The sequence below is a fragment of the Coturnix japonica genome, chromosome 3 (genome assembly GCF_001577835.2).
Source record: "Coturnix japonica isolate 7356 chromosome 3, Coturnix japonica 2.1, whole genome shotgun sequence".
NCBI classification, from domain to species: domain Eukaryota; kingdom Metazoa; phylum Chordata; class Aves; order Galliformes; family Phasianidae; genus Coturnix; species Coturnix japonica.
Window position 1 is genome coordinate 7,744,740 of NC_029518.1, and position 72,089 is coordinate 7,816,828.

Here is a 72,089-nt window from a genome sequence, read left to right on the forward strand (position 1 = left end):
ACACTAGCAGTCGGCTTCTGAAGTCTTTGGCGAAATCCTATTAAAGTGGGTAAAGCCTCTACTGAGAGTACAGGAGTTACTGTAAATTACACATGCTGTTTTGCTGAGATAAACCAAGAACTTCTGAGCATGAAAACGTTGCTGTTTTGTGGGTACATGTGAGGAAAATGTTGACTGGTTTTGTGGATTACTGCTTTCCTATGAAGGAGGGGTAAGTTTCTTAAAACTGTTCAGTTTGGGGAGAAAGACTTTGTCTGCTTTGTTGCCACCTTCCTTTCCACCAGAATCCTGCAATGTTGCTGCATGCCTTTTAGTATGATATTTATACCATCCCCGGAGGCCTTGTTCATCATTATCTTAACCCCCCCCTCACATAAAATGTCAGGACCTGTGCTTTATTTTGCATCCTTGCTTTAATTTTGATTGAATGGAGGTGAAAACTGCTGATATCTGTAGAAAATCTTCTATGAGAAGCCAAGTAACTTCTTGGCTGTGGTTTGTGACATACGGGGAGATTATCTTACTCAGTTCTCATAATCTGGGCAAAAGCACATAGGATGGGATGCAAACTGTCTTGGATTATCAGTGTTGAGAAGCACCAAACAAAAGCATATTTTGTGAAGTCACTTCTGAATATTTGATATCCATGCAAACCCTCTCTCAGAGGTAACTACAGGTATTAGAGAAAAATTTCCCTTATGTCTCGTTTGTTATCATAGAATCATAGGATCACCAAGGTTGGAAGAGACCTTAAAAGATCATCCAGCCCAACCTTTATATTGTTGGTACTGTTATATTGGTATATATATTGGTATTACAGTATATTAGTACCATTATATTGTTGTTACTGTAAAGTCTCCAGGGAGTTCTGGATCATCGTGCACTGCATTGTATGGAAGTGGGTTTATAATCTGAAGAAAAGAAAATCAAGACAGTGTCCTGTAAGTTGAAACACCCACATGTACTGTAGCAACATTTCCAAGTATGAAAATACTTTGGTTTAAACTATTTCATTCTGAATAAAAATAACAGTAACAGTAAGAAAAGAGTAATGCTGAGCAGGAACAGCGTGGGGGGTGGGAAGACCTGGAAATCGGACCAAAAATAACTTATTGGGATGTAACTTTGATTAAACATTTTCAACCACCTTGAGGTTATTTATATGATGAGTTTATATTTACAGTTCAAAAAAAACTCATGCTCTAATACTGTCATATATAATCAGGTTATACATAAGAATATGAGGGTTGTTCATACTTTGGCATGCTGCCCATAAGATTTCTCTCATGAATATGAGATTGAATTACTCAGTCATATCCCTGACTCTTATCCAAGTGTTTTGATAACTTTGACCATATTCATGGTCATGCTTGCCAAAAGGTGAAGACTGAGTCGGAACCTGATTCCAGATCACTCACATTTTTCCCTGAGACTCCAGTAAAACACAGTATACATCTATAACAGCCGTGCATGATCTGTTGCATATTTAAAGGGAAAAGTATTCAGGACCGGATGCTTGCAGTAACCCTCAGTGAGGATGTCCACAAAGAACAAAGAAAGTGGAGTTTGCTCCTGAGTGACTAAGAGCTCCTGTGTTTATATTTTGTAAACGATTTCCTGATTTCCCACTGCATTTAACTGCCCAGTCACCAGACTGTTCTTTCTCTGTGTGAAAGACAGCCATTGCACATAGTTATTCATGTGAGGACAGTTTTATGCAGTATCTGACTGTGCGCTAGAACACCAGCTGTTGTTCTCTTTTGAGGTGTGCAGCACTCATCTGTTCTTAGTTTGATTACTTTTGTTGCACTTCAGATTTGTTGGCTCTTCAGAAGCCCTGCAATTAATTGACAGTCAAGTCACGTCGTTCCTTTTCTACTTCTTTTCACTCTGCTATACGCTCTCAGGCAAACGATCTTGTCTTGCTCAGCCTGTCAGAAGGTTTGGCTGCTATCTTCAAGAACACTGTAAAATTAATGCATCGAGACTGATTTATGTTAAGAAAATGCCTTGTAATTTCTATGGCTGTTACTTAAGGAAGATAGAAAGACTTTAGAAGGTAGAGATGACAGTATCCAGTGTATTTAGGCTTCTGTGGTACTTATGCAAAGAAATACTGTGATGCTTACAAACAGGGCTTTGAACGGATCAGCTGATGAACTGCTGTGATTGTGGGATGTATAATATACAAAGAGTGTGATATATAATGTATGCATGCAGGTGTATATCACAACTGCTGCCTAGACCCCTGTAACTCAGGGAGCGGAGGCACTTTCTTTGCAGTGTTTGAATTAAAGATGATTGAACTCCTACTGTAGACAGCTATTCTCGCTGCTGGGCTATTTCTTGCAAAAACTTAAGGTCTGAAATGACTTAATCACCATCCTGTTCTCTCTCAAAGTATTTGTCTCCTGTTTTTCCTGGTCCTGAGCATAGAGCTATCAATGTACTTCAGTAGATACAAGCCTTTGTTTCATAATGGTGAGAGATTTGCTGCAAAGGAATCAATATTTATAAGCCGTAGTATATTCTAGCTCCTTGCAGCATGCTTTCTGTTGAGTCACATTTGTATTACCATTTTGACAAAGAAAGTAAACTTGTGGCACTCTAATGCATGGATCTTCCTACATTTCCTCATCATGCTGCTGAATCTCAGTACTTTGGTTTTATCAACTCTTAATTATGTTGCAAATTCAAGGACTGCATTTTCTCATCTGTGAATTTTCTTTATTTCAGTAGTATTTTGCAGTATCTAACAAATCCATTCCTTGCAGGATGTTTGCTTATTAAATGTATTGGAAAAAAGAAGAAAAAAAGACTATCTGTAGGGCACAGAAGCATCGTGTTGATGCTGGAGAGTATTTTGACTTTCCTCTTAATGAAGGGAAATTGGAAGAAGTGCAAGAGTACCTGCAGGCACCTGCATGGAGTAAAGCTGCAGGTAACAGAAATAGGCCTTTGTTCCCAACACTTCTGAAACATATGATAGCCATTGGGAAAGAAGGAAGGCTGTCTGGAATAAGGGATTCTCCCTTTAATAGGCTTAGGTAAATGAAACAAAGTTTAGGAGCATAGAAAAGCTCCTGGGAGCTTATTTGATTTGATTGCTAAACCTTCTGAAGTGTGCTTATTGCTATAAGGAAGGAAATCTGGAAAAGGTCAAGTATGAATTAGGTGAGAAATACAAAAAGGAATTGCTTGAGATGGTCATTAAATAAGACAAAAACGAGGTTCAGGAATAAATGGAACAGTATCACAGTAAAGGTGAAACATCACAGCATAAATCAGTAAAGACTGAAAATGGAGCAAGTCTATCTATGGTGCATTGATTCAGTGGAGATCCAATTCCAATCTGGTGGAATTGATATTTTGCTAGAGCCCTGTATCCCAGCAGACGTGTGCTTGTGAAGACCTTGTGAAGACTAAAGGTCAGCGTATCTGTCTCAGTCTACTGTACTTTTGTATTTCGAACACAACCATTACCATCATGTCTAGGTAGCAGGAAAAATGATCAATATTATTGTCTCTGGTGTTGGGGAGTATCCAAAGCCCTGCTACATTAGGCTCTGAGTGACTGAAGCAAAGACAGCCCCTGCTCCTGGAAACTCACAACCTGGTGCTCCAAACAATAAGGCAGGAATAAGTGACTCATCAGATGAGAAGGAAACAAAGGCATGGTAAGGGCACCACCCTGCAGGTGGAAGAGGTGTTCAGTGCAGCAGAGGTAGGTGGAGCCTAAGTCTCCAGAGTATCAAGATGTTCTGATCAAGTCTGAGTCAGGTCCAGCCCCTCCTTTTATGTAGTGGTACTACAGAGTGTCAGAGAAATGCTCTGGGGCATTTCTGATGCTCTGCTGCTTTGCTGCCTACTCTAAATGAGGGAAGACTTGAAGTCCTGCGGGTCTGAATCCATCCAAACACAAAACCCAGGTGTATTTCTTGGGCTTTCATGGTTTTTTTTTTTGGTCTCAATTTTCATTGTAAGGTAAAATGGCCATTGAAGTGAAGTAGACAAAGATTGCTCAGAAAGGGGTTTTGGGGTTGGGAGAATGATCACAGAGCGTTAAATCAAAGAACAACTGCTGAGTGCATTACTTAGGTCTTTGTAATATTTACCTTCCAAAATATAGTTTTGTGTGAGTGATGTTAGTACCAATGTTAATATCTGTTGAGCTGTAGTAGGAAAAATAACTGTTAGCCTGCACAGTGAAGTTTTCTGTAGGGAGTATCAGAAAGCCTGTGAAGATCTGCAAGTACTGATTTAAATCTCCGAATTTCAGGCTGATGCCACTGTTCTGCTCTGTCTGACATTGCTACTTGTTTTTCTTTTTTTGGTTATCTGTTTCTACACAGTTACAGCTAAATGTCCTGCAAAGAACATCTTTACTTTGTGTCTGTCTGAATGTGCATAGCTGGTTTCAACAAGTAATTGTCTGATATCTTTAACAGAAAATGCAGCAACTGTATTTTTAAGTGCCTTTGTTTCTAATTGTAAATAAAATGTTGGCTATATTACTGTAGACCTTCTTGAATACTGCATACAAGAAATTGAAAGCAGCCTACTAAGTTACGTACAACAGATGACAGATTGTCCTTATCTTTGCTTTTCCCCCCACTTTCTTCCTTTTCCTTTTTCTGCCTTTCCTGATTTATCTGTAAACACAGAGCAGTCTGGAGATGGAAAAAAAATGCAATATAATGCTACAGACAGAGCCAAATTCAATGCTCTGTGCTGTATCTCAGAGCAGATCTTCAGTGAAAAGCCAGAGTTAAGCTACATGGACTGTGTGAACATCGGCAAGTTTTAGCTGAAGCATCCTCTTGTGGTCTTGAGCTCTGGGTGATTGCTCAATGTCTAATGCTCCAGGACCCCATGAGGTACAGCGTGACTGACCTCAAACAGGCATTGCTTGTAGCCATGCTGACCCCTGACCAGCCTCAGGACAAAGTTTCACAGTTGTTTTCCCAATTGCTGTGACAGGTGAATCCTGTCCTGCAGGAAGTGTTGTGTGGTCACTGATGCCATTCTGGGGAACTTTAATCTGGGGTCTGACTATCCCTACCTGTAAATACAGAGTAGAACTGAGTAAGAAATATCTAAGAGGACATTGCATCTGGTTACTAAAACTTGAAGGCAATAGGAGCATTTTATTGTGTGAAACACAGGGACAGGAGCAACAGCTGGTGTAAATCAGTGCAGCTCCTTTGTAGAGATGGAGGGGGTGATGTTTGAGATCTGCAGCTGCATCATGTCCTGCCTTTTGGAATTGAGGTATTATGCAGAAACACAATGAGTCGTTCTCAGTGGTGTGGGAAGTACAAATGTTGACCCTCTTGACCTGCAATCTGTTTTCAGTTTTCAGCAATTACACATTTCATATAAACGATAAATTAATAATATCACAGTGTGCATTAGCGTTATACTCTTTCACCCCTCAGTAGTTATTTTCTTGCAGTAAAATGATACTCTGATATTTATGAAGCAAAGCTTTAAAGAAAAATGGAGATCGTGAAAGTGGCCTAGTAAAATTGTTAGCCTCTGTTTGTTGCACTCATGTCCAGTAACAGCCTAATAAACACAAAGCATTGACTTCCTCCTCCATTAGTTATCTCTGAATGAATGGAGAGGAAACCTTACCTTGTATAGGTATCTCCTGAGGTTAATTATTTTTCCTTATTCCCCTGGCCAACACTGGAGGATACAGAAAGAAATTCTCCTATATTTTCCATTCTTTATCATGTTTTCCATGTAGGTGGCTCTTCTTTTATCTGGCCTTAGATGTTGGCCCCAGTTGCCTTCCCCACATGACTGTTAGTGTAGGCCTCCCTCTTTGCTTTCCGTGGCCTCACGATGAAATGAGACAATAGCTCCAGGATGCTTCAACATGCTGTTTTACGCAGTGTTGTTTGCAGTATTGTAGTTTGCTTCTTTCCTGCCAGTTTTGTTTCCTTCTCCAATGCTTAATTTAGTTGTTCTTAACATTGGTCTTTTTATTAATGTATACATCTTAGATGGAAACTGTTAGCAGTGTAAATAAGGTTATGGATATTCCAAAATATTGTTTCCCTGTTTTTGCATTTCTGTCTTGACTTGCAATGGAGCAAACCTTTGCTGCTGTTGTGAAGATATTCAGGAATGAGAGCAAGATGTTTCTTGCTCATCAAACTTGTTTCTTTTTAAACTCCATTCTCTATGAGAAAGATGATGGAGAGAATTTACTCCAAGTTCTCCAGCCTCTTTCAACCAGAACATATTACTTCAATACTCTGTCAGATCAGATGAAGAGAAGAAACCTCTGTTCAGTTTATTTTTTGTTTGGAAGGATCTCTTTAAATAAACCATGTTTCCAACTTTGAGAGCAAACCAAAGCAGATTTTCTTTTTCTCAACATTTTTAAGCTAAGATGTGCCTTACAAGTAGTTCTGTTGACCTCAGCCTCTTCACCCAAATTCCCAGCTCCCGAGATTTATGGAGATGATGGTTTGCTTTCGTAGCATGCAAGTTGCTCTTCTCACCTCCTGCACAACATCTGAGTGTGAGAAGCTCTCACATTCATTTCACATGTTCAGCATGGATCTTTTATGTCTTACTATATGTCTATTTAAATATTTTTCCTTTTAAAGATGGTGCATTTCTATTATTCAAATATTTTTCTAGCTAAAGGAAAGTGAATGCTATATATAGAATTCAACACAGAGGAATTAAACACAGAGGGATATTGATTATAAGTAAATTGAGCTGGCATCAGCAAATGCTGTGTAGATTGTTGTTTGCAAGCAGGTTATTCTTTTCTCTGTGTTATTCTTTAATGTGGTTTTGCCTTATTTTTTGTTTTTTCCCCTCCTTTGCATTCTGGTCCTATCTGTACTTTGTATTTCCCCTTACCCAGTTTCTGCTCCATTTTCCCTCTGTGACCTGTAGAAAGAATAGGAAGCCATGAATGTTAACCTGTTGTCTGCAGCTTTAAAAGCTATTATGCCTGCAGTAAGTCAGAAACGAGAAATGACAGTTTCCTGCCTGTTATTGAACCTGCATTTACAAAAACAAAACACAACAAATATACTCGGAGTTTTCATGAGATTTAACTCTAAATTATTTGTGTTGAACTGGTGTAAATTTGTTGGAAAACTGCAAAATCTTGTATGGAGATGAAGAAATATCTCCTCCATCTTCTGAGACAGAAGACTCAACAAACTTCTACAAGTTGGAGTGGGATAAGACTATTTTTCTACCTTCTGCCTTATGGCCTCAAGTTGCGCCAAGGTAAGTTTAGGTTGGATATCAGGAAACACTTCTTTACAGAAAGAGTAGTAAAGCACTGGAATAGGCTCCCCAGGGAGGTGGTTGAGTCATGTGAATGTGTTTAAGAGCCATTTGGATGTGATGCTCAGAGATATGATTTAGCAGAGGGCTGTTAGAGTTAGGGTACTATGGTTAGGCTGTGGTTGGACTTGATGATCTTTGAGGTCTTTTCCATCCTGGATAATTCTGTGATTCTGTGGTTCTTTTTCTGCATAGCAGTCTTGCCTGGTTGGTAACCATGGCAAGAGCAAGCTCTCTTCTGGTGCCGCTGTTTCTGGCTGCGCAGTTGGGCACTTACTTTTGCTGAGGGTCCTGTCTGTAAGAACTCTTGTGAGAGTTACTAAGATTTTAGTAACAAAGCACATATTGAAGTAATACACGAGGATTGAAATGTAAACTAAAATATCCTCCTTGAAGGATTTTTGAGGTATGATTTATACTTGTAATTTGACATGTGTTTGACATGTATCCCTCATCAGCTGATGAGAGCAAGCAATCCATTTTGTTTCCGTTTTCAGTCAGTTTGTGAGCAAGTTTCATTGCCAGTTTTATACATACGATCGAGTTGCAGCAGCATGAGATGAGGGAACCCTTGTCAGTTGTTGTTACAAGTTTACTTCCCTTTGGAAGAAAAAGCGGTCAACACAATGGTAACTATTTTCTGTTGACTCTGACATTATTTTTACTTTGTCAACAAAGTTTTAATTGAGTCCAAGTTTTCCTTGGTGGCATCCCTTTGCTATGCCTCCAGAAGACATAGGAAGACAGATGTTGAACTAACCTCCACTGATTGCTTTCTGATTGCCAGTTCAGTTTCCTCATCCATTTAACATGGCCGTATGGGAAATCAATAGTGATGATCTTTATTAAGTGCCAGAAGTGAAGGCCTTCACCTGTACATGTTTTGTGTGTTGTGAGGTGGGGGGTGGTGGGGGGGAGAGGGATCTGAAACCAATTAGAAAAGTTATGAAAATGGCAGATCACATTCTTCCATTAGAATTGCTGAAGGCTGCAAAATGAACAGAAATCTTGACAGTTTATTCACACAGTCACACACACTCTATGTAAATTAATCTCAGAAACGGAGAGGTCCACAAACTGACTGTGTTTTGTTTCCTCTTTCATGTAAAAATCTTGGCTGTTGTTTGTTTTTCCATGTGAAATGACAGAGAGATTAGTGAGAAAGGCCCTAGAAAGTTCAGCAATTTCAGTTCAAAGGATGTTACTGGAATTGGTTCTCATTGAGTAAGAAAGTAATTCTGACTCTGATTTGATATCTGTTGATACTTTTTTATGTTAAGAATGACTGATTAAATATATATAAATATACACATATATGTACATATATATATACACACACACATATATACATATATATATAGATGCACTGAAGAAGACCTGAAGAGAGTAGACACACATATATATATACACACACACATACATATATACATATATACACACACATACACACATATATATACATATACATATATATATATATGTCTGCTCTCTTCAGGTCTTCTTCACTGCATCTCTACCATCCTGCTGCAGCTGCAGATTTATTTGCAACATTTATTTTAGCATTCCTTACTTTGGTCCCCCCAAAATATAATATATATATATAAAATATATATATATTTTCACTAGTCCCTATTGCATGATATGGGAAAAGATGCCATTTCTTTCTTGCCCTAATAATATTTTATGATTTGTCAAATATTTGGTGCAGTTCTAGATTTGCTTGTACCTCATTCCTTGATTAAAGACAAGTCTTCCACATCACCAATTCCATTTCTGATCATAACATTTAGATAGGGTGGAAATTAACCTCTGTGTCCAATTGTTAAATCCAGCAACCGCTTCATATTCTTCTGAATGTTTTAATTTGATTCTTTTTCTTTAACAATGCCTGTGCTGTAGACAGCTATAGGGATCTTTCTGCATGAGTGTATTTATCATCTCAGAGGGGTAAAAAGTCATCTAGTTCATATTAACTGAACTGCTCTGTGCAGTTCCCTGTGGTCAACAGCTGGATGATAAGACACCGAGAGTACATGAGGCAGCTATCTAATTAAGTAGTTTCATTGCATCTAAAACAGATAGTAGCTCTTTGTTGCTAATAAAGTACGCTGCAGTCAGTTCGTTGCAGATGCATTACCACTCTTATGCCAAGCCTTGTATGGACTAAATAGGATGCAAACATAATGTGTTGTAAAAAGTAACACTTAGCTGTGATTTTGCAAAGTATTATCCTATTTATTTTAAGTGTCATATAATTATCAATTCATTTACTACCTATTGTAATGCCATGAATCATAATGAATATATTTGCATAATAGGTAGTATCACATGAGCTCAATTATAATTCTGTATTAGCTAAATGTACCATGAAAACAAAATGTTTCCCATAAAGGTAGGCTGAGGTTGATATATAACCTGTCTCATACATGGTGTCTCACAAACTCTGTCAAGAGAAATTGTTCCATTTGTGGTTGTTCTCGCAGTGGGGAACATTTGGCAACTCTGAACTTCATTCATTTCTTCTCCCACTTCCAAACCACAAATTTTAAATGATCCTCAGCTGTCAGTCAAGCAGGTGAGGTTATTGAACACAGCATACTCAGAAATCTGGCTTTGCTGTTTGCCGATATACCCATAGTGTTCTGCTGAGTCAAGTCAAGAAGCCCAGAAGACTGAAACTGTTCCTTCAGAGATGCTCCAAAATTGGCACATGCTGTACTGAGCAACCGGGGTTTTGTCTCCAGAGGGTAGTTTCAGCTCCGGGTAGACTTTAAAACTCTTTGCTGCTAGATAAAACTTATTTTTTAGATATTAAGGGCTCTAAAGTAACATGAGCTTCTTCCCAGTACAGGAGCCAACTTTACTTTGCCATGTGGCACAATTGGATACAGAAGGGCTGGTGGCTGTCAGTTACTTGGTTCGTGGTTATGTTCAGTGTCTGAACTGGCCTCTGTTCACCACTTACTCATCATAGTTGGTTGTCACTTTTCTTGCTGTCTGAATTCAAAACAAGAAGGCCTCTATTTCAAAACCAGTTCCAACCTGTTGCCATACACAGTGTCTGATGTCCCTTTAAAGAGTACTGTCATCCATCCTCAGTTTCTGCATAGCTTGGCATTGTGGATCCTACTCTACCTCTGCATGTTAATAATGAGAGGTCAAAAGTGATCTCACGAGCCCCTATCAGGGATACACCTCTGGGGAAGGAACAGCACCGCATTGGCACCAGTCAGTGATAACAGTTTGGTGGCTGGTTGTCCTTCACAAGCTTCACCTTCTCTGTCTTGGATCTGCTTCTCCAACCCAAAACACTGTCTTTCCTATAGCCTAATTCAGCTTTATTATGTAGAGATTTATGTAAGTAGGAATGAAATGTATCACTTTGTATATAAAACAAGTGGTCCCTTCCAGCTTTGGTTTAATGAAGGCATACGGTCTTGCAATAGTAAAAGGGGCAGAATAACCCATATGTGAGCAAAGACTATTTTCTTAGATGAACGGCTCACATCTCCCATTTACAAGTTCAGTGGTTTCTGTTGCTGAAACAAGGCATGCTTGCACAGTTCCAGTTGCCTGCGAGTGGTTGTGGTGTGAACTGCTGTGTCTATCACAGATGTGTCCAATCCCACTTCTCACTTCTAAATTCATCTAATTTCAATACAGAATGTAAAATGCTTCCTTTCAGGCTGGTCTAGTCAATTTTTAGTTGTTGCCTTCAAGCTGAATTAAACATTCTGATATTGTAGGGGAAGAAAAGAGTTATTTCTACAAATATAGTCTAGTTAATAGTGCCTCAAGGATTATTTAGCCTGATCTACATTCAGGAGACAGCACTGCAATGGCAAAAGGCTAACGCAGTTGACAATACTTAATTTGTTTGGACTCATGTCACCGTTGGCTTTAAAATGTGACAGGAGAAATATGCAGAAGGAATTGATGAAGTGGTGCCACATGTACAGAACACCACAACTCTTACAGTCATTTATAGTAAGCCAATGGGCAGCAGATGTTGTCCAGTGTCAGTACTGGAATGATTCAGTGTTGCTGCTGGATGTGTAGAGTTAGAGCTCTGGCACGTGAAAGTCTAAATGTATACTTACTATAAGTGTTGCAAGGGATCTGTATAATATTTACAATATATTTATAACATAATATTTACACAACAAAATGTTCTGCTAAATTTATTGTTTGTAATCTCCTTCACTGGGGTAAGCACGAGTGCTAATAGCAAGGAGCTGCTGATGTACACACACAGAGAATGGTACGCCTGGCATGAGTCATGCTCTGTGAAAAAAAGTTCTATCTGTAGGTACTCGAAGCCCACTTGTTAGGCAGTAGCATCTCCAAAGGAAGTTCTTGTTCTTCTGCAGAGATATCAATTCATGTTCTCATAGTTTCCTTCGGCTTGCTACTTGCAGGCAGCGATTGCTTGGCTTTGTTTCTTAATATGAAATTTGCAAATAACTGTTAAGAGAAAAGTGAAAGCTGAAGTACGCTCGAATTTCACAGAGGGGTAATTCTGTGGTGTTTATATTCATTGTGCGGTTTCTATTTCAGACATGTATCTTTGAAATGCACCTTAAATGTGTTTTTGTTGTGTTTTGATTTTGTTATAAATATGTGTTGTAAATATGTGTGTAGGACAGTTTCTTTTTAAGGTTGATCACGGTTCAGAGGATCCTACTGAGTAGGAATCAAACTCACTTGCAAAGATGGTGTAGTGTTGAGCATGGCCATAAGGAATAGGAAAAATAGGAACTGTAAGAGCTGTTACCACGATGGTTTTTGGAGTGTGACCAGAATCTCCTGATGACTTTGAAAGGTGTACTAGGTAATGTGCAGCTATTATCAGCTCATCTTGCACAAGCATTAGATGCTTTCAAGTCTTGAGGTTCCAGCTGTCCAGAGCTGACTGGTTCTCTTATCAGCTCTCTTTCACAAGATTTCCAACAAAGACAAGACATTCTGATCTATTTTTTTACCTTTCTCTTTGAGGAAAGGGTAGTGGCTACGATGTGTTTGATCTGCAACTGCGGCTACGATGTGTTTGATTTGTAATTGTGGCATATTACTTAAGATCTCTTTGTGATGAAAACTCTGCTACAAATTGTGTAGATGCTAAGTGAGAAAAAAGAGGCTGGTACTGTCCTAGGATTGAGAGCATGGCAATTCAGATCTTCTTCATGTGGCACGTGATGCTCAGAGTGATTGTTATGGATTTGTAAAAAGGAAAGCTATGCAAAAACTTCAGTGTAATTGTGATTTATTTTATTTCCCCATGTAGACTTTCTTTTTAGTATTCTGTATTGCTGTCAAATGTTTTCAAAAGTAGCCTGAAAATGTGTGGAAATATTTTCCATTTACACTGTGTCTGCTGTGATTCTGGCCATAAATATGCTAGCTGTAGGTCAACTGAATCAGTGGTAGATGTCAGTTCTGCTCTCCTGTCTTTTATTCTTTTGGGAACAGAAGAGATTTTTCTAACACTGGTAGACTCTGGATCAACTGAAAATTGCTCTCAGTTGCATTCATTCCTTGAGACTATATTTTGTCTGTATAAACACCAGATCCCAAGTGAGAAGTGACACACCATCATTTGAAACAGGCCTTGGGGTAGTACAAAAGAAATGACAGTGTATGATCTTGAGGTAGGCTCAGGCACTGTCATTGGTCATCTACTCTTTTTTACATCTGCCTCTTAAGTGCGTTAGTTCTGATAAATGGAGGCATGTTTTGTACATAACATTGCCAAGAGAAGCAATTGCTTTTCTAGACTCTAGGCAGAATATTTCCACCAAGAATGTCCTTCCTTAATATCTCTTACTGGGGTACATCCCATTGTGAACATCCCAAAAGAAAGACTAAATTGGAATAACTCTCCCCAGTCATCTGTAACACTGGAACAGTAATGCCTCTGTAGGAGATCTTAAATTTTAATGAAAGCATCAATATCTTCTACAGTCAGTGCCTTCTCATCTATCCTTTTACTTCTTCTGGCTTTCGTTTTTACAGGCTAGATTTCAGGGTCAGGTTTTGCACTCAGCAAATGTACCTGGAAATTGAGAGCTGAACAACTTTCTCTCCCTCCAATTAGGGTTAACCCAAATGTTTGGCATACTCTAGCAGAAAAAGAGCAAAACATGATGTGATGAAACATTAGTTTCGCCCAGGGAGAAGACTGAGTGAAGCTGTGCCTGGCACACTGTGTGTTCACTTGGTATGTAACTTGTTTGTGACCACAGCACTCGCACAGTCCCAGATGTGCAGAGATGCTTAATTCTGGTAAACCATGTGGGAGTCTGCAAACAGAGTACTCAAAGTAAGTGTCCAAATCATGACCTCTCTGCTGCTCCATTAGCACACCGATAATGCAGGTCAGGCACATTTGCTTGCTTATTTATTTTGAAGCTAAGTTTTGCATGTGGGGACATTTAAATTCATCATGTGAGTTTGAAAATGCTTTTTCTATCTAATACCTTAGATGCTGGAAAGGCCAAACTTGGGCATTTTTTACCTTAACAGTGACCCTTTCAGCAAACTTATAAAGTCATATCAAGGATTTTCAGCTTCCTGAGTTCAATAAGTTCCTGTGCAGTGCCACTTATATTTGGTAGTAATAGAGAAAGCCTGCAGGAGAAGTTCTTTTCTCCAGCCTTTGATTTCTTGTTCTTGGTTTTGCAGCTGCTTGCAGACATCCGTTATGTTATGTTAGTTTTAGTCTATGGGTGGCAGTCACTTTCTAAATTTCTTGCATGATGATTACAGCCTGTGCTGGCCTTATCAAATCTGCTGTTAGTAACACACATCAACAGGCAATCGATAAAATCAGACCTAATTACATCATATGTTTTTTTTTTTTTTTTTTTTTTAAGAATTGTCTGTAGTGCAAGCAGATGTTCAATGAAAGTTAATAAAGTGTGTCATCTTTTAAATAAGGGTATGCCCTGGGATTTTATACTGGACAAATTCTGAGCTACAAAAGGCAATTTCCACAGAGGTCTGCATGCATGGAAATAATGAAATAATCATGCAAGCAATGCATACTGGAGCTAAACCTTAACAGTCATTACAGATCTGCAAACATTTGTTGGCTTGTTAGAAAAGGAAAGAGATACCATGCAAAGGCAGCAGGCAGTGCAGCTAGCAATGTATCAGACTGCTTCAGTGCGAAGAGATGTTATCAAAGTCTATACATGGCCACGTGCTTTCATGTGTACACTGGAGATCCAGTGCTTGTCTAAACAGTGGCTCTTATAGTATAGAGATGGGGCTTATTTATTGGACTTGTACTCAGGAAGGGAGAATTTAAACTGTGGGCTGCTTCATGCTGTGGAGGACAGCACAGAAGGCAGACTTAAAGTAACATCTGAATTGGAGTTTTTTAACTCGGTCCACCTTTCATAGTAACACTCTACATTACTGCACATTATTTTTAGCATTTTTATTCCCTTAAGTCTCAAAACACTGAGATTTGAGTCACTAATAGTGCTGAGGTATTTGTCTTTGTGAGCTGGTCCCTTTGTGAGCTAGAAAGAAATTTCTAATCTCAGATCTGGTTGCAAGTCAGAGAAGGGAAGGAAAATCCTCAATTCCACCAAAATTAACCAAAGTTACGAGGTGCTTCTTTAGGATTATCATTTTGTTGCCCTGTGAATTAGGTATTGCAAGGGCCACGCAACCAATGAAACAAAACCACCAAATTTAAGGTAGTAATACTGCCTATGTACCTGGGATTCAGCACGTTAATGCTTAGTCACCTGAACAAACCCATCCCAGTCTCCCAGCTGTTCTTTTGTGATATTAGACATTATTAACTGGCCTTGTCTGCATTTTCTGTGCCAGCAATAAAAGTATTCCAAAAAGAAAGGGAAATAGCTGAGAGGAAATAACATATTGAAAACAATTCAATACTTAAGTATTGAATTAAGTAATAGCCTTAATGTTCATAAGCAGCAACCAGTGAAAGCTACCACCGCATTAACAAAAGAAAGATCTTATCAGAATTTGTTAAATTTCTGTTTTCTTCATGAATGTTTGTTTTCATTATTCAGCTGCCTTTATTTAGGAGTGGAAATTGCTCTTTCGCCCTGTTCCTTGCGCTTACTGATAATGATCTAAAAGGTTATTGGAATGATTTGTCTCCCCTGTTGCCTGAAAGCCTCTCTCGCTCAACACTCAAGCCCAGGTAAAGACTGTAATTATAACTAATGCATTTCAGAGGCCTGCAAATATTGGTGGTGGCTTTGAAAACACGAAATGCTGTGACTTTAAGTTGTAGCATGTCAGAACTTTCTGGGGCTAGCAAGAAAACAAGTTCCTGGAAAAGTAATTCTGCATGAGCTTTTGGCTGCTGTCAGTGGAGCAGCTCTTAAAAAGCTCTGCTAAATAGGAGTTTCTTCAGACAGAAATTTAACTCAAAGGACTTTTGGTCAGCCTAGCAACATTTTCAGTGATATTTATGGCCCGCTGGTTTTTTTTTATCTGTCTTGTCTATAGGGCTTTTACCCTTACTCTGACATTCATTTAGCTCCAAAGCTTTTCAGTCTTACCATCAAATCAACATGAAATGGCTTCTTTTCCTTCTGTAAAAGTAAATAGGAAATGCTATAACAAGATAACCACTGTGGTCACAACTGATATTTTAGGAGAAAACAAAGAACATCGGTGGTAACTTGGTATCCTTCCTCTTATCTCACTTCAGCACAACCAACAGATCAACTCCTCAATAGAAAATGAAGCATGAAAACCTAAAATGAATTAAGTATATTTATTGGATTATTTTTATCATGATATTTTAACTACAGAATTATACCTACTAAATAACCTAAAGGCACCATCGCATTAACCTTTCTTTGCTGCTTCACAGTTTATTGACTTTCATAAAAACCAAGGCATCACACAAAAGAACTGATGGGATTCAGGGCACAGTTGTGCTGTGAGGGTGCATTTTAATCAGAAATGGTGAAGATTTCCAACATTTCTCTCTTTGTGCTACAGGGTGACATTTTTAAATGCTCAAAGGGCACACAGGTCCCCAGTTCTTGGTGCAGCTACGTGAGAATGTGATGTGCAGATCTGATTTGTGTTCTTTATAGTAATAATAAAATGTTCTTGCCATCATTTATTTATTTCAGGTCTGTTTTTTTTTTTTTTTTTTTTTTTTTTTTTAATACACTAATAAGAAAATATGGCAACTGGGCTCCATCAGGAGAGGGGTGGTCAGCAGGGATAGGGAGGTGATCGTCCCTCTCTACTCTGCTCTTGTGAGGCCCCATCTGTTGTACTGTGTCCAGGTGTGGAGCCCTCAGTACAAAAAAGACATGGAGATTTTGGAAAGGGTCCAGAGGAGGGACAGGAAGATGATCAGGGGGCTGGAGCACCTCCCCTATGAGGACAGGCTGAGGGAGTTGGGTTTGTTCAGCCTGGAGAAGAGAAGGTTGCGGGGTGACCTCATTGCAGCCTTTCAATACCTGAAGGGAACTTACTCCCAGGAAGGGAGTAAACTCTTCGAAAGGGCTGATAATAGCAGGACTAGGGGAAATGGTTTTAAGTTGAAGGAGGGAAGATTTAGGTTGGATGTTAGGGGAAAGTTCTTTACTAGAAGAGTGGTTAGGTCCTGGAACAGGCTGCCAAGTGAGGTTGTGGATGCCCCGTCCTTGGAGGTGTTCAAGGCCAGGTTGGACGGGGCCCTGGGCAACCTGATCTAGTAAAGGTGTATGTTTGGTGGCCCTGCCAGGCAGGGGGGTTGGAACTACATGATCCTTGAGGTCCCTTCCAACCCGGGTAATTCTGTGATTCTGTGATTCTGTGACACTCAGGAAAGAAATCCCGTCACAGAACTGCAGCTGTAGAGCTGAGGGCGCACACCTTCCAGCATTTATATTTTATTTAAGCAGAATATGCAGACATCTCTTAAAATGCCCTTATTATATATGGCTATATAAACACGACTATTTCAGTTATACTTGGTCTAAAGTGGTAATTGCTTAGTTTCAGAAATTGCCTGAACCTTTCTTTATGTATTTTTTTTCATACATGTATGAATTATTTGAATGCTGCAAATGTGAATGTCTGATGAAAGAGAGATTTAGATAGTCTTGTTGAAAGTCAGCAGCTCTGAAGAGCAACGCTGATATGTTCAGAATTATTTTGTCCAGAAGATATTTTCTGCTTATTCATTAGGGACCGGCAATGAAGGAAGCTGATGGTCAGTTTTGCTCTCTTGGAAAAATGCACCAGGCTGAAAAGAATGTCGTTTTGTACCTCGGGAGGTACAATAAATAAGTAAATAAATGTGGTCATGATTTTATTAGAACGTGAGCACCCACAAATGTCTTTCCATACAGATGGACTAGGTGACTGTTGAGTGCTCTGTAGCTTTGAAAATGGGAGGCCACTGAGGCATGTAAGGACATCCGAAGATTCCACTACAGGTGTTAGATCTGCGGTGTGAATCTGTGTTTTGATTTTAACTGAATTTGAGCACCCTCCTACTGCTTTCAGTTCTCTTCAAGTCTCTTCTAGTTTCTCCCAGTTAGACCTTACTACTGGTAGAGCTTTCTAACCTCCAATAGAAAGGTATATTTGAAATCTGAGTAATCTGAGTTTTATGATGCATTTCAAATTTATCTTCCTAGAACCATACAATTTTTACTAACTTTTGGTAAATCCTAAGTTTTCTCTCGTTCTGTATCCTGCGATCACAATTCACTAGAAAAAAATAATTGTTCTGTTTGAATTGGTTGTGCACTGGGAGAGGTTTCAGTGACTTTGATTACCAGATCTGTGAACTATCCCACCTAGATGAAATTACTAAATTCTAAGAGCAGCTATTTCCTTCTTGAGCTTCTCACATGCTTATTGCCAACAAATCCAGGAAGAAAACTTTCTCTTCCATATTTCTTACTGTTGTACCATACAAGCTCTAAGGTATAGTTTGAGTTTCTGACACAAAGCCATTTACTCTAATGCATGGATTAACTACTACATACAGGAGCTCAAAGTCTGAAGTGTTTCAGGATGGTGATATAACATACAGTTCGTGTCCGTAAGAGCAACAGATAGCCAATTAGAAGGAAGTAAAGAGAAACAGAGAGATGGCTCACTGATTAGTGACAGGAGGAGGGGATGGATGACAGTGGGTGAAGCTTCACCTTGTTGGGAACATACAGCTTGCTTGAGATGAGGTACAAGAAATAGCTCAGAGGGATTGCTTTCAAAACACAGCTGTTAGCTGACACTGGTTGACAATCCAGGGAAAAACACTTGACTATGAAGTGCTCTGCCTTACTTATTGTACTGTTAAATGATTTGTCTGTCAAGTGCAAACGTTGGTAGGCAGATGTGCTTATCATAAAATATCCACGTATAACATATACCTTCATCAGTTACAAAGTCAGTTCAAAGTTGTGTTGCAAAATGTTTGCAGACTTTTCCACACAACCGAACTGAAAAGTTTTTGCAAAATTAGAATGGCAAAGATGTTTTGTTTTGGGAGCCATCGGCCAGTGTACAAGTATCAGAGTAACCATTAACTGCGTGCTCAGTGTTTGACTTAAATTTACTTATCTCTATGAATGTTGCATATTTTTGTGAAGCTGAAAGTAATGTCTCCTGTTTATTTCCACGGAAACTACAAACTACCACGGAAGATACAAAGAACACAATAACACTACTTGAAAAAGTGGATTCTCATCTACAAAACATTTTTTACAGCAGTCACTGCCATTAGCTGTGCATTTTTGCCTGTGATAAATAAGAGCTTGCATGCTGTGCTCATAAAAATCTTGAAGATTTGATGAAGACATTGAATGCATGCAACAACAGATGCAAGTTATCTGAAAACTATGCTGAAATTCATATGTAGATGTCTCTGAAGTTGCACAGATTTAAGAGCCGGAAGTGAAAATCTGAAGTCTTGCATAATTCAGACTAAGAAATTGCAGTGGTTTTTATTTAAAATGCTGAATGATTGGGTTTGAGTAAATATGACTCCTATCTACAAGAAGGGTTGTAAGGAGGACCCGGGGAACTACAGGTCTGTTAGCCTAACCTTGGTTCCAGGGAAGGTTATGGAGCAGATTGTCTTGAGGGAGATCATGCATCACGTGCAGGACAACTGGGGGATCAGGCCTAGCTGGCATGGAGTCACAAAGGGCAGGTCCTCTGTGACTGACCTGATCTCCTTCTATGATTGAGTGACCTGTCTGGTGGATGAGGGAAAGGCTGTTGATGTGGTCTACCTAGACTTCAGCAAAGCCTTTGACACTGTTTACCATGCTATTCTCCTGCAGAAGGTGGCAGCCTGTGGCTCGGACAGGTACATTCTTGGCTGGGTAAAGAGCTGGCTGGAGGGCTGGGCTCAGAGAGTGGTGGCGATTGGAGTTAAATCCAGCTGGCGACCAGTCATGAGTGGTGTTCCCCAGGGGTCGGTACTGGGGCCTGTCCTGTTCAGTATCTTTATTGATGATCTGCATGACAGTATTGAGTTCACCCTCAGGAAGTCTGCAGATGATACCAAGATGGCTGGGAGTGTGGATCTGCCTGGGGGTAGTGAGGCCCTACAGATTCTGTCTGGATTCTGTATCAAAAAATAAAACAACAGAATGCAGTGAATGAGTTTTAGAAAAATGCAAAAGAAGATCTAGTCCAATCCAATGGGCAAGTCAGCAGCAGTTTCCGGGGTTTGGGCTTTTTTGGTGGCATAATGTTACCCAGTGAAGTCATGGTAGAACAGCAGCAGATTCCGAGTCAAGTGAACCTGACTGTGATGGACATGTGAAGGCTTCTGTGTTTCTGTGCCAGATAATACAGTCAGCTTCATTGCCTTCACAGAGCTTTGGACATTGGGTTTAGCTCTTTGTTGGCATACGTACTTCCCAGCCTGCCAGACAGCTCTGTTCTTCAGTCATGCACGGCTCTTACTTGGGACTGTTTTGCTCCACTGAAGAGTTATTTTGGAAGACAGTGAATGAGAGGAATTCATATTTTCATCTAGATTCCTTTGACAGTGGGCTGTGCTGTGCACTGGCTCCAATGTGCTGTGTTTGTGCTTGCTTAGGCCACTAAGGGACTGTGATACAGCTCAGGATCTTTATTTCATTTCAGTGTCTATATTTATCATTCATTTGTAAGCAAAATTCTAAATTTCTAGGAATTGCATGTATGCTTGGCTGTTTTTTTCTTCTCTCTTGTTTAGGGAACCCTTTTAAATAAGGCAGTGCTTGCAGATGCGTTTCTTAATTAATTGTGAGTACGTAGTGTGGTGACAGATGCAGAGGATGTTGCCTTTATCCTGATCACATTAAAATGAGTTGTGTTGAATATTCTATGATGCTTGGGGAAATGGCTTAATCCTATTACTTCGTAGAGAAGATTGAGTACCTCCTAATGTGAAATAGGAAACCTCAGAGCTGCACAGTGCAACTGCTGCTTCTGAGAGTGCAGCACAAAATGGATAGGGTTTCTTCTAATGTGAGTCAACAATGATTTCTAAGCTTGTTTATCACATAAATGTTATCAGGCAAATTATTAGACAGTTGCTATGGAAACAAGGGCTTACTCCTAGAAGGATTTGTTACCATAAGTAGTTAAGACAATACTCAGACCTGCAGCCCTGCTGCAAACAGACAGCTCCTAAGGATGGAAAGACAGAAAGAAATATTGATCAGCTGCCCTTGTTTTTCTAGTAAATACAGATATATTTTCAAGGTGTGAAATTCTGAAGATTTTTTTATTTTTTTTTTTCCCCAATCTTGTTTTGTGGGTTTCAAAAAGATAATATAGTTGTTGGCATCTAATAGAGTGAAGAGACATCTGGAAGTCCTGGACAATCTTTTATTGCTCCACTGTAGTGTTTCATGAACCCAAATGTCAGTATATTCCATCTGGAGATAATGTTAATTCCTGGTGTTGAATTTGATAGGAAGGAAAGCAAGACGTGTGGAAGCGGCATCTTATTCAGGTGGAAGATGTGGTGGGAATATTTGCAAAAGAGGAATCAGTCAAATTGTTCTTTGTTACCTTCCTTTGTGGGGCAGCAAAACTAAAACCTTGGCTTTCTGTATTTAGCTAGCAGAGAAAAACAGTATGTTGTCTCAGATCTCCTTGTAGGTGTCAGTGTCCTCATGTTGTGCTGAGGGCTTTGGTAATGTTTGGTGTCTGAATCAGGCAGTTGAGGGAATCTCTGCTGTCATTTTGGAAGATCGTCTTTGAATTTATAGGGAAAACCTTGGAAGATGTGGATGCTATAAACTGAAACAAACAAAATGATGCACACGAGAGGGAGAGTCCTGTGGCGAGCAGCAGTACTGGAACAGAAAGTCACATTCCAGCAAAACAGGCTGTTGTGGCAGCTGACACCAACTGAAGTGATTTCCCATATAGGAAAATGTGCCCATTACACATCCATTACACATCTGGGCTGAGAGTCTCTAATCGCCTCTACAGTGTACACAAAAGGGACAAAAAAGGGACATCAGTAGTGATATTTACCTTATTTTTCCCTAGCATCTATGGGCAGCTACAGAAGAGAAGATGAACAGGCTATTGATCTCAAAGCAAACGGGATGGCTGCTTAAGTTAGATGCTCAGACACAGTCTAACATATTGCCACAAATTACATTCGAGCAATAAAAGAAAAGCCAGAGGCACTGGGGAGTTAAAATACTACAGCAAATGATTTATAGAGCTGAGCGCTTATGTTAAGTGTGTGGGAAATGCAGAATGACACTACTTCTGCTAAGACCAGCAAAAATAGACAACAGTATCCATCACTGAGTTAAAATCATACCCGACATGTAGCAAGAGAACAAGTTCTTCTGGCAGAACAGAAAGAACTAAGGAAATTTTAAGACTTCATCCAGGGAACACAAAAGCTCTCAGTAGAATATTGAATGGAGCTAAAAAAACACCAGTTAGCCTTACGGCAGATGCCCTAGGATAGATGCCTTCGTTCAAGCGGCAGGAAAAGATGAATCGTGTAGACCTGTTGCTTTGGAAACTGCTGAGCAAAGAGAAGAAACAACAGGACGGATACTTTATTTTGTGTTTCAGGAGGAAAAAAATGAGAAATTAAATATGCTAAAGAAAAAAAATAATGCTTTCTACCACCTACAGAGGAAGACATTTCTGGAACAGTGATTGATGCCAAATGTACCTATTGTGAATTCATAGATATATGTACAGATGTATTTTATGGTGAGCATAGCAGCAGGGTGCTGGCAGCTTTCTTTTTCAGCAGGCTGAGCTAGTCTTTGTATGCATTCAGCACCTCCTTTGGAGAGATCGCTTCCTCCTGCTGCTGTTTGGATCATAGTCAACACCTGAGGTGTAACACGTTTTAGATGACATAGAGGGCTTTAAGTTTATACAGATGAATTTTTCAACTGGGAAAAAACAGTAGAATATCCACCTAATATCCACCCAATAAAGAGCAAGGAGACATTTTGGGAAGGGTGAGAATTTTTTCTACAACTGCCTAGAAATGCAAATTGTGTATGACAGAAATAAGATATGTGAGAGAGAGTAATCCAACAACATGTACAGGTAAGTGCTCTCTAACAAACCTTTCCCAGCAGTCAGTGAAAAACATGAAGAGATTTCTTAACTTTGAGTGGTCCGGGAGGAATTTGGGCCATCTCTTGTAGGCTTTGAGATGATGCAGTGTTAGCTCAGAGCATGAAATCCATGCCATTGAACATACTGAGATGGAGCTTCAAAATGAACAATTAAAATTAGCAGAGGGGAGCTTCATTTCTGAAATTGTTGTGTTTTTTTTTTTCTTTTTGCTGAGGTGGAGGCATGTATTTACTGCCTTCGCCTCGGTGCAATGTGAAACTGGAATGTCACAGCTGCCACAAATACCCAACAGACATGACTGGCTCATCCTTTTGTTTGAGTGTGAAGTCAGTGATGGTTGTGTGACACCAATGGCAGCTAGGGACAGGAACAGGGAGGCTGGGGTTAAGTTCCCTTTTCAGTCTGAGAAAATCAACTATATATTACATGCTGTTAGGTAACTGTCTTTAGGCTTCCCTGGAGATCACCTTTTTCCGTTCCTGTTGAATGTGGGAATCAGATTTACAAGAATTCAAGGAGGAAGTTTCAAGTAGAGAAAGTAAATTTGGGCTTGTCTTTAATGTCTGGGAGCAAGGGATGCATCTTGAGAGGGAGGAACCCACATATTGAGTCTGTTGCTGAGAGTTCCTGTGTTGTAGACAGTTGCTAGATAAGCAAGACTGGTTGTCTGAATTAAAGACTCCGTGGTTTTGGTTGAACTTCAGCGTGCCCTGAGTAGGTTTTCTGCTTTGAAGATTTTGGGTAGGATTTCCCTTGGGTCACTCGCTCTGCAAATGTTAGACTGCTTTAGGCAAAAATAAGGAAGTGCCTAGAGAGGCGATTGGTTTAGCAAGAATGATTGATAGTTGCTCTGGATATATTCAAGAACAAGTTTTGCAGTGCCCATAGATTGCAACAAAATGTAAAAACCTACACCTTCTCATATGCCTAATAAGGCTGGTTAGCAGCCTTGTGATGCACAGTGCAGGTCTGGGATTTAGGCACCTGGTGTTGGCCAGGTTTGTATCTAATATGTACCAGCATTGCTTTGGATCTTGCCTTTTAGGTAAAATATAGCTGCTTAAGCAGTTATATATAATACCGCTTTCTGCTAAGAATAATGTCTATGATGCGAGGTGACCTCTGTTAACATGGAACAGTGTGTTCATTTTGTCTCTGTATGTTCATGGCTGTACCGACTATTAGGATTAGGTTACAGTTATGCCAAAAACGAAAGAATCATTTTCAGCCTAAATATTCTTGCTTTTCATAGTATCATACTCTCGTGCAGGTTGGAAGGGACCTTAGAGATCATCGAGTCCAACCCCTGGGATTCGAGCCTCCTGTGTAGCAGAGCGGCACTTCTACCACTTGCACCACACAGGGGATTTGAACCCGGGCGTCCGGTGTTGCAACGTGGCATTCCTACCACTGCGCCACCAAGGCACACATTTTGTCAGCTTTTCATTTTCCAAGGTTTAGACTGAAGGTCAGGGGGAGGTTCTTTACAGAGAGAGTGGTGAGGTGCTGGAACAGACTGCCCAGGGAGGTGCTCCATCCCTGGAGGTGTTCAAGACCAGGTTGGATGAAGCCCTGGGCAGCTTGGTCTAGAACCAGATCTAGAGGTTGGTGGCCATCCCTGTTGCAGGGGGGTTGGAATTCGATCATCCTTGGAGCCACTTCCAACCCAACCCAAACTGTGATTCCAAAACCTTCATGGAATCAGCTGCCTTCAGATCAACTCTGACATGTACATAATTTTATATTCTCTTCTGTTTTTAATGTACACGTATGTGCATATAAAACTACCTTACACTCTCGGATAGTAATATATGAAGATATTTTCAGTGGTTCAAGCAGTCCTCCAGTTCTTCAGATACATTTTAAGGTATCAAACTAACAAGGTAATACTGACTTTGGAGGAAAGAACTGATTTGCTGCCAGCAGTAGCTTAGTGTAAGAAATGGATTACCTTCATTTCCCATCCTTGCTTGATTTTTAAAAACATTTAATTCTTGAAAATTCATACTTTTAAAATTTCAAATGATGTGATTTTCTTTTTCCCCCCAATTTTGTAAGAACAAACAAAATGTACTCAGGGAAGGGAGGTGGTCTCATAGATCTTATCATATAAAACTGTATTATGTGCGTGTATTAAGGTAGATCACATGGCATCACATCTATCGTATAATCAGTGAAGGTTTTGCATATGTGCATATTTGACTGTTAGTACTATATACAGCCAAAAGTATTGTACAAAGCAGCTTCAAGATTTGGGAGCAGATCTTTTTATAGTACAGCTGACACTGAAGCAGTTCTCCTTGGTAGTTGCAGTGTGTTTTGGCATGTCTTTCTTAGTCCAATTCTGCTTGAATGAAGCAGTTTCCTTTTGATTCCTGAGATCAGTGTTTCATATTCCCTTGTATAATACCTAGTAGAATTGTAAATCATCTTGAGCAAGGCAGAGCGGTATGAAGGGAAAAAAATGTCTGTCCTTCTCTGTCTATAGGCCGGAAGGTTCATTGAGTCTAGTGTGAAAGACATGGAGCTCAGAATATAGGGTTGCAGGGAAGAAAAATGACTTTACATATTTTCTTGTGTGGAGTAAATATTAATTGGTGGATAACCACTGTACTATATTCATTAATCCAATCTTACTATTCCTTTGCTTTCCCCTCCATAAGAGCTAGTTTATCTGTAAAAGAAAACATCCTCTGAACCAAGCAGCTGTCAGTAAGTGTATTGCTACAAATGTGTGTCAAGGGAAAAACTTCCTTGTTTTCATGTTAAGCATTTGTTTTTCTTCTTTAGTCTCTGTTTTTCTTTCTGGGATACTTTTCCCCCTCCTTTTTATGATTTTCCCTCATTCATTAATTTTCTTTCCTTCACGTCTTACCACTAAGTTGAGCTGCCTTTGCTGTTGTTTATGAGCATTATTTGTGCAGGTTTTGAATTTTTGGATTGTAAAGATGGCAGGTAATTCTGGCAAACTGTATTTTCTTTTCTTTTAATCTGTCACTCAGATGCTCAGAATGAGGAAAAGAAGCTCAAAGCTGAAGGCCAATTGGTTACCTGCATAGACTTGGCAAATGTGTTTTCTAAGACATGGAGTCCAAGACCCCCAGTTGCAAAACCTGCTGCTTGTAACGTGTGCTTCAAACTACCATTTAAGTACCGAGCCAAATGCAGCAGGCCTTGTTCTGCTATCTCACTCTACCAATGAGAGAAGGACAAGAACCTGCTATCACCATAACTGGAAGAGTCTCATGAGAATCAACATTTATTAGGCAGAATGAAGCATACACAAGGGATACAAAAGAGTAATAATTATGCCTTCATTAGTTGTATTGTATATCAAACTCCTCCTCTTCAAAGTTGAGCAGGTTCTTGAGTCACTGACAGTCACACTGTTGATCCTTCAGTTAGCAGAGGGGAAAAACAAGAGAAACAAAACAGCTCCAGCCAAACAGAAACATGAGAAGGGAAAAAACATGTTTCATTGGTCAGCAGCAAAGTGTGCCTTACTGTTGTTCTTCTGTTGGCTTCCACACGATGACTGGATTCCTTAAATGTGATGGTTGATCAGTAAAATTGTTCCTATAAATGAAGATACCGTGCCAAGTTGTTTTTTTTTGTTTTTGTTTTTTTTGTTTTTTTTTTTCCTACTCGCTTATGTTTAAATTTGATTTACCTTAAAATATAATTATTGTAATCATAGACACGCACACTTCACCACTTAAGGGTAATGTTAAAATAGCTCAGATGACGATACGCCAGCTAAACTTGACTCAGCTTAATTCTGCATGTTAAAGAGATAAATTCAATCTTAGCAAGCACGGAGATCTGGGCCTTTGTGCAAACTGCAATTAAAGCCCATAAAACATAACAAATAGAAATAACAGAAAATAAGTTTCATGTGGCGTATATATCAGAGTAAATCTTTCCCTTTAATTGATGATGGAAAGAGTAGCATAGCAAGGGAGGCTTATCCTTCTCTTTCTGGTCTGTGTTTCTGTTGCCAGACCAGCAGTGATAAACACCTAGTGAAGGTCTGTCAGTGCTTTGCAGCAGCAGTAGGTGGCCAATATGGAATGCATCCTCTGGCTGGCAGCATTTGCACTGCAGAGCTTCCGTGACAATCACGTGCCCTGGCACAGGACTGTGCTAATGTGCAGGTACTATAGGCACTGTTTGTAGCTGTTGTACAAGGCATTTTTCCTTGGATGCATGTTTGTTGGTGCAGTGTATGAAGGCAGGGAGAAAAAGAACCTGCGCAGCTTCTTAGCTCATCTCCGCAGCCTGGGGTGTGATAATTATTTCTGCTGTTACTTTCTGTGAAGATGATGATCGTGTTTTCAGGGCTGTTCTGTTCAGTAGAAAACACTGATTTCAGTAAGTACCTCCTCTGAGGGTTTTATAGGTTGTTGCTTGGCTCTTATTGTGCTTGTTGCCCTATTAATTTTTATACTTGAAATAGTGTGGCACACCACAAGTTCAGTGTCAGTTTCTCTTTCTTCCAGTACAACAAATCTGTTCTCCTATACAGCAGATGGAGATAAACTGGCTGCTAAATGGCTGACCATCACCTCGGCAATCCACAGATAACTGAAGAAGCTGGTGTGACTCTACATTAACAGGGTGATAATACTCAAATTGCATTTGAAAGGGATGCCTAGTACTTGAACCTTTGTCGGAACAGAGTATGGGCACTCCAATTACTGTACTTCATGTGCTACATGTACTTCATGCATGTACTACATGTGCTGAGATGTTTATCTTCTCTGAAACTAGCGTCAAAAGCTAGCATATTTTCATGTAGAAAACCGAAAAGAACATCTATTTTTTTAGGGAGGGGGGAGCTCCCTTTTCAAGCATCTCCAGTGGCATCCAGTTCATGCCCATACCCCAAATTCATATATTATTGATTACTGCATGCTGAGTAATTCCTGTTCATTGCAGTCCTTCCTCTGCGTGCAGCGTGGAAGCAGTTTTCAGTTGATTAAATACAGTTATGTGCCGATTAAAAATGTGTGAATTATACTACCATTTTCCTATTGCCTAGTATTTGTGTAGTAAACAAAGGAACGTCTGAAACATGCAAAAGGCACTGAGGTTTTTCTTTTGTACTAGAAAGGGTCAGCCTAGAAGAGCTCATGTGGAACACAGGTACTGGCCTGTTCAGCATGGACAGGTGAGACCCATGCTAAAGAGGGAAGTGCTGCTTTTACCTATTGTTTCCTGGAAGGGTTTTCAGCAGAAAGCAAAAAACAGTTTAACTGGCAAACCCTGATGTGGCATGTGTGCTCCAACATTGCTTCATTTACACTTATTTTTCTTTCTCCTTTACTGATGCTGCAGGGTCTGAGTAAAGTAGCAGAGATCCTTTTAGGTAGCAGTAGAGTGGCCTGTATCTTAGACCTTGATTTTCAGGTCTGCAGGTGGGAGTGCAGCTCATCTATAACAGGGTACAGATAGACAGTGCACAGTCTTGCAACCCTGCTTCCCAGCCATCACCTGTGGGAGTGGCAGAATCATTCTCTTTCTCATTTACTTCTCTACTGAAGCAAAATTGTTCACAAAGAAATAGTTTCATGTCTCCCCGGAACTAGACTTGAGTTGGCAGTTCACATTGGATATACTGTGGATGGCTCTTACATGGATATTCATGTGTGCTGTCTTTATAGCCAGCAATAGTTTTGTTTCCTCTGGGCCGCAGCTGAGCTGTGAGCAGGTTATTGTTTATTGCTGCTGCTGTGTTGGAGTTTGCTGAGCTCTGGCTTTACCCCTTCAGTTAGGCGTAGGAGAACTTCCAGTCTCATTACAGTCAAAATAAGCAGTTCAGTCAGCATAGCTCCTTCTGACAGAAGTAGGTCACAGAGTGATCTGGGCAGCTCAACCACTTTAGTGTAGTTGGAGACTCCTACTCCTCTTCCTTCAGCCCCAGGCAGAGGAAGGAAGAGTGAGCAGGAGGTGGAAGGGCATCTTTGGCACCTATGCAGGAACATTTTCTATATGTTGTGGGTTCTTCTTATTTATTTCCAACCCTCGATATTTTTTCATTAACCCACTAAGAACAGATCTGGAATGCTGCCCCCACCACTCTTTGGGTTTCAGAGTACTTGGTTTGTCAGCAAATAACATACAGACACATTTAGTGCTAATATTAGTAACAGTATGTAAGGACTTAGTAACAGCTGACTATTTCATAGCTATTACTCAATTGACTTCAGTGTGAAAAACAAAGGTGGGTAAAATAACTGTGCTGCTTATTCACTGTTGATGGGGATCCAATTATCCTGTTGTTTCCAACTGTTTTTTATTCACACATTGAAGATTAGCAATATTCTCAGGACAGCTTCAGACAGCAGTTTGCACCCATGGCTATAATGACTTCTTTTCTGCTACAGCAATGGTAATCTGATCTTAGGAAACCTTTCTGAATTTCAAAGCCCGTGAAGTGAAACATACAGTGTGACATTAAACATAAACAGGATGACTAGAGCCAGAAAGAAAAGTGATTTTGGAGATATCATTTGATAGCAGTATTTGGAAGACTGAAAAATAAGACAGGTTTTCAGTTTTGAAAATGAAGTTCACAATTCATCCTTTATCAGTAAAATTGTTCATTGTTCACTGAGAGCTTTTTGTCCGCTTGGATTTTCAACTTTCAGTGCTCTGTATTGTAAATTTCATATGGTAAACAAAACAGCATGTTTTCTGGTGCCTGTGCTCTGTTGACTGGTTCCTGCAAACTGCAAACTGGGCTGTACAGAAGCCAGGGTAGAAAAGGCTGCTCTCTCGGTTGTTTGGTGTAACGTAACCAAATAAAGTGATGGGAAGATAAGATTTAGGATTCTTTCAAATCTCAAATGCTCTTTTGATGAAATAATGGTAAAACTTTAATGGATATGTGTAGGAGTGTGAATGAAAACTGCTGAACACTGTGTTCCATATCCTCTGTATTTTTGGTATTTGCTGTAGATGAGAAATTACTTTATAGTTGTGTGTTAATTTTAACTCACTTCTAAACTTGCATTTTTGGTTAAAGATCAATCCTTTGTCACTCACAAGCCATAAAACTGGACGGTGCCATGAGAAGTAGTCACTCAGAAATGAGTATCAAGTTCTTAGCTGATGGAAACATAGTATTTCTTTGAAGTTGTGCTTATTTAATGCTACGTAAGCGCTTGCCCTGCTGTACTTAATGCATCGTGAGTGTTTTTGTTCTGAATAAAAGCAGTCCCTATCTTTGGGAAAATGAAATGGATATAAACAGCTGCAGCACCTCTGGCCGTGGCAGATGTCCTCTGAAATTCAGGTTTTATGTTCCCTCATCTCCATTTTTTAATGGTTGTGGACAGGATGTTTCCATCTGTTATTTCCTTTCTACCTGTTTTATAACCTTATGCTGATACACACTCGGATTTGTGTTTATTGCCAAGATGTTATTTTGGGATAATAATTTTCTGTGTCTAGAAAAGCTTCTGAAGGGCTCCTAGAGTGGTACCAGAGGCCAACATAGAACCATAGAATTGCTCAGGTTGGAACAGACATGGCCAGGGCACACGGAGTGGTCTTTGCCCATCACAGCAGCAGCAGCAGCAGCAGCAGGGATTTTCACTTGTTTGCTTCTTTTTCTCCTTTTTCTCCAGTCCCACTGCAATTGACTGACTACTTTTCTCTTTTCAAAGTAAAAAAACACTCATCCACTGAACTGCCATCCATCAATACAGGTATCACATCATCATGTTTATAACTTCTCTCATTTTGCACCATTCTAACTTTCTGGAGCTCCTTCATAGAATCATAGAATCACCAAGGTTGGAAAATACCTAAAAGATCATCCAGTTCACCAACCGTTCACCTATTACCAATAGCTCCCACTAAACCATGTCCCTCAATACAACATCCAGTTGTTCCTTGAACTCCCCCAGGGTCAGTGACTCCACCACCTCCCTGGGCAGTCCATTCCAATGCCTGACCACCCTTTCTAAGAAGTAAGTTCCTTTCATTTCTATGAAAGGAGCATTTCAGATCCTTCAGCATTAAAGAAGATTTTAACATCCAGATTTTATCTCATCCTTTGTGCAGACTGTTTCCATACCAACTGTTGCTCTGAACCCACAGTAGTTCCTCTGATGCTAGGACTGGATGAACCTAATACAAATAATTTTTATACCACCCATTCCATGATTTTGGAGTAAAATCTTATTTAAAATCTTATTTAAAACCTGAGTGTTCGCACGGCTTCTTAATCCTTAAAATAAATGAGTAAATAAAATCTAAATAATGGCTAGGTTTTTGGAGGGAGTGATCCTGTAGGTTAAAAAGTTACACTTAAAAATGGTGATTCTGAAGATAGAATTGAAGCCTGATACATTCATTATCATGAAAGAAGGGAAAATATAATAAAAAATCTTCCTTGGATTTCATTAGTTCTGTATGCTTCTAGCAGGTGTTTCATTAACCATCTCACATCACTGAGGACTGAAATTAGCATTTTATTGTAAAGAAGATTATAATGTATTTTTAGCTGTATTAATAACTCACTGAAATGTTGTATGAAGATATCTGGCACTCTGGATTTTCTTATCTTTCCATTCATGTGAAGTAGAAGGGAAAAATGCTAAAAGAACAGAAGGAAGAACGGTACTTTCAGGGATAGGAGTGTTCTGTTGTTTCTCCTATATTGTGTGTTTAATACTCATTCCTTCTGTATTGTAAATTTCTTCAGTGTCTCGTAGTGTAAAAATAAAAAGCTGGAAGTTACTTCTCCTCTTTTTAGTTTGAAGGAAATTTTACTTGCAGTTTGCTCTGAGTATCCAGCTAGTCAAATAGATATTGCAGCAGTAGGCATTAGAGCTCTCTTGGAGTTGGTAAACTGTTAGACTGCCACATTAAAGCATAACTGGTTGGTTTTTTTTTGTTGTTCTATATTTTACAAATATTTACATGAGCACTAATATTATCTATCATTATTACTTTTTCTCTTGGCAAATTGCTCTTAGATCATCTGCGTTTATAAGCAACAACAAAAAGTTCTTACACAAACAAAATAATTAGCATCCATCTCTTGCCTTCTATCTGTTAACATTTTTGAAAGCCATAGTAACTAAATGTGCTGATGCAAGCTTCTCCAATAGCAATTCAGTCATACCAGAATAAAGCTGGTTGTTGGTCACTGAAAGCTACAGGATCTGTTCCAGATTATCACACGCACAAAGCATCCTCTTGATTCTCTTTCTTGCACCATGTCTTTATCCAGCTCAGTTTCTTTTTAATCTGGATCATAAATTCCACCGTTTGCTTTTCTCTCTGTTCAGAACAAATATTAGTCCAGAAATGGCCTTGGAGATCACAGATCACAGAATTATCAAGGTGGAAAAGACCTAGAAGATCATCTAGTCCAACCATTACCAATACTTCCAGGCTAAATCATATTCCTCAGCACCACATCCAAGCGTTTCTTGAACACCCCCATGGTTGGTGACTCCACCACCTCCCTGGGCAGTGCATTCCAATGCCTGACTACTCTTTCCGAAAACTAATACTTCATAATGTCCAGCCTTTGGACATTATGGCACAGCTGGCACAGCTTAAAACCATTCCCTCTAGTTCTATCACTGATTACATGAGAGAAGAGGCCAACCCCCAGCTCACTACAACCCCCCTTCAGGAAGTTATAGAGAGCTATAAGGTCTCCCCTGAGCCTCCTCTTCTCCAGGCTGAACAATCCTAGCTCCCTCAGCCACTCCTCGTAAGGCCTGAGCTCCAGATCCCTCACCAGCTTTTGGTAAGCGATCAAGGCTTGTGTCACAAGGACAGTGTCTGAATGAACTCCTCTACATATTAATGTGCAAGATCTTGAAACAAATATACAGATTAATTGAACAACTGCAATATATAGGAACATTTTTCATTGTGAGGAACAAACAGGCAGGGACAGGCAGCCTTTGTAATGTAAGCTGAAGATTAATGCAATGTGGTATGAGTTACAAACTGTGCTGGTAACTTACTAAGCTTTCTCCGTATTAGTTCTCATGGAAGGCTGTAAAACTGCTTTATTTGTTGCACTGAAAGTTGCAGGCAAGGTTAGATGCTCTTTCTTGCCTCATTGTTTGTGACCAGAGAGAAATGGCATGCCTGACTCCAATTCTGCCTCAAAGCAAAGGTATCTACTTGCTTTCTCTCCTAGGGTACCATTATAAGGGCGAGCAAAATGAACATAGCTGCGAACCAAGGAAATCAGTGTTAACGTGCACATGTTGTATTTGGTTTGGTCCTTTTTAGTGGATTTGTCTGTGGCACCGCATCTCATCACACTAACCTTCACACCTGCAGTGGGATGACTCTTATTACCCTGGTCTGATAAAGGGATTGTTATGTACAGTTTTGTTTGAGCAGGTTTGTTTATTCATTTAAAACATTTAGGAGGATGCAGATGTTCTAGGAATAATGCAAGTCCAGCCTAGGCCAACTGGTTTTTCTTAGAACCAAAGGAATACTTGTTCCTAACACATCTCTCTGAAACATTGTTTGGCCTCATTCTAACTGGTTGCAGACACTTATTTTGGTGAATGTTAATTAATAAAACAACAAATGCAGTTGATTTTTCAGTGACCTTGTTATCCACCTGGAAGTACACAGCTACAGCTGTGATTATAGTTGTTTTATTCATGCTGTCTCATCATTTTCAAAGAACATCTCCATCTTGTTCAGTAAAACCTGTCTCAGCCTTTATTGCCTGTGTCCCACTCTGTTGTGGGCCTGGAGGGTGTGCTGCATTATGCGTGTGTTGTTGTTGATTATTTTGACTCCCCTAGTTTAAAGTATGTGCCTGCATCTGTTCCTTGAAGAGGTATTCATTATTAAAACATGGAAATTTTCTGCATTCACCATTATTTTAACGAAAAGGAATTCAATTCTTGCATATTCCATGTAAGCTGTTGATTAATTCCCAAGGCGAACGTACCCTTCAGGTTTACCATCTCATTCAGATTTGCCTGTTCCGTGCAAAGAAAGCATCGAGCTACGATCCTGACAACTCCACTTATGAAAACGTATTTAATTTGGTATTACAAGGTCTGAAAATACAACTGGGCGGTTAGTTGGTCAGAATATGCAGAGGAACATATTTTGTTTTGATACACATGGCTGAGCAAATAAATTACCTATGCATTTGTAAATCTATCTTCGGCACTTTCCTTGAGGGAGGTGGTGTAATGCTTACAGTAGTCCAGATCAGATTCTTTTCTGCAAAACGTTAATGAAAATTAAGTTGTTGATTTTCTTAAATAACAATTGCAGAAGCAGCAAATAGAACCAATTAATCTTTATGAGTAGATAGATTCATCATAGTTATCTATTTGCACCGCATTCACTTCAACCCCTGGAAATAATGTAGGAGAGCAGCAGTGCTCAGCCATGAGTGGTGGTTTGTCTGATGCACTTTGGCAGATGTTGCTGCCTCCACAACTTCAAAGGTACAGAAAGGAGCAGAGAAAGTTTGATATCAGGAATGCTCAATGTGGAGGAAACTTCAAAGAGTTGGCAGAAATCTCTCTCCTGTGGCTGAAAAATAGGCACAGTATCACAGGATACGGGTGCTGTGCTGGTAGAGGTAAAATCCATCCCTTTGATGGTGCCCAATGTAACCCGGCTTCTTTTCCCCCAGTTTCGTTAAGCTGTCTTTCACAGTGAAATTAAAACACAGAAAACAAAGCAAACAAACAAACAAACAAAAAAACCTGGCAAAATATGTGTATCACATATAATGTTATTTAGCCATGGGATTTTTAATAACTATTGCAAATCTGAGCTGTATTCCAATTAAGGGGAATTTCTTTAGTAGATATACTTGACTAAGAACTAAAACCACTGAAATCCCAAATTTTTAACAGAAAGTGGGGGGTAAAATATTAGAAAGTAATGGAGAATAATCCATATGAAAGTCTATTTACACTGTTTTTAAGTGGCATCGTTTGGAACAGAGCCCAGCAGCAAAAGTGAACATTGCCAAAGATTGCATGGAGATACAGCATTACATGCTGTTCATTCAGGTCAGAAGTCAAAGTGGCAAATTGTTTAAGTCTTAATTGAAATGTGCTCTTCTTTAAGATGAGAATAAAGCTGTAAACAGATCCTTAATTATCTGAACAGGTGAAATATCTCTTGTTGAAAATATTTGAGTAGTGAGAGCATATCTCAAAAATACACTATCAACGTATTCAGTTTGAAAGTGAAAAGCTTAGCTAATAAACACAGAGACCCATTTGCCCAAGTGCCCCATGGATGTTAGTGCTCAAGAGGCATCTGGACAATGCCATCCATACAACATGCATAAGCTTGTTTATCACAGAAGTGGTTGGGCAGTTGCACTCGATAAATTTTGGAGGTCTCTTCTAACTGAACTGTTCTGTTCTCATCAACCATGCTCCACAGTATGCGTTCTTCAGAAAGAGAATCACTCCAGTGGTCTGAACAACTTCAACTTGGCAAGATGGATAGAAATGTACATATATATATATGTATTTAAATAATGCAAATGTTCCGCAGAAAAATTGCCACAACCACATACCTGAAAAATGTGCAATATGATTTTCATTATAATTTTTTTTCAGCTGTTCTGCAGTAGGGTGCCCGTGTGTGCAGTCTTCCGTAAGACACATCCTCTTTATGTCTTTGAAGTGTATATGAAGACCAGGCTACATCTTGACTTGAACAGTACCCTTCCATTACTCTAAGGTCATTTACAGAAACTCAGAGTTGTGTCACTGCTACACACTGTGTTACACTACTGTGTTAAGTCTTCCATGCCAGGAATGGCGTTTGCACTGTTGTTGGCTGTGTATGTTGCCCAAGTTATACCTTATCATATCATCAACTGCAACAGTAAAATTGAAAGTGTTGAGCTACAGTCTCTCTGCTGGTGACACTGCTGAAGGTATACTGTTAAAAAGGAGACTTGAATAACAGTCATGAACATTAAGCTCAGAAGAGTAGTAATAATGATCTGCTTGGAATTTGAAGTCCAATATTTCAAATTTCACACTATTCCATTCTTTTCAAATTGAATGGATTTATGATGTGACATTTCATTTGCTTTTCCCTGCAATCATGTCACCTGTGTCTGCATGGACATCGTTATTTTGACATGAGTTCTAGATGATTTGCTGTAAGGATTACTCAGTTCCTAGTCATAACAGGAAAGCAGATTAAATACAAGCACGTGAGCTATATTCTATAATTCACCTTCACACTGGATTTCAGTGATGCTCAGAAGTAGGGAGTTTTCTGTGTGTGGAAGCTGAATTTTGCACATAGTGGTATGGACACAGGAGTATGGATCTTGGTGCACCCAGATGGAGCTGTGAGATGGAGAGGTAACGTTAATACATGTGGCAGAAACGTTGTTAATGCTGCTTTGTCACTAAACTGGAAACAGCGAGATGAGAGCTGATATATAATCATTTGAATATATTAGCTATTCATATGGCAAATATTGTTTGCGTTCTCCAAAAAGGCCCTTCTATTTAATACTGTATTTTATTCTGATAGCAATTTTAGATTACACAATCTGTCTCAGGAATGGTACGAAGCTATCTTCACAAAAATCATTGCCTGATGTGCTCCATCCAGCTGCAAATAGCTGCTCAGCCCACAGCTGTGAATGTTGCTCAGGATGGTACCCAAACAAGCACACAGCTTCTCTGAGTAGCTTGTTCCAGCATTCTACCACCCTCATAGTACAGTTCTTTTTCATGTCTGTGTGGAACTTCTTGTGTCCCAGTTTCTGCCTGTTGCCCATTGTCTTGTCGCCGGGTACCACTGGAAGGAGCCTGGCCCCATCCAGTTGGCACCCACAATTTTGATACTCATAAGCATTGAAAAGATCCCCTCTGCTCATGGCTTTGTAGACTTTTGCAACTACAGGCATTCTGAAGGAATGATTTAGCACATTCACAAGTCATTCTGAAGAAAAGTCATTTGTCAGGATTCATGTGAAGAGGTGCCAGTAAACAAATCTGTGTCAGTGGCAGAGATGGTAAATCCCAGCTAGAAGTGGCAGAGAGTTCAAGAAAGGGAAAGTGCCTACTGCGGAAGTGCTGTCTATATAGTGTTAAGAGGCCTCTTCTGTACCTTTTCTTTACTTGTATTGCTTCCATATAAAGCAATATAAGGAACTTCGTTTTCCTGCTCATCTGGAAAGAACTGTAGAGACTGAAGGTCAGAATGTCAACGTTGCATTGCAATACATTTTTGCAGGCTGAATCAATATTTGTGTGATTGATAGTGCTTGATAGATGGAAACTGCAGGGTCTTTACAAGCATTTTTATTATTAAATAAAAACAGAGAATGAATGCATAATTGCTCAGGATTTGTCTGGTGATTTTTCTTCACCAGAGAGATGTTCTTTATTTTGTATGAAAATACTGAATTTTTCAAGTCTTTTGCTGGGAATGAAGTGAGTGCAGGAGGTAAATTAAAACTGTGATGAGAGCAGAAACCAGCAAATTAAGAAATAAAAGCATGGGAAGAAATTAACAAAAAGCGTTGGAACATTCTTCAGCACATAGCTGGCAATTTAAAGACATAAACTTATGCCACCATAATGGGGTAAGAGCCGTAGCTGGTTCTGTAGCATAAACAGTATTATAAGCTATGCTAAAACTCAGCATAATGAAAATTAAAGGATACTAGTAACAGAAATCCTCTGACTGTTTCTGGACTATCAATTTATTTGCATCAATTTTGCTTTGGAGTTCCTTTTAACTTGTGCAGATGTAAGGCTGGAATCAGGACTTCTTTTACAATCAGCAGTGCATTGCAGTCTGTTCTGCAAGAACTTTTTATTGTTCTTTCAAAAACTGCCATGCAGCCTCTGAAAGAACAAGTGGTGTTTCCAGCACCCAATCCTTAATCTCCTCCTTGGAGAAATTTACCAGTTTCACAGTAGCACAGAAATTATGTATAAATGAGGACTTAAATCCATGGAAATATGGGAAATTTGGAATTCAATAAGTGTGTAAAACCTTAGTAAATGAGAGTTAAAGGCAAAGCTTTTGCTGTTTGGTTATAAGATTGATACCCTCTGCAGAGTCCTAAGTATTCACTGCTACATACATTCTCTCTCACTGTCTGCAATATCCTTTTATAAACCCAACTTGGTTTTGATACCCTGAGGCAACACGTTTCTCATTTGTAGTGTAACAAAGACTTTTCTTTTACTGTTTTGATTTGTGTAGGAGACCACATACTTCTTAACAAACAAGATACAGAGATTTACTAGAGCAGAGATGGACAGCAGGGTGATAGGATCCAGTTTGGTACAAGTTTTATAGGCTTCATATATTAGTGAGTGTATGTTAAATAAACAAGTAGGTAAACATTTGGTACTGGGTACTGATAAACAACTAGAAAATAGATCTTCAGGGCTAAAATAGTTCTAAAAGTTGCAAAGGAAATGATCTGACTCTTGTAGTACATGATTGCTTACATAATAAACGACACTTGAAAACAGTTCCAGTTGCTTGCAAAAATAGGAGGGAAGACACCAACTCTAATGGAATGAGCATGCAAAATGTGCAGGAGCAAGTTCTGAATATGAGCAGCTCTCAATTGGCTGATATTCGGCTATGGCCGTGAGCAGGCATTGGATGAAAGCATCACCTAGTGTCTATAGCCCTGGTGTTAATGATGAGATAATGCAATCCTTTTCTATGCAGCTGTGCCATTGGTGAAAGCTGCAACACTAGCAGCAGTATTTGAGATATTGACCCAGGAAGAGGAATTTGACCAAGGACTGAAAAATAATACCGTTACAGTGAAACAATGAGATAAAAGCTCAAAAGAAGCCACTAATTTTGGACTCCTTGCTTTTTAGCTACTCAGATGTGAACCATTTTGGTACCATTTCCAGAGGGCTGAGGAGCTATCAGTTTCCACTGCAGTGTAGGTGCATATCTGGTTTTTCATTGCTTTGCACAGAAGAGGAATAACAGGAAGAGTCTATGGCTGTTTGAGAGGTGAACGCTTCAAAGCAGTAGAGCATTTTGTAGCCTAACAAAAAGACGTCATCACCGTAGAAGCAGGAAGATAAAAAAAGGACAAAGGATGGTGAAGTATTTTGTGGAGAAATAAATATTCCTGAAGTCAATTACGTTATAAGTAATAAAATTAGTAATTAATAAGGAATTATTAAATTTTAAACACTACTGCTACTTAGCACTGGAAAAGTCAATTTATGTCTGGGTATTTAGCGGGACTGTTATGCCCTACAGCAGCAGGTAACTCCTAATACATAGATCCATCATCTAAGCTTGCTGCAAGCAGTTGTTCTGCAGTTCTGAGAGTTACCAACTGCTTTCCCAAAATGCTCAGTATGGGGCTAAATTCTGTCTATGGCTTTTCTGCCTGAATATCTGCAATGCAGTCTTTTTTTTTTTTTTTTGAGAATATATTCCTCATTTGGTACGCATGTGCATGACGCGTGATACTGCATTGACCTTTCCCATCCCCTTCTATTTCATTTGGTTTGCACAGACAAGATCCCTGGCATTTCTCTGCCCCATCAGTCAAGCAGGGTTGTAATTATAAGCCTGTTCTTAAATCTAGATTTGCCCATGTCTCTTCTTGTCTTTTCAGAAGTACTACTTAGGCACAGGCTTAAGCTGCTGTTGCTGTTTTGACTTGCACTGAGTAAAGAGGAATTGTCTTTGGCCATGTACATGTTGTCTGTTCTGAAAGTAATGCCTCTCCTATTTGCTTCCATGAAAACTACACCAGATCCAATGAGTGCAGTGTTTGACGGAGCAAATTCTCAGCTACAAAACTTGCTTTTTCAACTTAATCGTCACCATTAGATATGCATTTTCTCCAGCAAAGAACAAGAACCTACATGCCATGCTCATAGAAACCTGTATCGACAGTGATGACCTGCTGCAGCCATTGCTTCACTGCGCACCCACCACCTCGCTGTGCTCACATCCACTGTTTGGTCTCTAGAAGAGCTCACCAAATGTTGATGAATGTAACTGGGTCCCATTTTTGTTTCATAAACCCTAAAATAAAATTACAAACCCGTATAAATTACACACATTTTATACCCATACAAAGGTCTGGTAAAAAGACACGATCAGATTTTGGAGTTCAATATCTGACTGCAACTCTATAAGTTCCATTAAAATTTCACAGATAGATAATTGATTTCTGTTGAATGAAAATGGGGTTGCAGATGAACCGTGTATATACACTGTGGGTTGGACATGCCTGGTTTAGCCCGATAAGAATGCAGGCCAGATCATCAGTAGTGCTCAGCTGACAGGAAGAATTGTACAGATTTCTCTGCCTGCTCAGCTGGCATATATATTATACTGACAGCCCTGTAAGGCCTTTATTTTCCTTCAGAGCTTAGGAAAGGGTTACTTTTTATATTACCTATAAGGAAATAAAGATGTCTTCACAACATGGAGCTTAGTATCAGGGCCATAAAATGCATTGGTAGTAATGCAGCTGTGTTTTGTCATTTAGTGTGCTGACATTCAGATACACACATTAACAATTTCCTTTTATTAAGCTGTCCCCTTGATAATACAGTGAGAGATTACAGGTTATTTGTGACAAATCCTGAAGCAGGTATTGTGTATATAGCTATGCCTCAAGTAACTCACATAAAATAGATTTCAAGGGAAAACATTTGTTTTTCAACATCTCATTTCATTTCTTTACTCTGGTGGAGAAATTTCACCACAATGAAACCCATTCTGTGTCTGAAATGAGCTATATGTGATATAGCACGCTGCTTTGGAGCACAATCCATACGCTTTAGTGCACATATTGTGATTGCTTTCAAAGGAAGAGTAAGTGTGGCACATAGCTGAATTAGGTAAAGAATCGATTAAGATATCTGTCTTTCTACCATTTACTATGTGTAAAAAGCATACTTTAGAAGTGCTTATTTTTCTTAATTTAAGCTTGAAATAGTTACACATGCTTAAAAAAAATAATAAAAACAATGCCCAAATTGTTCCTTTCTTATAATAGAGACGTTATTTCAGACTAACAGATTTCAGGGTGGTTTAAAGCTTTAGCATCATTTTTGCTTTGATTTTGTCTTTCACTGACTGAGAACGCAAATCCCCTCATCTCAAAAACATGGTGCAAGAAGGTTCGACTGAGCTGAATGTATTATCCAATCCCTAGGAAGATTCAACTTTAAATGATTATATATGCTTAGGCCTAGCTTATTTGTGGGGGAAGAATGGTTTCTCATATTGAAGACGCATATTATACCCATACAATATAATAGGCATAGTATAAAAGAATGATAAAAGTATAGTACAAAAGTTGGACCCAATTTATTGGGCACTGTATGGGGAACTGTTGATCACAGCCTGAACCTCTGATTGACCACCTGGGGCAAGCAATGAGTCAGCTGTGGGAGCACAGGTGAAGGTAATTCAGCTGTGCTACCAGAAGGAGTGGAGCTTGGCTGCACCTCTCCCAGATCTCATTTAAGGGCTGACTGCCACTAAGGCAGGCTCTTTTTCTGGAGATCACACCTTTGTGGAGTTTGCTGCGCACCTTCAACATTGGTGAGCATTTTCCATGTTTTATAGATCATCTTTCTATCACACTAATCTTAAATACTAAAAAGTCTTGTTTAATGTGTTTCCCTGTCAGCTGTACATCCCAATACAAAGTGAAGACTGTGAAATAGATGTTAATGACTGTGGCAGCAGTCCATGTCTCTCAGGTTCTGTCTAACCCAGTGTTCTTCTTGGCTGAACTTTGTATCCCTGCTCTGAGCTGTCTGTGTGCAGAGAAACCAGGTTAGGCTAGCTGGCCATGTAGCCTATGGAGGCTGCATCATTGGCCTCCTTGGGTTATGGGGCTGGCCTGAGTCCCTGGGCTATGGGACTGGCTGGACAGACTCCATGGGCTATTGGCCCAGATGGACCCCCCAGTTGCATGAGGCTGGTTTGACCCCTTTGGCAATTTTTCTCTATGTCACAAACAGGGGAAGTTGGGACAGTGAAATGAAAAGCTTGCTTTGGGGTCAGAATCGGGTCTGCTTCTCTTCTACTGCCCAAAGCAGTGACTGTTTGAAGGTGACTGTGGTGTCTGCAGTTCTGTGTTGCAGTGAAGAAAGTCAAAATGGTTCCCAGTCCTACACTGTAGTTGGTGTTTGTGATGTACGCAGGATCCTGTTCCTTGGTCTTGTAGAGGTTAATGGTCACTTGAGGTGCTAAATGATCCTGACAGAGGTGCTGTGGTCTGCAGAAGTTCAGTTCCTGATATAGACTAGGATTTGCCTGCAGCTTCAATGAAGTTTATCTAAAGGAGTGCTCTACCAGCTGATAACTTGTAATTGTTTTGGGTTTTTGCTGCTGAGCTGCTCTTTGCTCATGATTAGGCATAAAACCTCCTTTTTTTTTTTTTTTGTTTGTTTTTTTGTTGTATTTTTTTTTGTTTCTTTCTGAAAGGGTTCTAAGACCGCATGGCAAATGGGGATACAGTGCAAAGAAGAGCAGTTTGGGATGTGTTTTGTCACTTTACTGTCTGGATTTCAATCAGTTTTCTGAGAGGTATTCCCTAAAGGAGAGGCCATGATGGGCAGATCTAACGTTTAGAGCACTACCCTTGTTCCTTGTCCAGGCCACTCTGTGAGCAAAGTAAGAGGACAAAAAGTGGCCTATGTTCATGTACGTTGGTCAGGATTAAGGCTAAATGTACCTATTTTGTTAGACTTTTTTATTCATGCATTCAGCTTCTATTCCAAAGAGGTAGGAAAAAATGATTGCATCGTGCTAAAAACAAGTGTGAAGTTCTCTAGGTTGTTAGAACTGGAGTGCTGGCATAGAGTCAGGTAGGTAATGTTCAATATCTCTGTGGTGAAGCTGATTGATAGTGAAGTAACACTGATTCATTCCAGGTGAGCACCTCTACTCAAACATGAGCCCAAGTGCTGCTTCATTGCAATTGGCTGCATGTCAAAAACATGACTGAAAAAGAGATACATTGGTAACAGGAAATACAGATGACAGTGGTTATAACAATAGGGAAAAATATAACAATGGGAAAAATAATTAACAATGCGGTTCACAGCTCTGGAAATAGGACTGAAGAACTGCTGTGTAATTAATAACATTCACAAGGCGTCAATCAAGTAAACAATCTGAATTTGGGCAAGTTGAATATACAGAGGGCCAGATTCTGTCTTCAGCTGCTCATGTGCACTTTTGTCTCTAAGGCAGATTTACTTTATCATCTTTGAATAGATAACAACATGAAACAAGAGAAGGGATGTTTTAGTGGTAGCCACAAATGACAGACATTAGGCAAACCTGCTGGGTTTAACAGAGCTTTAATTGAGAAGGCTGATCTTGCACAACAGCAGCAGACCATGCTGCCAGTCCTTGAATCTATCCTCTAATAACATATCATTGTTAACTGTTAGCTGCTATGAATATAACATTGGGTTCCAGCCAGAGGATCATAAGCAGTTGATTGCCCAGACATAATGGTGACAATTTCCATTAATACTGTGTTGCAGCAGTTTAGAGGATACAACAGCATGAGAAAGAGATGCAACTGCTTGAAGGAAAAGCTGTCTTACTGGTGTGTCCTATAAACAAATCTTAATAGCAAATAAATGCTTAAAAATCATCAAATTTTCTGTTAAACTAAGAATGTCGATGGAGAATCATAGAATCATAGAACCACAAGGTTGGAAAGGACCTACAAGATCATCTAGTCCAACTGTCCTCCCTTTATCATACCTACAGAAAAACCACTAAACCATATCCTGTAGCTCCTCATCCAGATGCTTCTTGAACACTGCCAGGGATGGCGACTCCACCACCTCCCTGGGCAGCCATTCCAGTGCCTGACCACTCTCTGAAACAAAAAGTTCCTTATGTCCGTTCTAAACGTCCTCTGGTACAACTTGTGGCCATTTCCTCGGGTCCTGTTTGTTGACAAGCCCCTCCTCTTCACAACCTCCCTTCAGGTTCAGTCCCTTCAGAGGTCTCCCCTGAGGCTCCTATTCTCCAAGCTAAACAATCCCAGCTCCTTGAGCTGTTCCTCATAAGACTTGTGTTTCAGACCTCTCACCAGTTTTGTTGCCCTTCTCTGGACATGTTCCAGGGCCTCAATGTCTTTCTTGCAGTGAGGAGCTCAAAACTGAACACAATACTCAAGATGCGGTCTAATCCCTTGGCTGACCTTTAATTGGTCCATGATGGTTCCTGAGATGATCCATTCCATTAACCTTTCCGGATACCGAGGGGAGACTGATGGGCCTGTAGCTGCCAGAATCATCTTTCTGACCCTTTTTGAAGATGGGTGTCACATTCACCAGCCTCCAATCCACTGGGACATCCCCAGTTAGCCAGGAGCTCCAAAAAATGCTGGAGAGTGGTTTGGCAACCACATCCACCAACTTTTTAAATAGGGTTAACTGCTCAGTAGCTAAAATACTACTCCAATGTTTATCAGGCTGTTATATATTATATTGTGTTATATTATGTTATAATTATAATATATTGTGGTTTATAAAAAGACTCTTAAATTAACTGGAAAGTCTTATAAACTGGGCCTTTGCGGGAAGGTCTGCTCAGGCACCTTGGGTATTTTGCAGGGCACAGGTGTAATTTTCAGGTGTCTGGCTTGTGGAATCTTATTAGTTTCAAAGTGATATAGTGAAAGTCAAAGCTCAGGGAATGACTCCAAACCCAAGTTTAAATAATGATGAGCTGAGAGGGAATGTACCTTAATAGGTTAGTCCTGTGCGAAAAGAAGATGCAGAGATTGTGTGAGATCACAGCCATACATGATTGATTTTGTTTCTATGAGGTCAGAAGACACTTAAGTTACACTGAAGTCCAGTCGAAAAATATACATGCATCTATAATAGCTAAATTCACAATAATAGTCACCAGTTTATATGTCTGGTAGAACATTACCTTTAAGTCTTAGAATCATGGAATCACAGAATCATCTAAGTTGGAAAAGTCCTTCAAGATCACAAAGTCCAACCATCAACTTGATCTACTACATCCATCAATATACCATGTCCCTTAGTTAGAAGGATCCAGTTATAGAGGCTCCTACCTGTTTCAGAAATACCACTGAAACAATAAAACTTCTTTGTGTGTTGTTCTTTCAGCTTCCTTTGTGTGTTGCTCTTTCAGGATTTGATTCTGGAAGTCTTTTAGTTGATGGGTTAAATATTTCCTGTTATTTATTAATCTGGTTAGAAGCTTTCTACAGGTTAGTCTCAATTTTAGACATTGAAAAGAGTTAAGAAATGCATAACAGCTAGTGAGAAAGGACAGAGTTTTAGTAGGTTGAGTCATATAGTCAGTGTGAATTGAAGTAATATGATTACAGACAAATTGCTGTTATTCATTCAGACATCTTTCAGCGGACTATTGATCTTGCCAAGCCTCAGAGAACGTGTTGTTCCCATGTGCAAACACAAGCTGCTCTGCTCACACGGGTCAGTGAAATTCAGAACAGAGCTACTGTAGACACTGAACCAATTGCAACAAATCTGGCAAAGCTGGAGCGGATACTCTGGACTATTTGTACTTCCAACTGTTCAGCTTCAAAGAGAGCAACTCTTGTGCGTTCAAGGTTAAATGAAGGCTATTAAGTTCTGGAAAGATCACAAGAATGGGCTGAGAGTATTTTGAGAAGTATTTTGGTTTTAATAATGCTACTTTGAAGCAATTTAAACTGAATCTGAACAAGCTTGAGATTTCTCTTTTTGCGACATCAAAGGCCAATACAGTACTTCGGTTTCAGTAATTACTTCCTTTTTGAACCTGATAACGTGGCCTAATAACTGCAAATGAGTGAATCTGTTTGCATTTTGTGTTTTCCTCAAGTAAACAAATATAATGGTCTGATTGTGGAATCGAAGGCTGGTAGGATTGATGAGATCATCTTGTTCAAACACCTTGCTCAAAGCGGGGTTGGCTGAAGCAGGTCATTTATTACTCTCTAGCTGGCACTTAAGAAGAAAATTAACTGAATCAACACATCCCATAAAAAAGATGGTTTATTGTTACATATATTTCACCACTTGTGGAAATTTTGGTGGAATGTTGTTCACCATGCAAGTATTCTGATCGCTTAGGTCTTCACACAGTTCACCTTATCTTAGAGGAGCCACATGTGGAGCTTGCAGCACAAGTGCAGTAGTAGGCTACCTGGTTTGCAATTACAACACAGGGTAGATATTGCTACACGGTCTTTGATCAAGTCTCCTGCTTCCAGTCTGATCCACGGAGACGGCTGAGCATATACAAACCTTCTGGCGATTTACTGTGCTCCTTGTCTGGGTTTTGCAGTCTGTGTTAACGCTACAATGGTGAGATTTTAGCTGGTACTTATTGCAGATGTATGGAGGGACTGAAATCCAAAGATGCCCAGATTTGTGAGGCACTCATACATACATAAATATTTGGAGAAATATTTTCTGGCTGCATCTGTAGTTGCATTTAGAGTGCTGTGGTTCTAAATAAATACATTGTTGTATAAATATAACCCATAGAGCCCATAAATCAGCTCCCTCTGCAGACTCTAATGTTTTTGTCACTGGTTCCCTTTGAAATATCTGGTGAAATTGTTAAATGTTTGTATTTTTCGTATTTTGTTTACTCCCATTAACATCTGATTGCATTACAGAGGTACTAAGGATGTTAGTAAAGCAATGAACATAGAAGGTTCAGCAATCTCCCTCCTTCCCTCAGACTGGAGGTGATTGCAAAGACAGTAAGGCTTACCTTCCTATTGTTTCATACTACTTGTACCTTGTACTGACATCGATTTAAGTTTTGCAGCCAGAATTCTGGGCAGAAATGCAAGGTGAGTTGGATATGCTCTTAACTCTGTCACCAGCTACACCTGATACATCTGGGCAGGCCATTATATCTCTCCATGCCCCATTTTCCCACCAGTAAAACCACTTTCACAAAGTATTGAACTCTGTGACACTGTTAAATGTGTTTTGAAACAGATGAAGGAAACACATAAAACCCTGCTCTGCTAAGGGCTTTGGAATGCGTTCAGCAGCACCTAGACAGTATTATTTGCTCTGGTGGCTTCTAAAATGTCTCACTGGGTTCTGATTTTCACTTTTTTAATTTTATTTTTATTTTATTTTATTTTTTCTTTTTCTGACTAGCCCTTCATTTGCAATGAGTTGTTACGCTTGTCACCTTGGGACTGACTTGCTGATAAAACAACAGATGAAGGCAGTGACCCGGTACAGTCAAGTGTCTCAGACATGTAATAATCTGTGATGATGCTGAGCATGTCTGAAATAACTGTCCCTTCATTCTAGCTTTCTCTGCTCTAAGGATCTCTGGAGTTTTTTGTCTGTAAATTAGAAAGAGTAGAAAGCTGTTGAGGTCACAGTGTTCTACTATCTTTGCTAGTTATACGATAAAGTTAGAGGCAATACTGGTTACATTAAACTTGATAAATTGTCTGAGGTGAGCTCACAGAGCTAATTTTCAAAGCCATGAGGTCTATGGTAGGAAATAAAGACTGTCTGCAGCACTTTAAAGATCTCCATCTATCATTATTTTTTTTCTGATGACTGAGTTTAATGGAACTGGAGTTGGACAGCAAAGAATCCAAAGGTCAAGGCTTCATCCAGGGATGTGTGACATTGACGTGGGCAGTAGAATATGTTTTAATTTATGTTTAACCAACTTCCTTTTCTCTTTGAAAACAGTTGTAAAAGTTTTTTTGTTTTTTTTTTTTTAAATTCTTTCTTTTTTATTTTTTCCAAATTGAAAAGCTGAGACCATGAAAAAAGAGATCATTTAGCCTGGTGACAAGGCATTTGTTTAGGAAATGTATCTGAAGTATTAATTCTCCGTATCCCAGATCTTCAATTTCTCTCCTTCTATCATCTTCCTTTCTTCCCTCCTTCCTTCCTTCCCTCCCCTCCCATTTTCTTCCTTTCCTTTTTGTCTGATTTGAAATCATTTAAGAAACGCACATCTAAATTCTCATATACCTTCTTTAGTGACTTGAAATAGCAATACCAAAAAAATAATCAATGAAAAATATCTTAGAATAAAATGTCAGATTCTATAGGGGCGATGGGATACAAACTATACAAATTAGTAGTAAACACTACCAGCAGTCAAAGGGAAGGTGAAGTTATAAATGCTCTCTATGTAATGTTGGAAGTAGAGCAAAATGGTCCAGGCTATGTTTTCAGAAGGCAAGGGAACTAACCTTATGCTTGTGCTGCAGCAGACATGGCTGTGCACAGCCTGCCCCTGCTTGCTTTTCTAACTCTTTTTCTACCACTTTGGCAAGGCGTGGTTGGTGTCATGGCTCAGCTGCTTGGTGCTCTTGTTGCTGCAGGGTAAGGCTGCCAGGAGCACAGCAGGATTCATATTCAGAGAATTCCTTTTCAGTGTTGTGGCTCCTTATCTTGAGCAGGCATTGCACACTGCACTTGTTGCTGTTAGCAGTTACTGCAGTGCTGGTAGGAGCTGCAGCAATTTCTGGATGAGAAAACCTCCATGTTTGCCTTTCTGCAAATGAGTGAGTGCCGGTGAGTCCATCTTCTTGGCGTTCAGACCTACAGTCTTGTTAACAGCAGCATCCTGTGTGCTGCTGGAAACAGAATAAATGAGTAGTAGAGGAGGGCTGGAATATTGACGTCAGCTGTATTCATGGTAGACTGAAATTTCATTTCGGAAAGCAGTTTGTGAGGAATCATAGTATTACTCAGGTTGGAAAAGATCTCAAAGATCATCAAGTCCAACCTCAGCCTAACCATAGTACCCTAACAACCCTCTGCTAAATCATACCTCTGAGCATCACATCCAAATGTCTCTTAAACACGTCCAGGGACAGCAACTCAACCACCTCCCTGGGGAGCCTATTGCAGTACTTAACTACCCTTTCTGTAAAAAAGTGTTTCCTAATGTCCAACCTAAACTTACTCATGCTGTTAACCTTAGCCCATTGATCCAGTCTATCCATGTCCCTTTGTAGTGCCCTTCTTCCCTCTGGCAGATCAACACTCCCTCCCAACTTGGTGTCATCTGCAAACTTGGTGTCATCTGCAATCAACTGAGATGTCTTACAAAACTGCGTTTGCTTCGAGAATAAAAAATGAGAGAAGGCCCAGATAATTCAACTTTTCTGAAGCTCAGAATAATTGTTACACTTTAGCTACTCTCTGTTATAAAAATGAAGAGGAGAAAGTTTTAGAAAGTGGATTCTGGAGCTACTAAAATGCTGGAAAATACAAAATTCCCACCTGAGGAGGGAGTTGTTTTTCTCTGACTGAATCTGAATTTACTTCATTATGACAAACTATCATCATTTTTCTGCCCTCCCATCCAGCTCTTCTTCCTCCTTCCCTTCTTAATAAGTTGGTGTTTTATTTGTCCTCATTGAAACATGTTGGGGTATGAGAATCAGAATTCACAAGTATCTCTTGATGCATTTGATATATTGAGCTTTAAAAGTAGTCTGAATGGGAAGAAATACATGTGTGTATAGTTTGCTGTTTGCATGAGTTCAGTGGTACAGAGTGTAGATGAGGAAGGATCTGATGACAGTCTGACAAACTCTCATATATCTAGAAAAAAACAACTTTGGAAATGCGGCAAAGAACCAGGAGATGTAAGAGATGGAAAAAAAGATGTGCACTTGTGCCAAGTCTGGCTGGCACCTCATGTACCCGTGGGTGCTTTCCTGGTGTGATCATTATTTTTGTGCCACGGAGGATCTCTCTAACAGATCTGGTTAATGAAGTCTCTTCAGCCAAGAGAAGGAGCACAGTACATAGAGTGCCATTGCAAGCTGAATTCATCTTTATTAAGTAGATTTCTGACAGGGATGTCCAGATCTCAACTAAAGAGTATGTTGATTTAAAAAATGCAAGCGGGTGATTTTCTTAAATTCACCCTCTAGTCCATAAATATTCCTATCCCATTTCTGAGTAAATGTCATCAACATGTGTATGTCAAAGCTGTGAGAAAAATTTTGCCCTGAAAGTTTCATTGAAATCAGATAGCCCAGAAGAAAGAAATGATTCACTGTGTTTTGTCCTTTAAATATGTGAATGTCTTTCTAAATCCAGACTTTCTCTGATTAGTCTTTCAACAAGAACTTCATATACAGCAGAATTTCACAGTCAGTCAAGTATCTCTCTTTTCTAGTCTGACTCCAAAAATATTACTTTGGCATGTTTTTCTCTTTACCTAGCAGAGCTGTCCTGTTACCTGCTTAATGGTAGAGCTGCACCACATAGCTTCAGCATAAAGTATATGCTTTAGAAAGGTTTGTTAGGAAGGCATACCCAAATGGTTTGAATGCCACAGCCTGATCTGCTCACAGGCTTCAAGTTGGGAAGTGTGCCTTTTATGGAAGACCATATGTTTAATAAGTGAGTGAGTGACATCCTGATTTGAAGAGCAACGTTCAGGCTTATGAATAGCATGTAACTCATGAGCCCTTTCAGTTTTTGTTTTCCTCTGAGTTTGACTACCAGCAAGAACATTAGTGAAGTCTCCATGCAATGTCATATATTGTAGAATCATAGAATTACCCAGGCTGCAAAAGACCTCAAAGATCATAAAGTCCAACCACGGCCTCTCCTAGAAAATGCCGTGCATGCTGTGTCATTGAACATTCAGGTTTGTACTCCTCCATCTGAAGTGGTACTGTGATGCTGGCCAAGGTTGCCTTCAGTATTTTCCTCTGTGTACTCTCTTAGGTTCATTTGATGACATATAGAGAATTCATACTAACAACAAACTACAAGATGCTGTGTTAACGTGCACCCCACAATGCGGTTGGTTAGCACAAGCAGGTTTGGATGACTGGAGCATTCCTTCATGCATCTACATTTATTGTGATGTTGTGTTATGTATAGATGCCAAAAAGCAGGCACCAAATCCTTATTCTATTTCCACGTATATGATAATATACATTTCTTACCTGTGCAACACACCTTGCAAGCAGGATAACATCACTACATCCAAAATATAGTCCATGAATATCATTGTGCTGCTGGGAATGTATATCTGTAGTACTTTGATTAAGAGGCTGCAAACTTTGTCTCTTAAAATATTGAAAATATTAATGGATTTTCTGGGGAAAGCAAGTGAAATTGTTTGCATGAGATGAACATACATAAATAGACAGTACACTTGGATCTTCTCTGGTATTGCATAATGAGAAAGCATTTGTCACATTTTATTGTATCTTCATGATGGTGATTCTGTGATTCTACAATTTAATTAAAACAGAAATTAAGTGTGTAGGGATTGATAGTTATTCTGTTCCCTCTCAAGATTGAGAAGTATTTGGTTGCGGGAAATGCACAGCTTATTTTTTAGCTGAGATGTGCTGGGATGCATGGTTGCATCTCCTGCTTTTGTTATGAAACATACTATTATGATCAGAAGTTAATTTTCAAACACCTCAAATACATTTCATTTCAGTATTCCCATGTTCCATTCCCTTTCATCTTGAGTCTGAGCTCTGTGTGGTTTTGATAAAAGATGACTTTATTAAAACTGGCCATAGTTTTATGGGCTGAATTTCAAGAATGCAGAATAACATTAGGTCAAGAGATGTTCTCTGACTGCGGAGTTTCATTGGAAATGCATCAGGCCTGTCCAGGATTATGCTCAATTTAGTGCTGATGATGTTTATATCACAGAATTGTAGAATCACCACGGTTGGAAAAGACTATTTGTCTTTCTATATTTCTCTAGAAGACCCAGTCTTTCAAATCTCTGATAAGCTGAGCTACTCAAGGTGCTTAAAGAAGAGCCCGTACCAACTAATTCCAATTAGAATCATAGTATCACAAGGTTGGAAAGGACCTACATAATCATCTGGTCCAACCGTCCTCCCATTACCGTAGCTACAGCAAACCACTATACCAGATCTCATAGCTCCTCATCCAGACACCTCTTGAACACTGCCAGAGATGGCAACTCCACCACCCCTCTGGGCAGCCATTCCAGTGCCTGACTGCTCTAGGAGAAAAAGTTCCTTCTTATGTCCAGTCTAAATCTCATCTGATACAACTTGTGGCTATTTCCTCGGGTCCTGTTTGTTGCTTGGGAGAAAAGGCCAAGCCTCTCCTCATCACAACCTCCCTTCAGGAAGTTGTCTTAGCATTTACTGCAGTGCCTTTGTGCACAGGGTGATGCACAGCTGTTTATATTCCTGTCTTAGAGGTGACTACAATGTGGCAAGTAGAAAATAGGATAAGGGAAATTGAATGCATTATTTCTTGTGCCTGTTTACAGTTTTGGCACACATAGCACGTTGCCATTCCTGACACTCAACACCTTTAAAACGTGAATAATCCAGTAAAGCCCATTTGTCTGCCATCATTTGAAACATCTCCTTTACAAGATGGTCATTTTAAGACTGGCAGGTCTGCTGTCAGCTCAGCTGGCATCACTCATGTCACTGAGTGCTGTTTCCTCTGCTGCACTCTGAAGTATTTGGAGCCTCATGGCTGGCTGGTCAATGTTTATGAGGTTGGGAAAGCAAATTTGTAAGTAACTTAGTCTGCAGATATTGAAAAGTCTGCAGTAGAAATCACTTTAGGAAAAGGTAGCAATTGTAAGAAATAGTTTTGGCTGCTTAAGCAGCCCTACATATCATGTAAAGAGACTGTTCTAAAATTACTCTACTCTGCCCTTTTCCCCTCTTTCTTTAGATGCATACACAGTTGTTTATGAATCTTGTTCCTTCAGCTGAAGGAGCATTAATGGTACTTAAGGATTCAGTTCTTTATTTTCAAAAGCACTAGTTTCTGCCTTCTTCACCATGCAGTTCTTATTACATTGGATACAAGGGCTGGAACAGAGCTGATTTATAGAGGTGCATTTCCCCTCAAAGCAAGCTGTCAGTTTGCAAGTTCCTAGGAAGGCATCTAAGCTTCTAGCATGCCACATCTGTATTAAGGCAGCTGAAGAATTGCCAAAATAGCACCTGAGCGAGAGGAGCAGCTAATGGCATCTGCCAGGATGGTCACCAGCTCTGTACCGCTTCATTTCAGTTGGGTAAAAATTGGAGGGGAGGGGGGGGGGGGGGGGACACAGGAAGGGGAAAACGGCTGGATGTGGGTTCTGGAGGAAAACACGTCCTGTTCATGGCAGATCCTTCCCCATGGAAACAATACATTGAGAGGTCTTCGCCCTGGGACTGTGAGGAACCTAGATATGCATGAGATGACATAAACCACTTTGCTATATTCAGTTAATTTCATGGTTAATTTGCATGTCTATATCTCTATAAATGCTTACATATTTTACAGTTTAGAAATGATTACTTAAGTCACATTCTCATCTTACCTGAGTTAGAAGTGATGTTGAGGTAATGGACAAACACAAATGTAAGCATCCCCTTTAACAACAATTATTCTTTAAGCTGAGCTGTCTGAACATTGTGTTCTAGAGATTTCCTTATTGCATTCAGGATAACTGATAAAACAGGTGTGATCATCTAGACCTGCCTAGAGATGGTAGCATGGAGGGTCTAAAGACTGAGAATGACGATTATTCTCTTCTGTTGGCACTGGTGATAGTCTGGCAAGTAGACGATCCTATAAATGAGAGCAGCTAAAGGAACTGATGAAGGAAGACAAGTTTGATTTTATTTACACTGAGGAGAAAATCCTACCACAGTTTAGCACTGGAAAAGGTTTCCTAGAGATGATGTAGGATTTCCAGTCCTGGAGAGTTTCCAAACTTGGCTAGAGAAGGCTCTGAGCAACCTGCTCTACCTTGGCAATTAACCCTGGTTTGGGCCTGGAGTTACTGTAGGTGATGTGGTCCTGGGCAGCCTGAGTGGGTCTGGTGTTCCTTGCATTGACTTGCTCTGTTCAGCAAATCTTCCCTGCCAGATATTCAGCAGTAGTCCTGGTGTGCAGGAGAATGCAAGACTTCTTTACAAGTGAGAGTCTAGGGGATCTCTAATTAATCTTACTGTATGGGAACTGTTAGGTCACAGCCTGAACCAGTGATTGAGCACCTGGTGAAGGGGTGTAGCCAGCCCTGGGAGCACAGGTGGAAGCAATTCACCTGAGCCCTCTAACCTCATTTAAAGGCTGGCAGTTGCAAGAGAAGCTTCTCAACTTGGAGATGGCTTTCTCTGGAGAGTATGGCAAGCTCTGATCCTCAGACAGAGGTAAACAATATCTTCTTTATTATTGGATTGTGAGTGCTACCTTTCTTTGTATTAAAGAAACTATATTTGCTTCTACCCAACCTTACACTTAGATTCTCTGTTTCTGGAACAGTGTAAGTAAAGGGGAACACATCAGCTGTGGTGGCTTCCTGCATTTCCACAGAGGGAGTAACATCAAAGTATTGCCTTCAAGGCTTGGATTTTCTTTAGATTAAGTTGATGATGTTAAAAGAAACCATTTAGCAGGTGGCATTGTTAGGAGGCACTCCTGGCTTCGCAGTGCCTGTCCTTGCTTGTATACCATTGTGCAGCTGAATGCCTGCTCAGTGTGCTTCTAACAGCATCTGTCTGTCTGCTGAACAAGGCACGTGCAGGTTGCTTCAGGAGGATTAAAGCACAAAAACTGAGAGAACAGGAAAATGTCTAATGGAAGGAAATGTGCTTTCAGTTCCTGCTGTTCTTAGTTATTACTCTTTTCCTTTATATTTATTTACCCCGCTGCCCTAACTTTGATGTCTTTATTTTATCTGTTAGCTGTGATTAAGATCATGCTATATACATGAGGAGAGAATGCTTGCCAGGAAGTTTTCCTGCAATATGATGGCCCTAGCAAGGGACTACACTGCTCTGTAGTCAAGATCTCTCTAATTCTCGTTTAGAAAAGCCTGCAAGTTTAATTCATCACAGTCAGTTCTCTTTTCATTGGTTTACCACTCAAGTTTGAGACTTGCATTCCGCTATTAAGTAGAATAAAAGGCTGTTGTTTCTTATGCCAGGGCTAGCTAGATTTGTCAGACTTCTGCCAGATACTATTTTGGTATTTGCGGTATTTGAGATAAAACAGGTTAGGTAACCATCACTCAACCCCCCGGACAATGGCTAAAACATGTTAAATTCAGATGAGGGCAGAGCAGTCTTTGAAAACTACAGAGACCCTGCATGGTCAAATCAAAGCCAAACCAACTATCTTGTATTGTTCATAGCAGAAATAAACATTAGCTGGTTTGCATGGGAGGCAGCAGTGCTTTTAGAGTTGGCCATATGCCAGCATGGTTATGCTTTGCATGGAGAAACGAGGATGTGAGTAGAGCTACCCCTGAACAGGATACTACAGGTGTAGGTGTGGTAGCATGAATTGTGCTGCTTTAACACAATAGACAATTGAGGTGGGATGTTTTCAGTGCCAGTAAATGCCTCCTGCTAACTTCAGTTGGAGCTGTTGAACAAGAAGCAAAACCCAAGTGTGCTGCTTATGTATATTTGAAATCCTTCATGAGGTTATTTTCTGAACTTGAAATTATAGCAGCATTTCTGAGAGTGGAGCTTTCTGCCTGCTATGTAACACAATGTAACCCAAATCAAAATCCTAGTACTGACACTGCATTTTATTTTTTTTTTTTCCCCCGCATCTTAAAATCAGGACCGTGCTTGACTCTTGCAGTTGTACTATGAGTGGGAGAGAAAGATAGCCTTATCACTCATACCACTGTGTAACAGTCAGGGGATTTGACCCTCTTTTGAACAAAGAATTTGCTGACAACTCAGCTGAGACCAGGATGGTGGTCTGCCCCAGGTGGCTGTAAGTGGTTCTTAAGCTGGTGGGTAATGTCAGCATTGTGATGCTCATGCGCTCTTTGCCCTCAATCATGGTTTGCTCTCAGCACCAGCATCTGCTGTTATTTTGCCAGCTTACACTAAGGTGGGCAGCCTGCACACCCTCACTATTTTTTCTGACATTCGGAGAACTGCCTTTTGATGTTATATACCAGATGTTTCAAGGAGCAATTGGATGTTGTGTTGAGGGACGTGGTTTAGTGGGAGCTATTTGTAATAGGTGAACGGTTGGACTAGATGATCTTATAGGTCCTTTCCAACCTGTCAAACAGCAGCGCAAGTCATCTCCCCATGTTGTGCTAATGGGTGCAGAGGATTAAAATTAAGCAAAAATCCATTTCTTGCCTCTGTTGCCAAGAGGCACAAAAATGAAGTGGAAAATGTGGCAGTTAAATTAGGGAAGAGTAGGAAGTGGTGCTTTCATCTAATGGAAGGATGTAACACTACGTGAAGAGGAAGTGTTTGACAGTGGCTATGAAGAAAAAAATAATGAGAGGAAATTATTAAGAAGAGAGATATAGATCGAGAATGAGGGAACTCATCCAGGCAGTGAAATCCGTTACAACCTGGAACCATCCAAAAGAAGATGTTCAAACTTAATTGCTTTGGGCATTTTTAGCAAGTTTCATCAAATGGTGTGGAAGAAGCGTAGGGAACAATAATAAACGTGCAGAGGGGTACATTAGGTGATGTGCTGAACTGTGCCACCTCTTATGGGTTTTGATTCTTTTGTGCCAGCAGGAGTAACAACATTTATAGTGGCAAGTTTTTTTTTGCTGAGGGGATATGTGTTTTCTGGGAGCTTTAGAGCTTTATTATTGCCCTGGTCTGAACTATAGGCTTCAAGAATGGAAGTTGAGAATCAATAAACTAATGCTGTATTTGGGTGCTATCTTGTATGTCAAAGCTTCTCTTAGGTGACCATGTAAGTTGTCAGAGAGAAATGTTCACTGGACTGGGAAAATAGGAATTAATTGGACCATGAGGCACCAGAGATGTGTGCTGCTTGCTTATAAGATGAGAGGTTGCTTCTGGGAGCCTGGGGAAGGAGGAGGAGGGAAGGAAGTCCTCATGTGCCCTGAGGGCTGGGTGGAAGTCTGATCCTTCACATTATTTTATAGCCTTCCTCTCAAAGTAGGCAACATCAGAGTGGGAAGGCAATAAATTACAGTCATTCCAGAGAAGATCATGTTTTCTCTCTGTGGAACTGTTAACAGAAATTAATAAAGAAAACTTTAAAGTTTAATTATGCCCTTCTTCTCCACCAAACCACAAAGTCATTCAGGATATAAGAAGGCTGTGAATGCACAAAGAAGCAAGCTCTAAAAAGTGCTTGTATGCTCATTAGTTGCAGATTTTGTGTAGTCACATTAAAATCCTGTTAACTGAAAGACACTGTAACCTCATTTGTGTTAGTATTGTGTCTGGCACATAGGTGTGTCAGAGAACAGGTACTAAAAACACTGCAGCTTCTTGTGACAATGAGTGGCTCAGACATCAATGAAAGAAGTCCAAGAGCGCAGGTTCCACACAGAGAGGAAAGGATTTGTTCTCCTAGGAAGCAAGTTCCCTGGGTTAGCAGTAAGCAGAAGCCCTGATCCTTAGCGGGTATGTGGCAGAGTTCAGCTGTTCTTAACATTGTGTATTTCTTTGTCTGGAAGTCTAACATTTCTTCTATCTGCTTGCTAGCAAAGTCTGTGAACATTTGATTAAAAACTAGTATGGGAACTGGGGAAAAGGAAAGGAAGTTGAGCTTAAGTGTGAAAGACTGTACTGTGCTGAGGGTGGGGTGACACTGTGCATGCTCCATCTACAGATATGAGGCAGAGCAAAACTTGTACTTGCTGTTCTGTTTCTGTGCGTGTGGCATTGTGGTTGTGCCTTGGCCCTTACTGCACCTTTTCCTGTCTCTGTTTTGGGTTGGACGGTGGTCCATGGGGCTCACTGGAGGGACGTTGCCTCTTCCTGCCAGTCGTAACAGGAACAGGCTTTGTTTTGTCCTTGTAGCCTGTGAGCTTTTACTTCAAGGCTACTCAGAGTATCTCATAGTGCTATAGATTTGCCCATCATCCATTGATCTGATTGCTGCCATCTGTTTAGTAGGTTCATTTGTGATCTCTGTTTTTACAGTTACCACAAGAGGTCTCTGGATCAGAGACTGTAACTTTATTATGTTGATGAAGCATCCAGCATGGTAGGTGTCCAGTTCCATTTTGGGACCAAGGGGGAATATTACATTTCCAGTTATATCTTTTGTTGTTATCCAACATAAATGAAATCCTATTTCCTTTTCTCTGTAATGGTATTCTCATTGTCTTGAATGGGAGATATATTTACCCATGTCAGAATACACAAGAAGTCTGTATTTTCATTGTGCTGCTGCATTTTCACTCATTTTTTAATGTGATGATATTACAATGCTCAAATGTTTGTTGAGATTAATGCCTGTTATAAACACCTATATGCTGACCTATGGGAGAACTTTGATGTGTCACTGATCAGATTGATTTCACGCAACTCTTACAAACAGTGGCAGAAGGGTGTCGGTGTATGTGACAACATGTCATATAAACTACAACAATACGCTTTAATTAAAGAGACTAATATGCATCTTCTGGAGGATAAAATGCTACTCACAGAAAAGTAGTAATAAATATAAATGGCTTACTGTGCTTCTGCTTTCCTTTTGGAAAGGCTGAAACGGGATGGCACTTTTCAAAGTTCTCTGTTGTTTCAGCTGCTGTTAGAGAGATGCTGAGCAAGGAACTATTGATTCTAACAGCACAGTGAATTTCAGATGAGATCTGACAGTACTAGCAGGAGTAAGGCATGATGCTCTTCTCTACCCCTGTAAGCATTATCTCAAGAGATTAAAAAAAACTCAGATAAATTTAGATTTCAACGTGTAAAAAATCCAGGCTCCATGGGATACAGGCTTTTTGAACTCCTCCCTTTAAATGACTTATTTTCTTCCACATTGCTTCAAAATGTTATAGTTAGCAGTGAAGCTTACAATGGTAAATAAATTTGTTCATTAAGGTTCAACCATGAGTAACCTGGACTAGATTATCTTAATGGCATTTTCCAACCTTAATGATTCTCAATTATTTAGAATACATGTGCTTAAGTTATTTCTATTACTTGTGGAGCTATTATTGGATTCAGGGAACTACAGGCACCAGGGAAAGTTATGGAACAAATCATCTTGGGTGGGATCACACGGCATGTACGTGGCATCCAGTGGATCAGGCCCAGCCAACAGGGGTTCATGGAAGTCAGGTCGTGCTTGACCAACCTCATCTCCTTCTATTAGAATCTTTACTTCTGAAATGAGGTGGGAGTGGTAAGAGAGAAGTGAGGATGTAGAAGGATTTATGATGAATCTTACGATACTTTGAACTTAATTTCAGGGTACAGATATTGTTAAAAGGGAACAAACAACATTTCAAGACTTCTTTTAGGAGAATCTGGTGTTCAGGCACTGGAATTTATAACATCTTATTTGGACAATATGCTGATATGATACTGTATGTGGCTTCTAACATATTGTTCTAAAACGTTCCCATATGGTCTTTTGCATTCAACTCTGATTTCTGATTCTTTGTCTTTACAGGCTTTCCACCTTCTACCTCTCATCTTTGCTGTTTTTTTTTTTTTTTCTTTTTTTCTGTTCCCCCCCTATTTTTTGGTGTATTAAGCATTTACTTATGTATCTTGCAGATAGGAGTCTCTTTCCCATCTACCTTGTGTGGGGGAAGGGGGTGGTAGCCAGCTGCCTTGGGAAGATAATTTCTCATGGAGTGACCGGCTTTGCTTCCCTTGTTGTTGCCTCCTGATAAACCTCCCTGTTTCTATTAGCTTGGTAAAATGACTCACAGGCACTAAATACTTGCACAGCAAACATATTTCCAAAGCCATCTCATGTGTATAAGAGCTGATGTTAAAGACTAGGGAATTTTATTCTCCAGTTTATGTACAATCAATTTAGAAAGGCTGCCAGTATGATTCAAGTGAGATTTGCATTCTGCAAGGGAGAGGCTGCAGCCCAAGGGCCATTAAAACTTTGGAGATCTTTCTACTGCTTTTTCTGGGCACTGGATCTGGCCTTGGCAACCATGAAAAGTAAGAGGCAGAAGAATACTGAGTCCTTTCTAGCCAGTCATTTTTACATAACAACAGAGAAAATGCTCTCAGAGCAAGCAATTCTGCACACACACAAATACAATGACATGAAACTGTTAATAAAGCTAACCTATCCAGAGAGCAGATTGTTAATAAGTGAATCTTTTGAAATCTAAGAGGCGTTTGTAGAGAAGATCTCATAGGAATACATGATGATGTCTTGAATGAGAAGAGTGCCACGTTTCTGTCCTAATTGTTATTTCTGTCCAGATTATATGCTTTCAGTTTCTCATCGCATATTTCTGTGTGTAGGTTAAAGGGCAGAACTACCTAAAGCCCATTATTGGTGATGTAACATACCCTTTTCACTGTCTGCTGGCAGAAAATTGTCTTTCTGCTGTTTTCTTTGGAGACCTTTCTTACCTCCAACACAAAAGATCTGTACTGCCTTTTGAAGGCACTGACAGCTCCTGCTGGTCAACTCCAAAGCTGCTTCATTTTAAAGGTGGGAAAGAGTTAACATGCATGCTATGACCTCTGATTTCTAGTAATAGTCAGCTGGTGACAGGAGCTTTCTTCAACGTGCGGAACCTCCCTGTTGGCCTTTATTTATTTATTTTCTGGCTATATGTCTTGTAGGAGCAGTTACGTTACAGGAGTCAGCTGGGAACAGTAAAAGCGCATACCATCCTGGTAGGTGCACAAAAAGATAATGTTCTTAGTGCTTGATCTAGATCAAGGTTAAGATCGGGTCAAAATGAAAGGTGATGTAGATGTTTGCCTCAATTCAGAGAAAAAGACTGAGCAAATGATATTCAGTTAGAGTTCAGGGGAAATGATGGCTATAGCAGTGTTAGTGCACAAGAGTACCTGGCATGTGCTTGCTTGCAAATGAAACTTGGTCAGATATAGAAGGCAGATAAACGCTCTAATCTTGTACTAAAGACTCCTTATGAGGAAGCTTGATGTTTTTCTCCTTCATTCTCAGAGCTTATTTACTGTACTTGTCTTTTGGAGAACAGAAATTAGTTAAGTCTGAACATTGATGGCAATAGAGAGAGAAGGTAAGAAGCTGCAGGGAAAGGCAGATGCAGTGAGGCAAGCTACAGCTTCACCTCGTGGTTGATCGCACATACATGAAGGAGGTTCTTAGAATTCTCTTTTCCTCATGTAATTATTACTGCAGAATATAAGGGGGGTTAGGTGGGGAAGACGCAAATAAAAATCACCAACCTTTATTCTAATCCTTCTTTATTCTTTAGTCTTTATTCTAATCCTAGCAGGTATCTAAGTTTTATTTTAGCTTTTCTGGAGTAACTCACAGGCATTGTGAGCTGTGAGATTGTGACTTCCCAGACAAGAGGGATCTTTGTACTTCTTTGATCAGTCTTCCTTTATCACATTATTTATTCCTTTATATTTGTTACAGTCAAACTGTGGCTGTATAGTCTTCAGAGAGGACAAAAATATTCACATCCATTAGGTTGTTTTCATGCACGCTCATATCTGACATGGGTAATGACATGTTGTGCAGTGACATGTTGTACACTTTGCAATTTAGATAGCGTGTACCGATATGCTGCATAGTTAAATGTTATTGTGGATTTGCAATTTGAGATACAAATTGACTCAACTCAAGCTTTACAGGACTTGAGAAGATTGTATAATGCAAGTTGTTACTGCCTAAACGTTGCAGAGCGTTATGGTGAGCAAAGACAAGTATCAAATAGAGCCTTTTATCTAGGGACAGACTAATTCCTTGTTTTAATCCTAAAACAAATGCAATTTGTGAGAAGCCAGACATAGAAGATTTGCATTTTGATAGACTTTATAAGCAGATATTGGTGTAAATGTAGTCTTCCGAGAGACATATCATGCCTGTAGTTAGAACAAGTTCTACTAATAATTAGTGGGTTAAGGCTGTGACAAAGAAATGGTAGGTGCTGAGTCTGAGCTTTGCCTTTGCATTTATGGATTGTGATTAGACTATCAGCACTACATCAATGGTACTTTTTTGTTCCTATTAACACTACATCACTTCTATCCCAATCCAGATGTGATCAGATAAACATAGCTTGAGCTTGAAAAAAGAAACGCCATTCTTGCATTTCCATTGATCCTTCCTAGCATTAAATGCATTCCAGGCACTTTTCTGTCATTAGCAGCATTTGAATTTGAGTGGCTGTAATTTTAATAAGAGTTTTAACAGATACGTGTTTATTTTGACATCTAGTGTTGAACATCTCTGATGAGTACCATAGTATTAAGGTTGAACTTGCATATGCTACTAGCTTTAACTTCAAAACTGCAGACACTATTCTAGTACAGATTGAAAGCTTGCATGTGAACAGCTTGTTTCAGATATCTCAAAGGTATTGCGTAGCCTTTCTTTTCATAAGAAATATAGTGGCAGATGCTACCACTAATAGCACTAAGAAGTATCAGTTTGCGGCTTTCTGTGAACTAAATTCAAGTGCCATTACAATCAATGGAAAGGTTTTGCCTGCCTGCCACGAAGGCAGAGCAGACCCTTATGTCTTTGAACTATGCTGGCTGAAAATACCTTTGGTTCACGAAACTTTTTAGTCTACAGTTCTGAAGAGACCAGTGCTGACAACAACTGGGATTGTCTTCATTTTCTCATAACAATAACTTAAGGATGTGCACTTGCTAAGTCAAAAAGCATTCAGGTATTTTAGAAGCTTATTTCCTTGTAAGCTGCAAGAGACACAGAAATATTTTGTCATGTAGAAGTGCACAGCTACTGCACATGAGATCTCATGCAGCATTAAGACTAATGATATGAGCAGGCCTAATTCAAAAACTGTTCCTGTATTCCCCTTTGTATTTTTCATGTGAGGACGGTTCTTTGATTTCATGTTTCTCGTCATGTGTTGATAATGTCTGACGACTTTTTTGCTTGCCTAGAAATTACTGAAGGAAATTCTGTGATTCTTCTATTGTCAGCCACCAGTGACAGTCCACATCAAGGGTCAGCTTTGATAAAAAGCTAATCATGCAGTTAGCACTGTGAGTTTTAGTGAGGTTAACCATCACATGGATGTTACGTGTGTGCACAGGTGCCTGCAGCAATGCAAGCCCAGAACATGGAATGTCTGGGAGCAGTTTGAGAGATGGGATTGTAACCAAATGCATGGACACTGTGGATCTGTACAATTCAGTCACTGTAAATTTATAGACACCTGACTTTAATAAGTTCATGGCTTGGTTCCCATGTGCTTTGCTGTGTTGTAGGTCCCATGTAATTCTGTCATTGTTAGATAAGTTTGGAATGGCTTCAAACTGTGGCAGGAGAGATTCAGGCTGGGCATTAGGAAATATTACTTTTCAGAAAGGGTTGTCAAAGAGCTGGAATGGAGTGCCCAGGGAGGTGGTGGAGTCACCGACCCTGGGGGTGTTCAAGGAACGACTGGGTGTTGTGTTGAGGGACGTGGTTTAGTGGGAGCTATTGCTGATAGGTGAATGGTTGGACTGGATGATCTTGTAGGTCTTTTCTGACCTTGGTGATTCTATGATTCTAAGTGGTCTGGAGTACCTGTGGTGCTTGAAAGCTGGGAAAGGTGCCATTTGCTTTGGCATTTAAAAGCTGCTCTGTATTGTTCCTTGTGACTCTGAGGCCTGCTGAGTGGATCATTTCAACCAAAAAACTAAATTTTCTTTCTCTCTTCCACTTGCTGATATTGAATTCATTGCTCTACTGTAGCTGTAAAACATGCCAGCAGTGGTTTTATTTTATACTTGCTATTCAGTGAGCTCAAGAAGTGTTGATTTGACTTCCGTTATCAAGAAGCCATAGATGGCTGTCAGCGGTGTCCAGAAGTTATAGAAATGCCATCCTGGTGAGCATGCAGCCTGCATACAAGGCCCTCCCCAGTCATGGCCCGCTTTATACTCCTTGTTCAAGCAGGAAGTTGCTGTGCTATGGAGGATTGCTTGGTAGGAAAGCTGGGCTGCTTTCTTTCTGTCAGAACAGTACTCTTCCTTTTGGGGGCTTTGAGGGCTTTTCTCCTTGGCTGCTCCTTTCACCAGCTGTGAAATGAAGAACAGCCGGTACTGGATGAGTTTACTGTCAGCTCTTTTCTCAAATGGATTGAATGAATAGCTTTGTGACCTGATTAAAGCTCAGCCTTGGTCACCTCGTTCCTCCTTCTGCACTGCCAGGGCTGATGGTTGACAGCTTTGCCAGAGGAATAGTCAGATATTGTGATATACGTAGGGCTTTGAAAGCTGGGGAGTGATTCTATGATCTTTTCTTCATGCAGCAACTCCCCTTTACCTTATGAAGCAATGCAGTGGAGAGCTTTCTGATCTATATGTAAAATTAGACTTTATTTACTTAGTTTTATTGCTAGAAAGTGAAGGAATGCATATATCAACATAAATATCTATTCAGAAGCAAGCAGTCCATGAATACCAAAGGCAGTGCTTTAAACAGTTGTAGAATTGCAAGCCCTACTAATGCTTTCTAATATGTGTGCATATAGTTGTTCACTTTTCTGCTGACATTTTTTTCCCTGGAGGAAATAGACACGTTTTACTAGTTTGCCCACAGCATTCACTCATGTAGGAGCAGGAATCCATGGAAGAATTTGCTTGATAAACAGCAGTGTTTCTCTCCTGTAGATCATACGTGGTCTCATTGATAAAGGTTCTTATTGATAAAAGCCTTTCTGATAATCTATATGTGTAATTGAACCTGTCTTTAAATGCTCTAAAAGCCTGTATATATGTACTGTACGAGGTAATAAAATAAAAGTACAACAGAAAAAACCCTCTCCAATCAACTGAGAGGCATAACAAGCCATTTTAATAGGTTTAAATCAAATGATTTGTTTAAAACTGATATGCTTATGCCAAGTTCCTCTGGCAACAAGAAGAAAAAGTGCTGTGGAGACATTAGTACTCACTTAGCTCTTGAACTACACAGGTCTGGCTGTCTGGATTGGTACATGTAAGTTTTAGAGGCTTTATTTTTAAGAGGAAAGAGTTGACTCATGCTATAGAAAATTCACATAAGATGGGTGTTATAAATGGGTAGTACGTAGTTGTAGCCCTTTAGGGTTTAGGGCGAGAACATATTAATCGCTATGGAAGAAAGCAAACTCTGTTATCAGATATTGGCTGTCCAGTCTCTTAATAGCCTTGGGGTTTATAAGCCAGAATTTACAGTTTTCATGGCAAAAACCAAATAACTGAATGGCAAATAAAATGCTTAGTCTGGAATACAATATAAAAACCAGTAGCTGCAGAATGAAAACCTTTTTAGAGCTCAGAGGAAGATGGGAGAAAATTAAAGTTGTTGGAAGTGACTATAGATTCTGCCTTAAATGATCTGTGAATTCTGTTTATGAACCTGAAACAGTATTTACTTAGAAAAATCAAACAAAACATTGTAGTGTGTTATCCTTAGTTGAAGACAAAATGAGTGTAAGTGGAGAACATCCTATGTTTTCATTTCTGATAAAGTTTCTCATTCTAAGGATTTCTTGTAATGGGACTCTTTGATAATGCCACCACTCTTTTTGTTTTGGAATAAAATGTAAGGCACAAGCAGTAGGCATCTGTCTGTGAGTTTATTGTTACCTTTCAGTGCAGTTACTTTATAATGAGACTATAGCAGCTGATTAATTGTGGCTTCTGCATCTATAATTAATGTAGGATATGTTTGCAAACAGACTGCCCATCAAACTGAACCCATAAGAAAATCTATTTACAGTAATAGAAGGTAACATTTGTGGGTTCCTCCCAGCTCCAAGATCGTACCAACAGCGCTAAGACTGTTAGATGTAGTGAGAACTTGCAACATCCATTAAAACTAATGAACAGGTATTGCATGTCTTGTAGTCACCATTAAGTAAGAATTTCTTCTGGTCAACGTTAGTAGTGCAGAGTAATATTTTTCAGCTTACTATTGAAAGACTTCTTATTAATGACCTCGACAAAAGAGTTTTTATTTACCAATATAGTTTGTAACTTGAAGTCTCGACATTTTAACTTCATGCCTGTCCATAGTGAAACCTCGATACATGGAATGTCTGAATCACAGTGTCTTTAGTAGTGTCATGTGTTCTCTGTAGTAGTTACATATTTGTAGCATGCTTGACAAGAAGGAGCTGTCATCATCTTATCAGGAAATACTGCATTTAGAATCAGTTTTCAGATAAGTTAGAGTATAAATATAGTTTTAAGTGAAAACATTGGCACCAAACATGTAGTTGTTATGGTAGTTTTCCACTGCTAAGATACGTTAGAACATGCAAGAAAATAATTCGCTGTACATGTGCTTTTTTTTTGTTAAATCTCGTTTTATGGGATTTTCCTGTGCCATGGAAATTGTAAACTATATTCTGTTTTCATCTTGGCTTTTTGGATAGCTGCTTGAGGTTATTCATGATGTGAGCAGATATCTATCTTCTCTCCTAGGAAAGGAGGTACGACCTAAATCCTCATCCACAGCAAAGAGTGGTTGTATTGTACAAATGGCTCTTTTTTATTCAAGCTGAGTAGCAGAAAGAGTTCAACACATTGCAGCATTAAGATACCAGGTGTTTTTTGCTCAATTTTGCATTTTATTATATCCAGTGTAATGTTGAGTTCTCCAAGAACAAAAGCTGTTTGACATGAGATGGTTTATTTGGGTCTGACAAAAGAAAACAAATATGCAAACAGCAATCTATAATGATAATTTGACTCATGGCATATGCTTTTTGGTTCAGTGAGTTTTCTGTATTGATTTTTGAGCTTGAGCATTAATGAATTCCATTTTGAAGCAACACGCACCCTTTGGGATGTGTGAGCTTTCTGAGTGTTATTGAATTAAGGCTGTGGGATGCTCACATGACGTATTTCTTTTTTCCTTGGCTGCTGATGGGGGATCCAGCTGAGTTTTTGTTCTGCTACACTGTTTCTGCTTCATGGTTGTTGTCTCTTCTGATTTTTCTTTTGGAACGTAAGCTAACAGCTTGATGATTTTAATTAAAACATTTGATAAATATTCATACCAATTTGTCTATGATTTGCAACGTTTGTTTCGCTAGAGATCAGTCTCTGCACTGGGTATTCTCACATGGAGGTTGAACTAGCAGTTCAGTTTTTCAGTGTTTCCTGGGTTTAGTTTTAATCATCTATGCAATATTTTTTTACAGCTTTCAGTTCTTTTGCATAATTCAATCAGTCCTCTTGCGTTAGCTCTCATCTGCATCAATGGAACACAGCCATGCAGGCTCTCTGACCAGTAGGAACTACTTTCTCTAAAGAATACTTCATAAAATCTCATAGTATTCCTAAGGTTGGAAGGGACCTTGTGGCTTATCCAATCTCAGCTCCCCTGCAATGAGCAGATAACTCCCCTCAGCTGAGGTTGTCCAGGGCCCCATGCAACCTAGTATTTTCCTTTGTCTACCACTGTAAAAAACAAAAACAATAAATAAATATATATATATTATAATAATTAAAAAAAAATCAGTCTGTCTTCCTTGTAAGCTCCCTTCAAGTACTAGAATCATAGAATCAGAATCACCAAGGTTGGAAAAGACCTAAAAGATCATCCACTTCTCAAATCAGACAAGATCCTTCTGGATGGTGTCCCTTCCTTCTATTGTGTCAACTGAACTGCTCAGCTTGGTGTAATTTGCAAACTTAACGGCTGTGCACTTGACTCCACTGCCTCCATTGCTGATAAAGATGTTGAAGAGCACAGGTCCCATGATGTCCCTGGAGGACACCACTCTTGACTAGTGGTAGTTCACTCTGATTTTACAGCAGATAATAAATCATACTCTGGTATCTCCTCTTCACAGCTGAAGATGACTGAATTTCTATCTTATGCTTCCCTAAAATGATTACTTAGCCTGAAGTTACCCTGTTCCTTTATTTCAATACTGGATCTCATATTGGTCATATTTTAACTAGGGGTGGGTTAACTTCTAGTTATTGCTTCTGCTACCATCTCTTGAGTAGTTTCTTTCATCCACCAGTCTGTGGTTAACATGGTGTACAAAAATAGACAGTATTCTTGTGGTAGCTGTTTTTATGTTGTGTGATCAGCAGAGCTTGTGGAAAAGTGATTCTGATGTGTAGATTATAAGACAGAAATGAAAAACCTAATTCTAATTTGTCCTTAACAGACAAATTTACAGGCAAAAACCAATACTAGAATAATATCAGAAAAGTGACCTATTTAGTTTCTATGTGCACCCTGACAGTATCACTGTATATTTACCCAAGAGTTCCACAATTATAGAATGCATGCAACATCACTCTGTGGTATGAAGGTCTGTTTTGAAATTGTTTATAGGAACTGATGTACAAGTCAGCTGCTTGCTGAGATGTGAGAAACTAGGAAGCTGACTATATCTCGAAGGAGTTTTTCAGCTACAAAAGAAATATTTCTGCTGTGTAGGGTCATGATTGAGTTGGGTTTGTTTGTTTGTTTCTTTTAAGAATCACGTAGTAGTGGAAGACAAAGAAATAGGTGAAAATTTGTGTGGCACTGAAATATCTTTGTGGAGAGAGAAGACCTTGCTGCTGAATTCTAGAGTTAGCTGCTTTGAAAAGAATGATGTGGAGATTTCTCTGTTTTCTGGGTCCTGAGGTTTGGAGTTGACACTGGAGGTACTGGACTGCTAAACATATACCCTGGTTTGCCATAGAACATTGGAAATTAGGTACATAGCTGTCAACTGAACTAATTCTCTGAGCTGGCACCGAGTCTCACTCTAACTCTTCTCTTGTAACTCCTCTTGGCATTCCAAAATGCTGCTTCCTCATCTGCAGCAGTGCCTATTCCATGACCTCCCTATGAGTACTTGACGTGAATGAGGTTGATGACTTCCTCCTTGCAGCTTCAGTTTCTTGATGTATGATGATCTCTCAGGACTGAAAGTGGTGTTTGCAAGAGTTAGTATTATCTGCAACGTAAAAAGGATGTTAAGATAATTGAATGCGACCAGAAGGCAGTAAAGCTGGTGACAAGGGTGGAAGGTATGTCCTGTGAGGACTGGCTGAGGGCATTGGGCTGCCCGTTCTGGAGAAGAAGAGGCCAAAAGGTGATCTCACTGCTCTCAACAAATTCCTGAGGAGGGGAAGCAGAAGGAGGTGCTGGACTCTGCTCCTGGAAATCCATGGCAGGATGGGAATGATGCAAAGCTTCACTGGGGTTGTTCACATCAGACATTAGGAAATTTTTTTTTACCATGTGTCACGGTTTTAATGAAAATCTACCTGCGTCCATGACAGGGGGGGCTGCGGGCCCCATAGGGGCCCTAGGCCGAAAGGAAAAATTAATTAGGAAAAGAAAAACAGTGGCAACGATCTAAGGAGGCACACTTATTTACTAAATACTATATCAAAATACAGAATAACACAATATAATACAATATAATTGAAATTGATCTAACAGATCAAACAAAATAGGAGAGAGAAATGAGTCCCGAAACCAAGAGGCCTACTGTAAACTCTAGGCGACATGGTGAAGGCTCCCACACACTCCCCTGAACACTAGAACTCGAAAGACCTCAGTCTAGCATGCGACAAAGATAATATAGTGTCCACATCCCATGACCTATCTCTGACCATGTTGTTCTCTGGGAGATGTAGTCTTCTTCTGTAAGTTGCAGATTCAGTAAATATTCACATAAAAGATTCACAAGCCACATGGTGGGAAAAGTCAAGGCAGTTTGCCAGATTATAATTCCTATGGAAGGTGAGTCTTACTCTTTACTGTTTAAATAGTCTCAAAGTACCATGATGGACTTCTTCCACAAGTGATCAAGATTCTAAACACACTTGTTGTTTTAAATGCATTTAATGCTCAAACACACCGACAAATAAGTGAATCCTTAAAAATTAAACAACTTCCTAAAGCAGAAGCAAGAATAGAAGAGAGAAAAGAGTCTCAGATCATCAGATTGCCTTTCTTTAAAAAACAAAATAAAACCTGAAAACAACTTCTATCTGTTCTGGTGTTTATGATGATTAATGGCAAACAAATCATCCTCATTATCTGCTTCCTTGTCTCTCTGACGACACTCGGAAATATATTCCAAAACATGTTCTCTAAGTAACAAATGCCTGTTTATTTTTATGAATGTCAGTCTATCAGCTTTTCATCTAGAAAACCAAATTCATCTATCATTTGTGGATTGCAAGGTATTGAATTATGAGCCAGGGCCGAATTTGCAGACCCAAACATATGCACTAAGCAGCCAGCTGGGCCCGGGGATGCCAGTACAATCAGCATCCACAGGTTAGTCAGAGAGCTCATTTAACTGTCTGTCTTTGAAAACTGAGTTCCTTCATTCCTAATTTAGTTTGGTACCTTTGGAAAAGGCATCCCGGGTCTTTGTTACAACTGAAAAATAGATTTGCATGCTTGGAACTCATCTAGACAGCATGTGTTTCTTCAAGTGAATACACACATCTATCTGTTAAGTCAGGAGCATTACGACGTTTTGTCAATAATGCTACATAATATCAATCATTAGTTGGAGGCATCTTTTGTTTTAAAAAAAAATAAACACAACCAGAACCACAACAAAATATCTTATAACTACTGTCCCATACATGTGTGCTTTGTAATGCAAGTCCTTTAAGTGTTAAATTACAGTTGCTGAGGTATAAGCTGGATTTGAACCAAATTACTGAATAGAAATGTTCTCGTGAAGAGATAACACTTGAATTCAATAAGCCTATGCAGTTGGATTTTGGAAGGATTAGACATTTATTCTGCTTTGTTTTTTTTCTTTTTTTTCTTTTTTTTTTCTTTTTTTTTTTTTTTTTTTTTTGTGGAGAGCATAGTCTGCTGTACAAGCATGCACCTCTTAGAGGCAATTTATAATTAATATAATTGCTTAATGGGACATTTCCCTTGATCATAGCATGCCATGCTGCCCAAACATCTTACATTTCAGTGCAATTTTGAAAGGCCAAGTGGCATTTCTCAGACAGGAGAGTGAAAATATTTCAAACAAACACATCGTCCTGCCTCACTAAAGCAGGTTGATAAGGTGATCGTGAAACCCCAAATCTCATATGCTGTACATGTCACCAATCCAAACATATCTTCTAGTTGCCCAGTTCAAAATGTCTCTGATCAGAAGCTGTGCCTTTATTGATATGAACTCCAAGTGTTGCTTTTTAATTTATGATTAATTATGAACACTCCAGTGGCCATTCTTAGAGAGCTGAGGGGTCTCTAAATAATGTGAATAATCTACTGTTATTATGTAAGCTGTGTGTTCTACCGATTCTGGGCTGACATCACTTTCAAATACAGAAGCAGCCAACTGAATAGGAAAATGAGTGAAATCTCTTCATCAGAAATTGAGTTTCAGCTTTCTCACCTCTTCCTTGTTTTGCAAAGCTGAAATCAAATGACTCCAGGAGTTTCATTAAACCATTTTTAACTTGTAAATTATTTACAACTTATACATTACACAGAACTATCTGCAAATCACGTGTAGTTCAGTGACCATTTCTGTTCAAAACCAGGAAAATTCTCAGAAAGAAAAGAAGGGAAAAAAAACAAAAGGATAAAAATTCACCCTGGAAATGTATGTGCATTCATATAGGTATATTTGCCCCTGTACTCAGCATTGGTGAGGCCTCACCTCAAGTACTGTGCTCAGTTTTGGACACCTCAGTACGAAAAGGACATGGAAGTACTGGAACAGGTCCAGAGAAGGGCAATGAGGCTTGTCAAGGGCTGGGGAAGTCAACCCTTTGAGGAGAGGCTGAGGAAGCTGGGGCTGTTTAGTCTGGAGAAAAGGAGGCTGAGGGGAGACCTTATTGCTCTCTTCCAGTATCTGAAGAGTGAGAGCGGGGCAGGTCTCTTCTCACTGGTGACAAGTGACAGGACGAGGGGGAATGGCCTCAAGCTGTGCCAAGATAAGTTTAGGTTGGATGTTAGGAAACACTTGTTTACAGAAAGGGTAGTTAAACACTGGAATAGGCTCCCCAGAGAGGTGGTTGAGTCATTGTCCCTGGATGTGTTTAAAAGCCATTTGGATGTGGTGCTCAGAGATATGATTTAGCAGAGGGTTGTTAGAGTCAGGGTACTATGGTTAGGCTACTGTTGGACTTGATGATCTTTGAGGTCTTTTCCAACCTGAGCAGTTCTCTGATTCTATGATATATCTTTAAATATGTATATAGAGATTGAAAGACTAGGTATTTTTCATTATTGGAATGTGGGACAGATTTTATTTTGACCTCACCAGAATTACAAACCAAAGCAATGTGTATTGTT